This window comes from Corythoichthys intestinalis, chromosome 8 (genome assembly GCF_030265065.1).
Source record: "Corythoichthys intestinalis isolate RoL2023-P3 chromosome 8, ASM3026506v1, whole genome shotgun sequence".
Classification (NCBI taxonomy): domain Eukaryota; kingdom Metazoa; phylum Chordata; class Actinopteri; order Syngnathiformes; family Syngnathidae; genus Corythoichthys; species Corythoichthys intestinalis.
Window position 1 is genome coordinate 38,566,911 of NC_080402.1, and position 72,089 is coordinate 38,638,999.

The 72,089-nt window shown below is 38.9% G+C and overlaps 1 protein-coding gene across 4 annotated transcripts; it reads right to left on the reverse strand.

The window, feature by feature from the left end:
* Positions 1-645: 645 nt before the first annotated feature.
* Positions 646-39,732, reverse strand: LOC130920331 (protocadherin-10-like). 4 transcript variants are annotated; one of them, XM_057843454.1, is made up of 6 exons: positions 36,613-39,730; positions 35,354-35,412; positions 34,580-34,686; positions 9,213-9,373; positions 8,990-9,144; positions 646-4,723 (listed from the first exon to the last, which is right to left on the reverse strand). In XM_057843454.1, exons 1-5 carry the CDS (start codon positions 39,157-39,159, stop codon positions 9,025-9,027), a joined length of 2,994 nt encoding a protein of 997 aa, XP_057699437.1. In that variant the 5' UTR covers positions 39,160-39,730; the 3' UTR covers positions 646-4,723; positions 8,990-9,024. The 4 variants fall into 4 exon arrangements, with proteins under 4 accessions (XP_057699437.1, XP_057699438.1, XP_057699436.1 ...); XM_057843455.1 differs by lacking the exon at positions 8,990-9,144; XM_057843453.1 differs by having other exon boundaries at positions 8,990-9,373.
* Between the last annotated feature and the right edge of the window lie 32,357 nt (positions 39,733-72,089).

A 72,089-nucleotide genomic window follows, 5' to 3' on the forward strand; every position in this document is an offset into this window, starting at 1 on the left:
AGAGAAGAAGTGAGATAGACGATGATTCAGCTGCAATGACTGCCTGCTATGGAGGCGCCTTGAGATCAGGTCGACCCAGGGTCATTGATTAGAATGTCTATCTCTTCATAGTCATCGGTATTCGCACAAACAAGATGCTGACCATATCCTTTGTCTTAATTTTGTGCCAGTCATGGTGGGTTTTAATTATGTTGAACTTTTACTGTTTATTTAAAAAAAAACAACAACAAAAAAAACAATGAACTCTATTCAAATGTGCTAAGTCGACAAATGTAATGGGATGTAAAATTAAAGGAAAGTCCTTTCTACAGTGCAAGATTTTCGAATTAATGTGTTCAGTTTGACCAGGATGCCAAACATGAAACGCTTGGTGATTAATAATCTGAGAAGTGTCTTTAAGCAAAGCTATAAAAGACCATAGCACTGAAGGATTTATGTAAAAATGTATATAATTATACTGTTATAAGAACAACCTAGTTGGTGTAACTTCATCCTACATTCATTTTGCCATAACTTATTAAGTAGCACATAACTAACTATGACTTGTCCATGGAATCGTGGAGAAAAGAGCACTGACAGGATTTTCTCTCACCTTATCTCAGATTTTGAATGGCTGTGGTTGTAAAAAAAAAAAAAAGTCCAATTATGACTCAAACTTGGTTCATTGAGTAAGGTCATGTGGGTTAGTGAACTTACATTTTCGCAATTCATCTGTTTTTGGTCACTATAATGGCTGTACCACTGATGATAGAAACGCCTGGTAGGTTTTGAATAATAACCCACCATGTGCTGCTTATTAACAATAAAGTTCCCTGTGGTATCTAAAACTATTTAAAAATTAATGTAACTCTTCTTAAAGTGATGTTTTTTTTGGACTGCAGAGCACACCATATTATAGGACGGACGATTACAGGATGGACCACAAAAGAACAAGGTTATATTCATACAAATGTGCGGTTATAAGGTGCCTTAGTGCATCAATGTACTGCATTTATCTTTTTTTTTTTAATCATTGTAATTATTGTTTTATTTACTGTATGTGTTTGATTATTGATGAATATGTGTCTTGATCTCTTTACTGGAACAGTACAATACAATTATTCTTCCACAATCTACAGTATATCGTGACATTAAGTACTGCCAGAATTCATACATAGGATATACTGACAATTATTTGGGAAAAAAAAACTTAAAAAATTTTAAGTGTGCCTTATAGTCTGATAAATACTGTAAACTTATTTTCAGTTTGACCATTAAATACCTATGGAAAGATTTGAGTTATTTTCTGGGGTGTGGTTGTGCTTCAGTGATTATTTTTTTTCTTCTGCCGTTTGTCAGGTTGTCTTCTTATTTTCATTTTTTGATAATAGTTTGTGTATTCGCGTCTCCTTCCTCTCAAGTAATTAGCGTACCTATCCTAGCCCATCAGCTTCACGTTGTCTTTTTTGTACCATTGCTTTTCTTATGTTCTTTGACAGTTTGTTGCCTTACTTTGAGTCATTAGTTCCATCAGCCTTTTTTTTTCTGCTTATTCCTAGAGTTTTGACCTTTGCCTGCTCATATAAGGCCAAGCCTTTGTCAAATGTGTTTTATACTGTTTTTTTTTTTTTTTTTTTTTATAAAACGGCTTGTTAAATCTTGACTCCAGTGCTTTGCTTTTGATTTTAGTTTGTGTTGTGAAGTCGTAATATACAATAAAATAGTCAATATTGTTATTGTTCACTACTAATTCTCCTGAATGACCATAAATTGTATGACAATGTTTAACATGTGGTTTAAAAGAGGATTTTGCTAAACGTATCAATCGACCTTTTTGGTGCACAGTGCTTCTTTCTAAATAATCCACAAGAACATGAGCTATCATGTCCCAAAATTTTGTTTTTGAAAATTTTGCTAATTTTTTGCCATTTTACCCACTTTTTTTCTTGTAAAATTACTGGTGTATTTCAAATAAACACCACATGCACATATATACATATATATAAACATAGCTATGTATTATAGTACAGTATATGTACATAATATGTATGTTGTAGATTCATATGTTTAGAATTCAATTAATTGTAATTTTAATTCCCCCCACAAGCAGATATAATTGTGGCGTTCTATTCTATTCTATTCTATTCTATTCTATTCTATTCTATTCTATTCTATTCTATTCTATTTGGGGGACTGAAGTCAGGGCTTTAAGGGCCAGCCAAGGTCTAACTCAAACTCACCCAACCATACATGTTTGGATCTTGCTTCTTAAAATGTGGAAAAAGTCCATGTGGGACATAACAAGACTTTCCCAAACTCTTCCCACAAAGTTAAAAACAACTGTCCAAATTTATCTGTAAAATCTAACTACTATGATACTAAATACTACTAATAGGCACCTCATAGGTGATGATTTTCTTTGTTGAACACAAGTTGAGGGCAACTTTTTTTTTTAGTATTTAGTAAAGACAATTTTTTTTCTGAATTAGGTGGTAACAATACAATTTTCTTGTATGCGTACATTCATTTGAAATGTAAAAAAAAATAACATAACTAATACAGCGCATGGCATAGAACAGTGTACCGTGTTCAAATACAATTTTTTCCACATATATAGCGTATAACCCCTTTATTGTGTTAAGAGAACTTTAAGGGAACTTTGCTTCCGATATTCATTATAATTCATTAATGTTTGATAGAATGTTTCTGGATGAGAAGCTAATCCAAAGCCTAAAGGCCATCCAGTCATGCAGGAAACCACCAGATCAGACACATGCAGCAGTCACATGAATCTCTGCCTCTAAAAGAAAGCAGTCTTGTGATGGGCGCAAACAGATCATCTCTGTTTGCAGTCAGCCAATTGACAGAACCATCCACCCCTTCCAATGACCCTGAATTCAAGAGCTCTTTATTTTGAACATCTGCGACAGCATGTGAGAATCACATTGGAGTGAATGGATGATAGACTTTGGAATTTGAGGGTGGGAAAGTTGCTGGCAGTGATTTTTGGAAGATAGGTTCTGATGCCTGTCACTCTACACATGTGCCTTTTTTTCCTCACTTTTTCTTATATGAAAGTCAAGCAATTCCACATGATTCATTAGTGACAACTTAGTGTCTAGTGAATATGCAAGCACTAAAAATAAAAGCGAAAACAGAAAAGGAGTTTAGTGATAAAACCAAGAAAAGAGCAGGCTTCCCAGTGGACTTCCTAAAAATTATTCCCGACAAAACACACTTTAAAGAACTTCAATGACACGGTTTATTTATTACTTGACCCCTGTGTGTAAGCTCGCGCGTGCGCGTGTGTATTTGTGAGCATATGATTGTAAAATCTTTGTAATATAGCTCAGTAATAATAACCCCTCCCCTTCCTGTACATGAGCATATACTGAGCTAAAAATACACAGGCGACCAAGATCTCTGTGACATGGTGAAAATAACAATCAAATAAGAATGTCACCCAATCCTTGGTTGGTGTGAAGGGAGTTAGCTTTTTTCATTTTTTTTTCTTTTTTTTTTTCTTTTTTTTTTTTTTTTTAATTTATTTTTAGTTAAAGCATTCCTCCTTTCCAATCAGAGCAACTGTCCATTTTGTAGCACTTGGAATTCTTGATTGAGTAAGGTGTAGAAACCGATGAATACACAGTTTTTGGGAAAACAAAACTTTACGTTTGTATATAGTTTCATATATGTATATATATAGAGTCATATATGTATAGATTCATATTAATTTAAAAGCTTTTTAAAATAGCACAGTAAACACTTGTCACACATGATAAAAACCACTGAATGTGTTTGATTGTTTATGTATAGGCCGAAAGCGTTTAAAGAAACACATCCTGGTAATTCATCAATTCACTTCCATGAATCATCACTTGTTCAGACATGAGAACATTCTCCTAATATTAAACATGACCTTTCAGCTCATTTTCTTACAGAAAAGTCACCCAAAATACGCCAAACATCCACGTCGCTGTTTTGCATCCATGTTGCAAAATGTACACAGTTTGCATCTACATTTTTCCACATGTGAACCGCACAGAAAGAACTGAAACAAAAAAGTTATATAAAGACAGTTAGTCAAAAAAGAACAGAAATACAGAATTTGTAGTCAGTTTTCTGTGTCCACTTTTCTTCTGTGCCATTAAAATACCTGTATAGCACCTGCTGGCTTTCTTTCACATTACACGTCGCTCATTATACAGTGCAGTATACACCATTGTAGTCTCTATACAGTTAGCCCACTGGTGACTTTAGAAGTCACTAAAGGGCTCCACATGACACTGGTCCAAGCTGATAACTCTACATGTATGTAAACAGGCACACACACAGCTCTTCAGAGTTCAAAACCACCTCTGTGAATGAGCAGGTCCTTCATGGTCTTTTGTATTCCCTTTTCACTTCTCTTTTTATATTTGAAAAATTGTCACAACGACAAAAGAGTGTTTCATGCCCTGATCTCAGTCCTGCTGAGAGGAATAAGGCCTTGGAATGCTCCGCGGAAAATGAAAGGTTGACAGCTACTCAGAATTTAATTCTACTCTTTTTGGCAACCAAAGCCTAGGCTTTGTTATAGTTTGCCACCCGAGAAAATGGCATTTATCCAGAGTTGTTGTTGTCCAGCTTTTTGTTTATTTAGTTTAGTTCAACGTCTCTATCATCAGTGTTGGTGGTCTATTACTGAACTTCACGCTGTCTCTGAGAGGTCCACATGGAATGAGCTAGCAAATCCTCTTGCGGGCTGTAAGACAGAGAACAGCCATTAAGACAAATGACACCATTTCCCAAGTGACTTTTTAGTAAGTGCTCAAATAAAGCTCATTGAGGTATACACGCAACGAAGGACTCTGCAAAGAAATTTATACACTATAAACGGTCCCTACACAGTGTGTAAAACTAAACCTTAAGGATGGGAGTTAATAAAACAGTAAATATGGTAATTTAGAATCGGCTGTTTATATTATGTAGAACATACACTATGGTAATTGTGCCAGTAAATACTGTGTACATGGATTGATGATAAAGAATTTCATTTTGTATACTAAAACAAGAACAATATTTCTTAAATATAATTTAACATTTTCAGCAAAACAAAACACACAGTAAAAAAAACAGGATAACCCGTTTATCCTCACCAGGGTCACGGAAGTGTGGGAGCATAACTTAGCTTAACTATTGATAGTTGCCAGTCAAATGCAGGTTCAATACATACATGCACGTGTGTGTTGATGTTATTTTGTTAAGTGGCTTAGTGTCCAAAACAACACTAAGCATTGTGTGTTGTGACAACAACAATGTTAACATTTTAAAATGTCCAAGTTCCGAGCTTTGTTTCCACCTGCATGAGTGATCGTGGCTCAGAAGTAGTACTGTTCTGTATGAGACGCAAGCTATCCAGTATGCTAAAATTTCTTTGAATCACCCAGTAAAATTCTAATTACTATGAAAATAATACCATACGTCAGTTTTTGCACATCGAGATCAACAAATATGGGGAGTATATGATACATAAGTACTGTTTTTTTGTTTGTTTGTTTTTTTCAAGGGTGGGACAAAAAGTTTCAAATTATACTTTGAAAAATATGGAACTTGCACCACACAACAAAAATAATATTTTAGCACATCATCCTGTGGAGTGGAGTGGCACAACCTCTGCTATGCTAGGACCAATCTCATTTATTTAAAAATCCAACATCATTTATTCATCTTCTGTGCCGCTTATCTTCACGTATAGGAGTGCTGGAGCATATCCCCGCTAACTATTGGCAGTAAACTGATTTTTTGCCAGCCAATCATAGGGTACATACATACAAACAATCATTCACACACAAACTTATTAATTCATTCTTTGATTCATTTTCTGAGCCGCTTATCCTCACAAGGGTCACGGGGTTGCTGGAAACTATCGAAGCTAACAGCGGGAAGGAGGCAGGGTACACTCTTAATAGCGTACCCCACGAATGCTTTTTTTAGACCAAGAAGTCACCATCGTAATTCGAAAGTGGGTCATTATAGACATGCCCTCGCATACAATCCTTGTTATTTCTGCTTGTTTTGTCCGGTAATGTTTCAAAAAGAACATTCCGAGCAAACACTGCTGCTATGGAACTTGTAGAAACGACTCTAGACATTGCGACATATGAAGGATGCTTTCTTCGTTTGTTTCCCGAAACCAAAAACTCCAAAAAATGTCAAGAATGGATCAACTTGTGTGGACGTCCAAAAGACCAGTTTAACGCCAGCAAGGTGAAGCCATTCACATTTCATATGCAGTAAACATTTTGTGTTGGTCATACAGAGGACGAAGAGGTAAGCAATTTTTATATTTTTACTTATTTTTTTAGCGTGGCGTTTTGCTGTGCTGCTTCTTTCTGACAATGAATGACCTGAAAAAAATTAAAGTGGTATATGACTGCCACTGTCACCTTTTCCGTTGTAAAAAAACAACTTTAGTAAGGGGAAAGTGTAAATAAATTTAGAATTAAGATTTGTCATTAATGAAAAAATTAAAAGTGTTCGTTGGCTGTCACTGAGTAGCATTTGCGATCGCTACACAAAAATAGCAATGTAATTTGCCCCCAAGAACGCTCAGAGACGTAAGACAACGAGAGTATAAAATATATAAGAAAGACAGGGCATATGGTGGTAAAGCATAGATTGTTGAAACAGGAGAATGTCATTGTCAGTGGCGAAAGGCAATGCAAACAAGGAAAAGGTGTCGATAAAAAAGCTAACTCTGGATCAGGTCGGCTCTTTTTCCCATCTTTTTCAGCCCTCAACATTCAAGCCATGTCTTCAACTGAACATTTGTATGTTCTTCCACATCTGTACGTGTTAATTTGGCACCAGGGACATCATTTTCGGACATAATTGGTGAGTCTAGCTCAGTAAACATCTTGTTCATACACTATTTACATGCATTTAGCATGAGGGACAAACGCGAGTTTGACCCCCCTAGCAACAATTGCTAACGTCATGAATATTAATGAGCAAAAGTGACGTGTTGCTTGCGGTACGCCATTGGTTGCCAACCAGGCGCAGGACACATAGAGACAGACAACTATCCACGCACACACTCACACCTACTGACAATTTTGAGTGTTCAATCAGCCTACCATGAATGTTTTTGGGATGTGGGAGGATAACAGAGTACCTGGAGAGAACCCACCCAGGCACGGGGAGAGCATGCAAACGCCACACAAACTCATATCTAGGAAAAATCTGGAATGTTCAATCAGCCTACCGTGCATGTTTTAGGAATGTGGGAGGATATCGGAGAACCCGTAGAAAAACCATTCAGTCACGGGAAGAACGTGCAAACTCCACAGAGCAAGGCCTTTGCCCCGGATTTAATCTTTGATCTCAGAACTGTGAGGCGGGCATACTAACCCCTCCACCGTACACAATGGATAAGTGGTTACATATTCACATCACATTTCAGAGATCGAGGGTTCAACTCCGGGCACGCCCTTCGTGTGGAGTTTGCATGTTTTCCCTGTGCCTGACTGGGTTTTCTCTGGCTGCTCAGTTTCCTCCGAAAACATGCGTAGTCGGCTGATTGGACACTCAAAATACTCCAAAGGTGTCATTGTGAGTATGATTTATGGTTTGTCTACATATGCCCTGTGACTGGCAGGCAACCAGTTCAGGGTATACTCTGCTTCCTGCCCGTAGTTAGCTGGGATAGGCTCCAGTACCCATGCAAAGGCTAGAATAAGTGTTATAGAAGATGAATAATATTTAGATTCAATTAAAAAACAATTGTAAATCATGAAGACTTAAAATATTTGATTTGGGACAACTTTAAAAAAAAAAGTGTTTGCTCCCGGGCTCAAAAATGTGTTATATGAAGTTAAAATATTCAGGTTTAATGAAAGGAGTATATTTACATTATGTAATAAAAAAACACGATTCAATTTATTTAATTTAAGATGAATGAATAAAATTGTTTTCGTTCATTATCAAAAATTGGGTCATAGTTAAAAATGCCTTATTTTTTCATTGTTATCATTTTTTTTTTCAGTTTTCACTGGCAGCTAAAGGCAAAATAGCAATGACTTTTCCACACAGGCAATTATTGTTTAGGAGAGAAATTGGTTGGCACAGTTTGCAAGTTCACAAACCATTTTTTACCTTAGAGACAGCCCACAAACAGCATGCAGTTTCATGGAGAATGTTTGCATACATGCTAGTGACTTGATTGGAAATGACCCCTCTACTGAGTGTGTATATCGAATCCATTCCCTACTCTTAGAGCTAATAGATTATTCATGCTATGCGGGAGCTTGCAAAAGGATTTGTTATTGTCTCCTAATGAATGCTGTAGAACGCTTTAGAGCTGGAAATTCTCTTTTATGTTCCAATTGATATCAGTATGATGTATGCAGCTCAACTTTACTAACTAAAGATATTTTTCCAAGTGTGGTTTGTCATGGAGTACAATCATTTCCAGAATCGTACGGATTCAAATCAAGTTTGAAACTATAAACTGTATTCAGATGTACGTGCGTGGTGATGAAATAAATAAAAACATGAGGTGAGCTTGATGTTGATGACCTTTACTTATATGAGCAGTGCACCAGATAAAAAATATAGCTTGGTCAAGAATTTGACAGGGGAAATTCACAACGGGTCAGAGGGACAAAAATGTGCTACAGGAGATTTATATGAAACATTTTTTTCTTTCTCAAAAAAAAGAAAAATAATAATAATAAAAAATATATATATATTGTAACATAATTACAGACAGTTAGTGGGGAAATCTAATTTGGTGGATTGGAGAAAGGAGGAATAATATTGGGATTACATTTTACATCTGACAAAAACAATCAATTACAAAACTTCAATACAGCAAACTAAGGTTGCTCTTTGGAGCTCCTTAAAAACAGGAGAACTAAAGGCTTATAGTCCAAATCTGAGAGGCATATTCAGCACTGTCTCCTCTAGTATCTGTACTGGACCAGACCAAAGTCAAAGGGTCCTAGGGATTTCTCATACTGATACTCACAGAGAAAAGTGGATTTGTACGGAAGGGTCCCCCTATCATACTCTTTCCTCTCTAGAGTGCTGGAGCTGTACTGTTGCTGTTGCGGATGAAGGTGATGGTGAAGGCTGTTGTGTGACTGTGACCTTTGACCATCCTTGCCAAAGGTGAAGAATGACCTATCGTTGGACGAAGTGGTGGACGATGTCAGGGCGACTTGGTCGGAGAGGTTGACAGAGGAGGGTACCTCAGTGTCTGGCAGTGTAGCATCCATTCCGGGAACATGGAGGTTGCTGCGGTAGTCTGGCCCCTGGCGTCCATCAGACGGGACGAAGGATGGCATCCAGCAGCGGTCAGAGTGGCCCAGGGCTTTGCACTCCTCTGTGCAGTTGGAGAACAGATCAGCACCTGCAGTCAGGTCAGTGAAAATACAAATAGAAGAGTGTAAGCACAATCGGAATGATGTAGGAAACTGTGTTAAAGGGAATACCAAATAATCGAGATAGTAAGTGGTTGAGAGAGAGAAGTGGCAAACTTGTGGAGGAAGATGCGTACGTTGGGGAAAAACACCGGAAGAGGGGAACAAACACAAATTATTAATCATTCATGTCAGAAGAAAAAGAAATGCAGCAAAACTATTCATCAAAGGGACGAGGCCAAGACTGAAACAAATCGTTTGTTTTCCCCCTAAACCTCATTCATTCTGTATGAAATGTGTAATCAAAGTGAAACAACATTTAAAAAATATACCCCTTCAAGCACGACCTTCTTAAAACACACAACTGAACCACTACGCTTCAACAAAAACTACAATTATCCAAAGAAATGTTACATGAAAAGCAACAAAGTATTCACTTGACTGCTGAATTGCACTTCAATGTCAATCATCACTATACAACCACACTCTTTAATCGACATAGGGTTACTGCCAAAAACAAAACATTCATATAAAAAGATAAATTAACATGGGAAATGATATAATAGAAGAGGCATGAAAGGGATTTAAGTTATGTTAATTACACTCTTAGAGAGAATAAAAGAAGGGGGTGGTGGGATAAGTGAATGCACAAGATTCTAAAAGGGAAAAATGAGAAAAAGGAAACATGAACAGAGTCGTCATAATAATTACAGCCTGCAGCCAATTTTCTCCTGTGCAGATTGGATTTGTGTTCCTTCATGTTTTCCCCTGTAGCTGGTGAAATGTGGAAAAGCAATGGAATTGTGTGTTCAAAGGAGACAGTACTGTAGGTTGAGGGCTTACATCAGGGAGGAGGAGGGCAAAGGGATAGTGAGCAAAAGAAAAAGGGACAATCCACAACCCCTCCATTCTCCTTCCCCCAGAGGCCAAAATAGCTTATATCAAAGAGCCCGCAGTTGCAGAAATGCACTATTGCAACAATGTCACTAGTAGCCTCTACTTACTTATAGTATAGTATAGTATAGTATAGTATAGTATAGTATAGTATAGTATAGTATAGTATAGTATAGTATAGTATAGTATAGTATAGTATAGTATAGTATAGTATAGTACAGTATAGTACAGTGTTGTATAGATGTTCCTACTTTTTTGACCAATTAGTGCATTAAAATAAATAGTTCAATCATGAAATGAATCCCTGCAAAGTACTCTGAATGTAGAAAATGAGAAACAGGTCATTTGTTGAACATAACTCGAACTATTCTGTAGATTTTTATTATGATATACCTTTCCGAGATCAGGGTGGAGGAGGGCAAAGGGATAGTGAGCAAAAGAAAAAGGGACAATGCACAACCCCTCCATTCTCCTTCCCCCAGAGGCCACAATAGCTTATATCAAATAGCCCGCAGTTGTAGAAATGCACTATTGCAACAATGTCACTAGTAGTATCTACTTACTTATTAATATAGTATAGTATAGTATAGTATAGTATAGTATAGTATAGTATAGTATAGTATAGTATAGTATAGTATAGTATAGTATAGTATAGTATAGTATAGTATAGCATAGTATAGCATAGCATAGTGTTGTATAGTGTTGTATAGATGTTCCTACTTTTTTGACCAGTTTGTGCATTAAAATAAATAGTTCAATCATGAAATGAATCCCTGCATAATACTCTAAATGCAGAAAATGAGAAATAGGTCATTTGTTGAAGATAACTCGAACTATTCTGTAGATTTTTATTATGATATACCTTTCCCAGATTTTGTATTCCTCTTGACCCCTTTTTTATTGCTAGGGGAGAAAAAATGAATCTGAATAAATCTGACCATCTTACTGTGAATTATATTTACCCACTCTGAACAAAGAAAGAGCAGAGAAAGTGGGACATGTCATAAATGCAGCTTGTCATATTTTTTTATTTCACTTATGTTTACTTTGACAGGATAATACTGCTCTTCTGTGCTTTGTGCCTATCACAGCAATCTGATCTCCCTTAAACAGGTCTTACCGTTAAAAATAAATGAAAAAGAATCAACAGGGAAAGCACTGACTTATTACTGTGCAAAGAGGTGAGAACATTTCAGCATTGTGTTCTGCTTGAGCCAGTCCTCGGTTTGTCAGTTACCATATATGATTACATTGTGGGTTTTTGCATTTGCTGGATTACAGTTTGTTTGTTTGTGATTTATATGACCCTAACCTCATAATCCATTAATGCTCTATTTTTTTCTGTCTATTTTAATCATAGTATTTGAGGTATTGTACACCATTTAGACCCAGGGACTATTAACTAGTGTGTGGTTCATCTTCAAAAACTGTAATAGACAACAACAAATTGTTGTTAAATTACAATCACAGATGGGCACAAAAATACCAATAATAGAGCCTAATTTGAGCAGTTTATTTAGCTTTTTATGACTAAATGATTAACTTGACTAATTATTTTGCAGCAAATTGTGTTAGCACTGACTTTCCAGTTGGGTCCGAAAGCTATTGTTTCTGTTGAGTGTTTGGACAACATATTTTCCCCGTTTTTCGCAAAAATGAAAATTACAAGGAAAAGTGTTTGTGACTGTGTTATGTCCTCTGGTCTTATGTTGACTACTTTTTGGGTTTCTTTCTAAGATTGTATATTGTTCATCCGTCCACAGGATGTCGCTATTGTAACTCAGAATCTTAAGTTTTTCTTTGGTATTGCTGTTTGCGCTCGGCTTCCCCTAGTGGCGATTTGCTGTAAGCAGCAGGCAGAAAGAACTTTTTATTTCAGTTGGAAAAGAGGCCTTGAGGTGTTAAGACGTTACACACCTCCTCTGCACCATACATCGTTGGGAACCCTTGACAAAACAAAATCTGTAAGTTTGTACGTTTTAACAGTGGGTTAGATGTAATTTTGGTGTGTCTATTCTGTTATTTTGTTGTTATTTATGTGGCGCGAACCCACACGTTTTTGTGCTAAGCTAAAGTAGCCACTTCATTTCATTTGCTCATAATGGAGCCAGTTTTCTGTTATTTACATAAACATGTTATTGTATAGAACCTTTTATTTTGTGTATAACATTTGTGTTTTATGTATGTTTCAGTTTTACCACACACACACACACACACACACGCACACGCACGTTCACGCGAAGAAATAAATGAGAGGAAGGAGTTTGGGCCTCCATTTTTCTTTGTTGGTTTAGCTCGCTGCCAAAGTCGAGTAGCCATACGCTCGGCTGAGGGCAGAAGAGTAAAAAGATTTTCAACACATCAAGCACCCAAGATGTCTCAGCAAGAAGTTTCACCACCTATCAGCCAAGTGGTCACCAGGTCGGAGGCCAGTCATTCTCATTCTTCACGCCGGTCCAGAACGAGTCAAGCTGCTGCACAAGCACGAGCAGACGCCGAAGCTGCCTACGCCAGAGCACGGTACGCCAAACGCCAAATCGACATGGAGGTCGAGAAGGCACGCATCGAGGCAACACTACACGCTCTGAAGACGGAAGGTGAAGCAGAAGCAGCGCTCGCCGCAGCTAAAGTTTGGGAGGCGACTTTCGAAGAAGAGGAGCGCGCCAAAGTCGACCTCAGCGAGCAAGGGGTATTTTCCAAGACACCCCCCTCCATCAGGCGTGCACAAGAGTATGTGCATGCTCACTTTGACGACCAGCGTGTCCAAGCAGATGGCACACAAACGCCAAACAATGAGCACCTGGTTAGGCACAATGACTCTCAACAACCAGAAAATAGCCCAAAATCAGCTGGTGCTTTTCCACATGTGCGTCACATCGACATCGCTGACGAAGAGCATCTCCAATCTCATCGTGCGAGAACGGACATCTCACACCAGCCTACACCTTCAGCAACCCCACAAAGTGAACTGTCCAATTTAGCAGCCTATCTAGCACGGCGTGATCTGCTGACATCGGGGTTCAAGGTTTTCGACAACCGGCCAGAGTCCTACCTGTCCTGGAAGTCCATGTTCTGCAACGCGACGGAAGGCCTCAATCTCAAGCCCAGCGAAGAGCTCGACCTTCTCACCAAGTGGCTCGGCGGGGAGTCTCTTCAACACGCTCAGAGGATCAGGGCGGTCCACGTGAGTAATCCACAGGCAGGTCTCCAACGTCTGTGGCAGCGGCTAGACAAGACTTATGGCTCTCCAGAGGTAATTGAATCCTCACTCTTCCAACGGTTGCAGACTTTTCCAAGAATCTCCAACAAAGACACTCACTTACTGCAGGAGCTTGCTGATCTTCTGTTAGAGCTATCGTATGCCAAAAGTGAAAGTTATTTGCCGGGTCTTAGCTTTCTCGACACACCAAGGGGCATAAACCCGATAGTTGAAAAACTCCCATATGGACTCCAGGAGTCATGGGTTACACAAGGTACCAAATACAAAAGGGAAAACGGTGCAGTCTATCCACCTTTTTCGTATTTTGTGCGGTTCGTAAATGACTACGCTGAAATGAGAACAGACCCTAGCTTTATGTTACAGTGTTCAAACGTAATAAATCCAAGGGTTGATAAGACATCAGTAAGACGAGACAAATACAGAGTTCCATTGGCGGTGAATAAAATAGAGATCAGTCCGGCTAAATTGACAGCACTCGATCCAGACAAACAATGTCCTATCCACCAAAAACCACATTCACTCGTCAAATGCAGGGGGTTTAGAATGAAAACACTAGACGAAAGAAAGAACATTCTCAAAGAGCACGCCATTTGTTTTAAATGTTGTGCGTCCACAAATCACAGGGCTCGAGACTGTAAAGCTATTATCCAATGCTCAGAATGTGATAGCGATGCTCATGTGTCTGCCATGCATGTCGGTCCACCTCCATGGACACCTCAAGACTTTAATCCCCCAACCCAGAGTCACGGCGGGGAGTCTGAGGGCCCAAATCCTGTGAACACAGCCAGTTGCACAGAAGTATGTGGGCAAGGCGTAAAAGGAAAATCATGCTCAAAGATCTGTTTAGTTAATGTATATCGCCGAACTTCTCCAGAAAAGAAAAAGAGGGTATATGCCATGTTGGATGATCAGAGCAATTCATCCTTAGCCAGATCTGCGTTTTTTGACATGTTTAATGTGCAAGGTACCATATTCCCATACACCATGAGAACATGTGCAGGTTTATCAGAGACACAAGGTCGTAAAGCTGATGGCTTTGTTGTAGAAGATGTAGATGGTAAGGTCTCCATGATGCTGCCTACAATAACAGAATGTGATCAGATTCCAGATAATAGAGACGAAATTCCCAGCCCTGAGGTAGCAGCAGCTCACCCTCATTTGCGATCAATCGCTTCACAGATTCCTCCTCTCGACCCATCGGCAGACATTCTTCTGCTCCTGGGAAGGGACATCATTCAGGCTCATAAAGTTCGTGGTCAGGTAAATGGGCCAAACAATGCACCTCATGCCCAGCGTCTCGATTTAGGATGGGTTGTCATAGGTGATGTCTGTCTCTCTGGAGCTCATAAACCCACATTGAACTCATTTAAGACGAACGTTCTAAACAGTGGACGTCCGACGTTCCTCAGTCCTTGCGAAAACACAATCGTTATCAAAGAGAAATACACCAAAAACGATCCACTAAACACACAAGCGGAACTAGGACAACATATTTTCCAACAAACAACAAATGACGACAAAGTTGCACTTTCGGCAGAAGATGCGTTGTTCCTAGACATTATGCACAACAACTTTGCTAAAGATGAGGCGAATAACTGGGTAGCTCCACTTCCATTCCGCTCACCTAGGCGGCGCCTACCTGACAATCGGGAGCAGGCCTACAATCGTTTAATGTCGCTCCGCAAAACGCTGAGAAGAAAACCTGAAATGAGAGCGCATTACGCTGAGTTTATGGAGAAAATATTCAGCAAGGGCCATGCCGAACCAGCGCCCGCACTGGCGCCAGATCAAGAGTGCTGGTATCTCCCTAGTTTTGGCGTTTACCACCCGCAAAAGCCAGAAAAAATTAGGGTAGTCTTTGATTCGAGTGCTCAACTTGACAATGTTTCTCTCAATGACGTGCTCCTCAAGGGACCAGATCTTAACAACACTCTCGTAGGAGTTCTGATGCGGTTTAGGTCCGACCCATACGCCGTCATGGCAGATGTGGAGCATATGTTTCACAACTTTGTAGTCCGAGAAGACCACCGTAACTACCTTCGTTTCTTGTGGTTCCAAAATCATGACCTTGATGGAAAAGTGCAAGAATTTAGGATGACTGTCCATGTGTTTGGTAATTGTCCTTCCCCATCAGTCGCCATCTTTGGACTGAAAAGAACAGCCATAGAAGGAGAAATGGAATTTGGCAGTGACGCAAAAGAATTCATTGAACGGCACTTCTATGTAGATGATGGGCTAAAATCATTCTCTTCCATAGAGCAGGCCATTGATGTTCTTAGTAGGGCACAGAAGATGCTGGCTCAGTGTAACATACGCCTGCACAAAATCTCATCCAATTGTCCTCTCATAACAGGAGCCTTTCCAACCGAAGATCGTGCTGTAGGCATGCAAGGTCTTGACATTGGGCAGACTACCCCACCAATGCAGCGCAGTTTGGGCTTAGGATGGGAGCTGTTGACTGACCAATTCAAGTTCCAAGTAAGAGTAAATGAAAGGCCGTTCACAAAAAGGGGAGTTCTGTCAGTTATCAACAGTGTGTTCGACCCACTTGGTTTTGCTATTCCAGTAATCGTAGGGGGTAGAACCATACTCAGAGACATTTCCACAAATGTTTCAGAGTGGGACACTGAACTGCCAAAAGACAAATTAGAACAGTGGCAAAAGTGGAAAAGTTCCCTCGGACACCTACAACATCTTGAAATTCCCAGAATGTACACTTCAATACCGCTGTCTGCAGCCCAAAGAATAGAGATTGACGTTTTTTGTGATGCTTCCACAAAAGCCGTAGGTGCGGTAGCATACCTCAAACTCACAAATGAGGACGGACACAGCGAAGTGGGATTCCTCCTCGGCAAAGCACGTTTAGCTCCTAAACCAGACATCACCATACCCCGACTTGAACTCTGTGCAGCAGTCCTGGCCGTGGAAGTAGCAGAGTTGGTTCTAGAGGAGCTGGATGTCACAGTCGATCAGGTGAATCTTTACACAGACTCAAAGGTAGTGCTTGGGTACATCTCAAACACCAAGAGACGCTTTCACGTTTATGTGCACAACAGAGTCGAACGCATCAGGCGCTTTGCACAAACTCACCAGTGGCATTACGTGCCCACACACTTAAATCCGGCAGACCATGCCACACGAGCGTTGCCCGCTGAGCAGCTCTCCAGCTCCACCTGGCTCAGAGGCCCAGCTTTCCTCTCCAGGTTGGACCAAAGTCAAGTTCGAAGTCAAACCTTCGATCTCATAGACCCAGAGACTGACTGTGAGTTGCGTCCTGAGGTAACAACTTGCACTACCACCCTATCAAAAGGCCAGTTTAATAGTGCCAGATTTGAAAGGTTTTCAAGTTGGAAGGTGCTGCAAAAGGCTATTGCCAAACTCCAACATATAGCTCAATCATTCAAGAACAACTCTGAGGTTTCCTGTCGTGGCTGGCACAACTGCAACAAACATTTAACTGAAAAGTCACTGCAACTAGCCAAGACCACGATCATTCGCACCGTTCAAAGAGAGGTCTTCGCAGAAGATATTGGATGCATTGAAAAAGGCACAGCTTTAAAAAACTCAAGTCCACTCAGCAAACTGAATCCATTTGTTGACACGCAAGGGCTCCTTAAAGTTGGAGGCCGACTAAAGAAAGCACAGTTGTCTGCAGAAGAAACCAATCCCATACTAATCCCTGGAAAGCACCATCTTGCTCAGCTCATAATAAGACACTTTCACGAAAAATTATGTCACCAGGGAAGGCATTTCACGGAGGGAGCAGTCAGAGCAGGGGGCTTTTGGATTGTGGGAGGAAAAAGAGCAGTAAGCAGTGTGATTTTCAAGTGCATCACATGCCGCAAATTAAGGGGCAGGCAACCTGAACAGATCATGGCTGAGCTACCTGAAGACAGGCTGTCCACGGACCCTCCTTTCACAAATGTAGGCCTTGATGTGTTCGGTCCCTGGTCCGTTACAGTGAGAAAAACGCGTGGTGCTAATGCAGATGCTAAAAGATGGGCAGTCATATTCACCTGCATGAGTACACGTGCAATTCATATTGAAGTGATTGAGTCAATGGACACATCGTCATTCATTAATGCACTGCGTCGTTTCTTTGCCATCCGAGGTGGTGCCAAACTCTTGAGATCTGATTGTGGGACAAATTTTGTGAGTGCCTGCAAAGAGCTCCAAATAGACAAACTAGGCTGTCACAATGACAAAATAGGCACATTCTTGAAAGACAGTGCGTGCAAATGGCAGTTCAATCCTCCACATGCATCCCATATGGCTGGTTCCTGGGAACGCATGATCGGCGTCACCCGAAAAATCCTCAATGCAATGCTCCTTGAACATCCATATGGGAAGCTCACACATGAAGTACTCGTAACATTGTTAGCTGAAGTCACCGCAATTGTAAATGCACGCCCGCTAACGGCTGTTTCTACAGATCCCGAAAACCCAGTCATTCTTACTCCTGCGATGCTACTCACGCAAAAGGTTGGCACACCACCGATTCCACCAGGGCAGTTTCAGACCAGTGACCTATTCAAAGCCCAATGGAAGCGCGTGCAGTACTTAGCTAATGTTTTCTGGAGTCGTTGGCAGAAAGAATACATCGCAGGCTTGCAGGTTCGTCGCAAGTGGAAAATAAAAAAGCCGAACCTTCAAATGGGCGACGTTGTTTTAATGAGGGAGTCTCTGGAACATAGGAATAATTGGCCACTCGGACTGATCACAAAATCTTTCCCAAGTGAGGACGGTAATGTCAGAAAAGTTGAGGTTAAGATTTTCCGAAACGGCGAGAATAGGTTTTACATTCGCCCAATTCGTGAAGTTGTGCTTTTGATGTCTAAGGATAGCATGTAAAACGAGTTATTGTTGTGTATCGTTCATTAGTTAAGAGCTGACATCTTGCAGATGTCAGGCGGGGAGTGTTATGTCCTCTGGTCTTATGTTGACTACTTTTTGGGTTTCTTTCTAAGATTGTATATTGTTCATCCGTCCACAGGATGTCGCTATTGTAACTCAGAATCTTAAGTTTTTCTTTGGTATTGCTGTTTGCGCTCGGCTTCCCCTAGTGGCGATTTGCTGTAAGCAGCAGGCAGAAAGAACTTTTTATTTCAGTTGGAAAAGAGGCCTTGAGGTGTTAAGACGTTACACACCTCCTCTGCACCATACATCGTTGGGAACCCTTGACAAAACAAAATCTGTAAGTTTGTACGTTTTAACAGTGGGTTAGATGTAATTTTGGTGTGTCTATTCTGTTATTTTGTTGTTATTTATGTGGCGCGAACCCACACGTTTTTGTGCTAAGCTAAAGTAGCCACTTCATTTCATTTGCTCATAATGGAGCCAGTTTTCTGTTATTTACATAAACATGTTATTGTATAGAACCTTTTATTTTGTGTATAACATTTGTGTTTTATGTATGTTTCAGTTTTACCACACACACACACACACACACACGCACACGCACGTTCACGCGAAGAAATAAATGAGAGGAAGGAGTTTGGGCCTCCATTTTTCTTTGTTGGTTTAGCTCGCTGCCAAAGTCGAGTAGCCATACGCTCGGCTGAGGGCAGAAGAGACTGCAATGTAAGAGCTATGCCAGAAAGGCTCCAGGACTGGTTTCAGAAAAGATATATGTCAAACCCGAACAAGTTTTTGCCTTTGACGTAATCAGTCTAACACATTTCTTATGTCCTCTGTCACACCTTCAAGCACTCCTGGGAGGATTCTTCTGGGATCTACTGCAGCTCCATCGTCACGGCCATCTTAATGTGATTCATGTGTGTTGTGACGGTAAAGCTGACACGAGTATTCCTGCCGCAACTAGTGCCCTTTTCTTGGGCATTGAACAAAGCAAACACAACAATCTCATTTCTGATGTCCAGGTCCACATTATAAGGGACGTTCTGTTATTATGCTTCATCCTGGTAGTTTCTGACAGTCTGGATATCCTGCTGCTTCACTACAACATACTAAAGGTGTTTTGCTGGAGAAAATAGTTATTGTTGGCAGAGATTTGGTAGTCTATTTGGTGTGCTCTGTTGGTCAGCTGTAGTACACAACACACTGTAAGAGCTGTAAGCACACACACTAGGTTTTTGGAGTGGCTACTCTGATATTTTTGCAAGGACTAACTAACCATGGCTGCATTGTTTCATGTACAGTATTAAAGGTAAAAAAAAATGCATTTACATTAACTAAAACGTCAAAATGGCCATATTCACATGAATAGGAGGAGTTTAACATTGATGAAGAGAAGGCCAATTTGTAGTGCTACTTTGGCTCACAGAAAGACGTGAAACAAATCTATTTTTTAAATGAAATACTGTAGGTCATCTGGCTGTCATCTGAATTTAATTCCAACTTTTAATGTCATTTTCTTATCAAGTAAATAATACTATCAACTGGTCATATTAGCTGGCCCTTGTGTTTGTGTGGGTATAGTCATGCTACTAATTCAGGACACATGGGGAGCAGGCTGGCCATGTGACCATGAAGTCAGATGAGACACAAGGCTCCCAGACAATCAAAAGAGCACGCCAAACAGAAGTGAGAGTCAGAGATTTCCGGGGCAGCAAAGCTGCAGGAGCCACAAGGAATGGAGGGAAGGACTGCAGAAAACACAGATGGAGAAAGAAATGGCCCGAAAATATAAATGGGGGCGACATCACAGATGGAACAGGAAGATGCATGCAGTGTAGTGGAGAGTTAATATACAAGTAAATATGCATCGATTGTTTTTCTGATAACCAAACATCTGCTTGAAAATATTAAAAATATATATAATACTATGATTGCTTGACAACCAGTTCAGGGTGTACCCCACCTCCTATTAATATTAAGCAGGGAAATTCTTGAGCACCCACGAGAAACCCTTGTGAGAATAAGTAGTACGGAAGATATGAATGATAAATAATCAACCTCCAAAGACCTACCACCACCATACTTGTACATCACATTTCGTGTACATTTCGTTATATGCAAAATGTTAATACTGTGGACATCACATTTTGGGTCTGATAGGCAACTAGAGTATATCCACATTTGGTGTACAAGAGTGGGCTATCTGACACAAAATTTGATGTCCATGCATGAGGATGCCAAGTCTTAGGAGGTTAAAATAGTCCTGTTTAAGCTAATACTTTATATCACTACTTATATGACCTGTTTATCAAAATGCTATTTATCTAATTATCATTATTAACACTTTAACACTACAACTGCATGCACTGGATCAATGCGCAGTCAACTACTACTGGTCTTTTAATGATTTGCTGACATTTTCCTGTGTTGACCTTGGGCATTCTAAACTACTTATCTGCACAACGGCCTATTCGGTCATTCTAAAATATGACAATTTTAATCAAGTCAAAGGCAACAATGGGGAATTGTACTCTAGTGAAGATAAAAACATATAGTGTGCAAATAATGCTGCAACTTGAGAGGGGTCTTTTCCTGTCAGCTTGCGCTTAACCAACAGCGACATCAACACATATGTTTGCAAACACACAGGCTTTAAAGTACTCTTATGCCAAGTTATGTAAATGCTTGGATGCAAACAGACAGGCAGGCCATGTGCGCATGACACCCAGTGGCTGTTGATCCTCATGAAGCACCTTCACTTCCTCGGGCAGGAAGCAAACAACAACCAAAACAGTGAGTGGCAATGACAGTCCCTGCCAACAGCGTTCTCCCTCATCGTGACCTCATCCAGCAGGCAAACACACACACATTCAGCCCCACATGCACACGCACTTACACGCACATACCCACATGCATGCAAACTTGAACACATGCAAGGAGGTAAATAATGCAAACACAATCTACTTTCTAATAAGCCATCAGCACTCCAGACCAAAATCCCCCCCCCCTCCAAACTATTTAGTTTTTCATTACATTGCTGCACATTTCAGAAATCCCATGTTGGAATGATTTGACTAATTGTGCTTCCTGACTTACAATCAGAAAGTGGGAGCTGACGGAAATGAGGGAAACAAATCCTAAATGGAAAAAAATGAGCCACGTGTTTGAATACATGCAGTGGGTACTCAGATTAGAATATGGCTGTCACTATTCGATATTTATAAAATTGATTGTTTCTTTTTGCTATTATTCTGTCAATTGAATAATTAGATGAAGATTTAAATGAGGAACAGTATGGGTAAATCCAGGGCAGAGGGGAATTAATGTTTCTAATTTCTAGCTCATCTAATTTTTTAGTCTCTCTGTCATTTTATATATATATAAGAGCTGAACAATATTGGAAAAAACGTACATTGCGACTTTTGGGGGGGGTTGAGATATATTGCGATATACGTATATTGCAATATTAAAACTAGAAGAATTTTCACGAGATGACTTCAGTAGCTCTGTTTGGATAGACTTTTGGTTGATTCAACATTTTTTGTATTAGTGTATTGCATTCAGGATTTTATTTGTTTTTTCCAGAGTTCCCCCCTTGTTTTTCTCATTTATCTTAATTGTTTTTTTTTATTTTATATTCTTTAAGTAATTTATTATAGTCATTCTAAAAATGTTATCTTAAGCCCCTCTTGCAAACATATACCGGTAAATTCCTGTGTAAGGTTACGCAGGATTTACTCGCGTCATTGCTTTCACGCATGGAGATATATCTCGGGAATGACGGAGGTTGGACACTTTTTCAGACTAGTCCCGTGTTGCCCACTGGCACGCTCTGTGCGCGAAGGGCTGCTGGCGCGAATTTTATAACCCGGATATTACGTCATTTTTGGTCGGCATCGGCTGTCACAATGTTGGTCAAATCGTGTTTTGTTACAGAGCTGGTTGTGGGAGCGTTCCTGACATCGTAACTGCAGCCAATTCAAGCTCATCAAGACTGCATTTAGGCCCAGGGATCTAAGAGAAGGGTGCTGAGATATTAACTTGCTGGGAGCCATTCGACACCTTGTACTCTCGAATTTTGTGCATTTGCTAGCCTGTTCGTCTGCCGCCCTTGTTTTAAAATCCCCTACGTTGTGCTAATATTTGAGTGCATTTGTTTTGTTGTCTTATCAGCTCTCTGCCTACCGCTTAGGTTAATATTATTGATCCCTGTTGAACTACTGTCACAGACCCATTGTGTTATTCCCCTTTTCCACAATTGTCTGTATTTTTGTTTGAACGCCCTTGAACGCCAGTATTGTTAATCTTACTTTAAAAAAAGTAATTAATTACAGTTACAAATTACTTCTCCCAAAAAGTAATTGCGTTAGTAACTCAGTTACCTGAATGTAAGAGTAATTAGTTACTTGGCAAAGTAAATGGTGATGATTTTCATGTTTTTTTTTTCTCAAAAAAAAAAAAAAAAAAAAAAAAAAAAAAAAAAGGTCACACAATCTGAAGTTCAAAGGCTTTTTGGGACAATTGGCCCTAGCCCAATTCTTTACCCTAAACTTAACTAGACACAGGCGTATTGCGGATATTGCAATAACTACATACAGTACCAATGGGTTTTCCCATTGGCAGTGTATCAAATACTTGTTCTCCCCACTGTAGTAACCTTTCCTATGTGTGGAAGTCATTTAATGTTGTGAACCAACCGTTAAAGTTGTTAAAATTGCTCCCGTTAGTGCATTAGTTCCCTTCTATCTATTTTCAACATGTGTAAATTTTAAAACTGTTTCATCATTTAAAGATAGATTTAAGTTATGTTTTGCCGATTAGGAGCATTTTAGATAAAACGTTACTTCGGTTTGCTAGGAAGGTTCTCTACAACAGATCCTTCCTGAGAAGTCTACTGCTTTAAGATGGCAGCTGTTTACAAACGCATCTAGTTTTTTATTATACATGTTGCTAATGCAGCCGTGTCTGTCATTTGCATCTAGTTCCGTATATATGTGATATTTACCGAAGCATCACGCGGGCTTAGTTTGTAGGCTATCGGCTACAGTCAGGTATTATTGTAGCCACCTAGCATAGTAGCATCGTGTTTGCAACGGCATCACACTCCCTTGCCTCCTCCCCACTCCTGCTCTGCTCTCTCGTCTCTGTGAGTCTGTCTTTTTCAGACTTTTCTCGCGTCAGTCAACCAACATCGTAACGCATAGTAACGCACGCCTTTCCGCCTCAGTAACAGTAACAGCGTTGCCAAGAAGAGAAAAGTAATTAATTAGATTACTCACTACTGAAGAAAATAACGGCATTAGTAACACCGTTATATTCTAACGCCGTTATTAACAACACTGTTGAACGCTTCCCTCTGTTGTTTTCTGCTTTGAGGTACAACCTTGTTTCTGCAGTTGCGGACCCTAACATCGGCAACAAAATCAACCTCACATTTCCAAAGATGGACGATGGACTCTTCCTCAGCTCTACGATCCAGTAGCAATTTAATTTCGTTATGCTTTTAATTTAATTTAGCTATGTCTAACTTGCTATGTTCATAATTACGATGTTTGTTTTCCGCTTTTAATTTTATTGCGAAGAAAGAGGAAGTGAAAATTGTTCTGCCACAATATTTACATCATCATCCATCGTGCTGTGACCTGGGAATTCAACGCTTGCTTTCACATACGCCTCGTCCCGGGAAAGTCCCGGAAATTATACTAAGACGTGACCCGTTTAACATCCGCATTACTTCCGTGCCAGTCGACCCGGGAAATTGCTTTCACATATATGGCCTGCCCGTTTAAATCCTGCATTTTAAACAGTGTTTTGGTGTATGTGAAAGGGGCTTTAGTTTCTGTAATTTTTTATTGTTGCATTATAGATTTAGGTGCTTCAATTTACTTTAATTGTATTTATTTATACAATTTTTTTTATTTAAAAACTAAAAGTGCAAAAAAAAAAATTGCTAAACTGCGACATATGATTGTATTCATATAATACCATTTAATCCAGGGTAAGTCGCTTTATCTGTAAATGATGAAGATTGTTGTATATGAAAGGGATACAGGAAACCATGTACACCATGCACACTTGCTGCTTTTCTGAAGCAAACCAAAAGTTTACATGTTAAAAAAAAATAATAATAATCGCACATCCTGCGATAGGACTATTGCGCATGCACACATCGTAATGACGTTATTCAAACGATTTATTGTGCAGGCCTAATGTGTATAGTTTATTTTGTGTTCCAGAAAGAAATACAGGCATGCCAAGCTCAAGAAAACATAGTAGTAGCAAAGTTTCTGTTCACGAGCTGCCCAGTGATGAGTAAACCATAGACATCCCAGGGCAAAAACAGAGCAAAGAAGGCTGCCACCCTGCCCAGCAATGGCAGACAGAGAAATTATTGTCAGTCTTGAAGACGCAGCTATTAATGTTTTGATGGAGAGCCGAGATGGCTGTTTGCCCATGCGCTGCCTGGTTGATTAATATCCCACCTTACTGTACAGGCTCTTGGTGACCACTGGTTATTGATCTCTGGTTTGTGTGTTATTTCGATGCAAGGAGATGTGCTGGATACTTTTAATGAAATCAATACAACTTTCACAAAGTTGTCACGCCTCATGTTGTTGCAAAATACAAATCAACATTTTAAATTAAAGAGTTTTTCCAATGACGATCCATCTCGCCGTTTTCTATGACACATTAAGAATGGAGGTGACCTATCATCCCAGTTGACTTTAGTTTCCTTTGAATATGTGCAATTAAAAATATGAAATTATACAATAATGGTATTATGTTATTATACGATTCCTTATATTCCCCTCTGTGTGTTAGGATTTTGGATGTGCGCAGAGATGGTTACTAAACCCTGTTTGCTAAATGCCTTTGACAGATCACTGACTAAGAAACATGATGCCTGCTACTAATTCATAATCATCAATCTCATACATCCCTGCCACAGTGATTTAATTGCCCCATTTGTCATGACGTTTTTTCTCACAAAAATGTCATCATGATAATTTCTGCTCTCCTCACCATTTCACAGATCTTGGCATCCGTGTCTGTGGCGCCTTTGTTTTTTGTTGTTGTTTTATGGGGGACAAGGGGTACTCAATTTCGTATTAGGGAGACCAGGGACATAATACAGAAAGAAGACAGCACTGTATTTGAATAAAACAACCTCAATTACGGTGTGAGCCAGATAAGGGGTGCGGCAGTCAATCACTTGTGCTTCGGATACTGACACAGCAGTGTTTCACTCCAGACACACTGCTTTCAGGAAAGCTATTTGCACACTTTTTAAAAGCATCTGGAGATAACCTCACAAGCACAATCCCTTTGATTTAAAACAACATCAGGAGCCTTATTTTCTAAAGTGTCAAAAGGGTGGCTGAGCAGTTAGCAAATGCAGGTGTGGTTGATGATATGCCAACTGCAAATGGTTTTCACTTGATTTTAAATATTCGGAGACATACCAAAGGGGATATAGTGATATGCAGTCCTATGAGGACACCCTGCTTCCAAACCCCCTTTGATAATTACTATGCAAAGGCTTCAGAAATGAATTACTGCTCAGCCAAGTGTTGCGGAGATTCAACGTGTTGGGGAAACAGAATGAAGGATGAGACTGCATCCCACAAAAGTGCGTCACATAGTCGTTTAGATGTGTACACACTGCCAAATTTGCTTAAGCCCATGAATTCTGGACAAATACCCGAAAGTATTGTGAGGTCAATGCTAGTTTTTGTGTATTGTTTTGTAGGATATACTGTCAGCAATCGGCACAATATCGTGTTAGTCAACATACACTGCCACAATGGACACTGAAATATTATACGAATTATACATTACTGTGGTTTAGTGAACAAAAAAGACTCATCAAGCACTTTAAATGCAAAACTTTAAGGAATGAATGAATGAATGAATGAATGAATGAATGAATGAATGAATGAATGAATGAATGAATGAAGTGATCTTTATTTACTGAATCTTAAGATTGATTGATTGATTTTAAAAATAATTTCAGCTCCAACACAGCCAGTCGAGTTTGATTGGTACTGTGCTGGAGAGTCACCTGTTTGCAGCTCGGCATTCAAGAATCCACCTATAACCTAGAAAAAAACACCAAAGTCTGACCTTGTCCATCTATGTATATTTCGTTCCATTAGCCAATCTCTCATCAGCTTTCCCTGGTTCCATTAGACCTAACACCTGATGTCCAAGCTGGTAAAACTTTTTCATTTATTTGTGCTGTCATGTGTCTCTCCGCATGGTAGTCTGCTTCACTATCAAACCACTCTCTCTCTATTTCTTTTCTTCCTCTCTACCCTGTAAAACAAACCCTTCTTGTTAGTCATGCTAAATTAAGATTTTAAGTAGGCAAAAATCAGATTTGTAAGTTTTCATAAGTAACTAAAATGTTATTTTGAATTTTCTGAAAGTGAACACTGTTAACCTGATAAAATGAGTTGCAGTAACTTAAAATATCAAGATTTTTAGGCAATACTTACATTTCTGAGTAAAATGAACTTCAAATATTAAGTTGTGTCAATATGAAATCGTAAGTTGTTAAGCTTTAGCATCACTTCCAATGTCTTAAAACGAGTGCGCTGGCTATTCCGTGGTCTGTTAGGCTGTTTAGCTCAATAGTCCATACATTACACTGTCACTGAGGTGCCCCAGCTTGGTTTAATTTACCTTACAGTTTATGCACTTCAATTTAGGTTAAGTTTGTTTGATATTTTGAGCTCGGGTTGTTAACAAAAGGCAAGTTTACTAAATAATTTGAGTTTAGACTACTTAACTAAAGTCTTGTTTAAGGCGACCACTTGAGTTTTTAAGTTTTCCCAAAAACTTAAAAATGAAATTTAATATGTAAATATAGTATATTCTGTATATATACGTATATATTTTTTACTTTCATCACTAAAAACTTTCTACAATATGTCTAATAATTATTGCACTGTATTATTTCTTCATAAGACAACAGTAACTGTCAACCAAAAACAGGCAAATAATACCAAGATATTTACTGTATTTTTTCACCCAAAGTTTTACAGTGGAAGGCAGAAGGTGATCTCACAATCTGCTTCCAGCCACTGACTTGCATATTCGTACGAGTAAAAATTGTATTGCATATACTGTATCTTACACCATTGCTTATACAATCACACATTAAGCGGTTGTGTTAGGTATTTCACTAAGAGTAAGCAAGAGAAGTATACCATACATAGCAGTATCCATGACGGATTTGCCTCTTGATAGTTTTACCAAACTAAGACTAAACAAGGCATCACCACCAGTGGAATCTGTAATAACAGCTTAGCAGATGGGGTGCTGGCAGCATTGATGTTACTCCTGGTCTTTGCTGTGCAGCCAAATGTTAAATTGTTTTACACAGGACTGCACCACAAAGGTAATTCATCATCACAATCTTCATTTTCATCAGAATTGTTCATATGTCTATGCTTAGCTGTAAGCAATTTAATGTAGTAAGGGTACAGCAATGTTTGAAAGTATTTGTACACATCTAAGATGCTATTAAAAGTGTTCTTGGATCTCATTTTATGCATACTGATATTTGAGAATATAAATAAGGGGAATACCTATTCACCTACCAGTCTACCTTCCACTGAGCAAACCAGTTTCTCGTTCTGTCAGGCTATGGATGAACAGCAGGGACAAACACACCGGTGTTATGTCACTTTGTAAACGGCACGCGAGGAAGCCTACTAATTGGTGTGAGAGAGTCGGACGTGATCATGCTGATTACCAGCGTACTTTGCCCCCTTTCCAAAGGACAAGCACCTGACCTAGTCTAAAACACTCCTTTGCCTGGTGCAGACTGGGTCTGGTCTAGGTTTAGATGATGTACAATTTTGGGGGGGAAATTTGAAAATATCAAATAACATTTGTGCATGTTTACCTTCCGTTGACATCTGTTCACTAGAAATATATTTTTCAAATACAAAGAAAACTTTGTTTATGTACGATATCAAATATGGAGTAAATAAACTGTGATTAAATGGTTGGAGCAATATCAAATAAGTATTTGTTACTATGGAAAGTTCAAATAAAAATCATGTAAAATCATGTTCCTAACCTACTGAATAATCATATTGAGAATACTGTATGATGTAATTAAACAATGTCAATGCTACCGCACCATTTCTCTCAAGTTATTTATCCTACTTTATTGTGAAAATACTCCAAAAGTTGCAGAGTGTAATATTTAAATCTCAACCACTTTCGTTCTGGTTTACACAGTGTGACCTTCCACAAATATTTGATACGACAGAGCAAAGAGTTACACTATCAGTGGTTCATAGATGGCTCTGCTTTGCCTCAGGTGATGAATAATGTCAAATGCCGCCGAACATGACAACTACGGTTCAATGTCCTCAACACAGATCCAAAGAAATCTACTTTATATTCCCAGCACTGATATGATATTTGGCAGACTCTAGCCTTTCTTCGAGGTCTTATATAAGTTGTGTGGAGTGAAGCCTCAAATGAAAAGGGCAATTCGATATGAAATGTGATTTTCTATTGCTCCTCTTTTTGTCTGACTCCTCTTGGATCTGTAAACAACCTGCTAACCTAATCCTATGTTTGCAGAAACAAGATGACTGATATAGTAAGATATGGAAACAAAAAGGACTCTTAAACACTGTACCATGGAAAAAGGCTAAAGAAGTGAACTAATAATACTGAGTAATATCCATCCATCCATCCATCCATCCATCCATCCATCCATCCATCCATCCATCCATCCATCCATCCATCCATCCATCCATCCATCCATCCATTTTCTTGCATTGCATATTTTCACAAGGGTGACGGGCATGCTGGAACATAGCCCATCTAACGTTGGGTACACCATGAATTGGTCCCCAGCTAATTGCAAGCTACGTAAACAAGCATTCATACTCACGTTCACTCCAACAGACAATTTAAAATCTTCACATAACCAATTATGCATGTTTTTGGATTGTGTGAGGAAACCATAGAAACCCACATAGGCACAGGAGAAAACACAATCGCTACACAAGGAGGCCAGAGCCCAGATGCCCAGATCTGAACCTACAAACTCTCAGCTCTGAAACAATGGTATGAACCACTTAGTCACCATGCCACCCTGAATAACAATATCTTAATCTGTTTTATCAATAAAACATGTTCATAATGTTTCTTATCATCTACAGTAATTAAAATATGTGTGTGAACCTTCAGTGGTACGCAGGGGTCGCGTTAACCGGATATTTTCCGTCGTTAACCGTTTTTTTAAAACGGTGACGGAAAAAACTGAAGTCCGTCCGTCATTTTGACAGGTTGCAATTCACACCCCAGACCACAGGGTGGCGAGTTAGCTCTTCTGTCAGAATATTGTAGCGTCACAGGGGTCTGGCGGCAGCACCGTGATTGACACATCAACGCGAGGTTCTTATTGGTGCACCCGGTGTGCCAGCGTGTCATCCAATTGATGGACAAGATTGCCGCCTGTGTATAGACCCCAATCACATGACGTCACAACTCCGCCCCCCTGACCGGAGCCGCCATATTGTGTGTCAGCTCGTCATATTTACACATTACCGCTACGTACATGCCTCCTATTACGGCGTGTTTTTCTGCTCGTTAATATTAATAATCAAAATGGTGAAGGCGTGCGGTTGGTTGCTGTAACAGAGAAGATAGACGGAGAGACTTGAAGTTCTACCGTATTCTGAGAGACCCGAAGATGAGAGCGAGATGGACTGCTGTAATTCGACAAGAAATCTGGGCACCAAACGATCACCACAGACTATGTAGTAGTCTTTTTATATCTGGTAAGATGCATTTAATATATATTTAGAAGATTTTGGGCTGACAACCACAATTAAGATCATTGTGTGACGTTGGGATTGGGGTCTATATCGTTGCCTCTTTTTCTTTGGGGGCGGAGTTGTTGGCGGTAAGCAGAGTAAAAAGGGAGAAAAATACCACGACTTCCGTGTCTAATTTTTCGCCGCCAAGCAAGCGTTACAATATTAATTAAAAATGAATGAAAACTAAATACTATTGAATATGTCATCCTTATCATTTTAAAATTTTAAGTGACGGGTAAAAATAGACTATGACCGGATTTTTATGACCCTGTCAGTCAAAATGACAGACAACGAAAATGTCTAGCGCAACCTCTGGTGGTACGTATACTGAATTCATTTAAAAGGCTTCTGAAGCTATGGCACTGTTGTGATTCCCTTGAAGAAGTTCTCAAATGTATCCTCTACATTTTCCCTGGTAAAAACTTGCAGTACCTTTTGCAAGCATCTTAAGACTGACATTTTTCTTTGCTTTTTTTGCCTGCATATTTGTGATCCGTACCATAGAGCAGTGATTTTCAACCTTTTTTTCAATCGTGCCCGTGTGAAATATTTTTTCAGCCAAGAACCCTTTAACCAGTGCAAAGCCTTTTTGGGTTGAAAAAAAAGAAATTAAACATGCCATCGGTGTCTGATTTATTAAAATTTAGCACCTTACAAACTTCATTTGTATTGGTCTCCAAAAACATGATCAACATAAGATTTTGGATCATAGAAGAGATCTGTTCTCAAAAAAGAAAACACTTAATTACAGGTAGTCCCCGAGTTACGACATACCTGACTTGCGTGATTTCATCTATACGACGCTGGCTCTCGTACTCCCTTTGTCATTAGTAGCTTTTTTTTTTTTTTTTTTTTTTTTTTCGGTTTCTTGTCCGCCATTTTACGCTCATTATTTTCATATAATACATGTTATTTGAAATTTAGGGGGTATTTAGGGGTACTTAAAGGGCTATTTCTGACATACGCGGAAATTTGGATACATCACCAGCGTAGGATTGTAACTCTTTTGTAACCCGAGGACTACCTCTATTAATAAATATTTGTCCACAAAAAATAATCAACATAAAGTGTCAGACCTCTTCTCAAAAAGAAATAATTATAAATAAATATTTGTCCACAGAAAAAAATTTAACATAAAGTGCCTTCTTTTGGGATTAGAGTAGAGATCTGCTCACAAAAATAAATTGTTGAATTATTTATTAAGACTTAATATGGCGCTGCAGATGCGCTGGCTTCAGAGATCGGTAGAGTAGCCCAAAAATTATACTCAAGTAAGATTGGCGCTACTTCCAAAAAATATTTCTCAAGTACAAGTAAAAGTAGTCATCAAAAAAATGTACTCAAGTACAAGTAAAAAAGTACTTGTTGAAAAGAATACTCAAGTAATGAGTAAACTGCTTACAATGATTTTTTTTTAAACAAATTTTTTTTTCAGCACAAAGTTACAGAGTCTATATGAACTGTTATTATTATACTTTGAAGAAGAAGACTATAACCTACTGTACTACATGACCACATTAAGACAAAGAAAAAAAAATCACTGAATTCCGGCGAGAGAAAAAAAAAACGAAATTAAGCATCATTCGTCCAAAGAACATGAGTCCCCTCAAGTGGAAAAAAAAAATCCTATTATAAAACTAAAAGGACAGTTTCTCCGGTTTCCATGGTTGGTCAATCGGTGCCAAATCATAACTGGGGGAGAGGTAAATAAATGCGCTATATAAGTACTCTCCATTTACCATTTAAAATCTGTGCTTTCATGTCATGTCTAACCCCTATGTGAAATACTGAATTTTTAATGGTGCTTTAAAGACGCCACATGATTGAACAGGCAGGAGTGATCATAGAATGGCAAGCTTGAGTCTGGTATAATGGGGTCATGTGATTATTGTTGCGACATCTCATTGGTAAAACTGGTAGCACTACTGTAGGTGTCTCTGGCAACAAGAAAAAAAGTCAAATCTAATATGTAGAATAAAGAGGAAAAATGCAATGACTAGTGTAGCCCAAAGTAGCCGATTAAGAGTTGCATTTCTTCTTCACAGATGTACTCAGGTAAAAGTAAAAAGTATGGCCTAGTAAAGCTGCTCTTAGAAGTACATTTTTCTCAAAAAGTTACTCAAGTAAATGCAACGGAGTAAATGCAACGCGTTACTTCCCACATCTGGCTGGCTTCATGCAACTGTTAGTTAATGTTGCCAATTTAGCGACTTTTCTCGCTTAATCTGGCAACTTTCCAAAGCCTGTTGCAGACTTATTTTTTGTCAAAAGCGACAAGCGACAAATGTAGCAACTTTTCCGGGTGTTTTTTTTTACTCACTTTTTGCTTCTCTTACGACGTTATTCCGCTCTCCTACAGCGTCCATTAAAATTACAGGTAGTCCCCAGGTTACGATGTATCCGCCTTATGTGATTTGAACTTTACAACGGGGGAGTTCCGTCCGCCATTTTGCTTGTGTATTTTTTTTTTTTTTTATAATGTTGACTTTTGTTTTGTGATGCTTTTATTATGGCGCGGGAAGCGTAGAGCAGGTAGTACTTCAGCACGTAGATAAGAACGCATGTGCGCACGCGTTCGCTCCCACATGGAGACGTCGTACAGCCGAGTGAGTGAGAGAGGGGAAACATTACAGCTGCAAGCCTGCGTGCACATTTGTTGCTTGTGAAGCATCCACAGAGCAACAACTGTATATAACACCTTTTGTACTGTTTATTGTGCATTTTCAATTGTGGTCGAATACTTGGAGCGAGTTTATGTGATTGTTTTTGAAGATGTGCGGACATTAAATGATACATGCTAAGCGTTTGTGTGGATTGTTATTGCTGTTTCAGCTGCTAGCTATAATCACAACTTTGAATTGCTGTTATCGAAGATAAGACTGATTTAATTTCATTTTTCTTTCAGTTTCATTCATACATGGACGTCTGACATTGTCATTTTGGAGTATAGCTCGCTGTCTAGCTAGGACTTAGCTTCAATGTATTGGCGAAGACAGTACAATGGTGTAGGCTATAATATATTTTTTCGGATAGTTATTTTGAGATTTAGAGGGTTTTTAGGGGTGCATAAAAGGGTTCATTCCTATTTACGTGGAAATTCGGGTTATTTCTCCAGCGTAGGAATGGAACTCATTCGTAATCCGGGGACTAGCTGTCCATGCAAATGGTCAAATATGCAAATTAGGTGATGACGTCATTTAGCGACTTCTCACAACTTTTAGGGCAGCCAATTGGTACTTTCCATACTGGGGAGTTTCTCCACACAGAAAAAACACAGTACCTTGGGTGGGTGGCAACTTGTGGGTATAAATCCAATTAAGACCAAATATCTTCAACATAGAACCATAATTTTGCCGACTCTAGTTTGGCCTTCTACTGTACTTGTGCCTCCGTTTTTTAGAAGACTTACGCTTCAACCACGACTCCATTGTTTGCGTCTTCAAGTTCCGAGTGGTGGCACGTGACAAGTTGTGTCGAATCATTGTAGCGTAGGGGAAAAGCTGAGTTTTTAAAATAATGAAATTGAATAACCTACTGAACATAAAATTTGTTTTATGAACTTATATTTTCCTGAAACATTTAATTAATTCAATAATTATTTTTAAAGGGCTTTTGCATGTTTGTTTATTTAAAATCTTGTGAACCCCCTGGAGTTCCTTCAGTAACCCCAGGGCTATGCATACCCCCATTTGAGAACAAATGCCTTAGAGTGTTGTGCAACAGAGAAATACACAACAAAGTGCAAGTTCTAATTTCCCTTGGAGTAATGCATTATAAAGGCAATGTGTTAAGAAGTTATACAAAGGTAATAATGATAATAATAATAATACTGTAGTCAAAAACACACAATTACAGGACATTTAAGTTCAGAAATGGCCCTTTTTCATGATTCATTACTTCGGTGTAGACTGGGGAAAAAATAGAAACTCTAAACTTATTTCTGACAGTGCTGGTTAGCTGATTGGAGGAAACAGGAGGAAAGCAAAAATTCATACAGTTGAATGAAATGCATCTAATTGTGTCACTTCAGCTTCTGTGCCTATTCATTTCACTTCAGCGCATTTATTGATTATGCCACGAAAGAACTGCAGGCCTAAGACCTTGTTCTTGTGAGTCGCTGTCCATTCAGTACCACTCAACGAAAGAGCAGTTGGGAAATAAGAGGAACTAGGAAAAGCCAAATAAACTTTTAACTGTCTTGTAACCTCCAATAGAAGGTAAAAGGCAATCAATACTATACGGTTCCGATAATGGATACAAGATTAACATTGCACAGCCAGAACAGTCTTTTTTTTAAATGAAAAAATGGCATTTGCGAAATCACATGTGCACACGTATCATTCTGAAAGATATGTATTTCTGAAAGTACTCACCGGCAGAATGGCCACGGTTCGTGGCATCGTGGTCACTGTCGCCTTGCTCACTATCACCATGACCACTGTCTTTAGAGCTGACGATATCTGCTTCTTGGAAGGCTGAACTGTAGGAGAGAGGCACAATACAGCTAGTCACAGGGGGGTAGGAGAACAAACATAATTCATGGGTAGAGACGGAGGCCAAACCGTAATAGTGGGAGGGGGATTAAAAGAAAGGCCAGGAGATTGCAAGAGAGAGCGGGAGAGAGACTGAAAGAAAGAGAACGTGGGAGAGAGACTGAAAGAGAGAGAGAGAGAGAGAGAGAGAGAGAGAGAGAGAGAGAGAGAGAGAGAGAGAGAGAGAGATAGAGAGAGAGAACCCACTAACACATAAATGCGTTAATACCGTCACGGCGGCCATCATGATTCTAAATTGGATGTTACACATGGCATGTAATGAAATCCAGTCTTAGAGCTTTAATAGGTACCGCTCTGCCAGTTATGGGACTGGTGCCAAATTGAAGAGCTACATTACGGACACATTGGGAACCATGTAGTCTCTCAGAGCCACAATTAATGATGCAGAATCCACAAGACTAATACTGATGGGTGTAATATTCAGTTTTATAGATCTGTGAATAGACTGTGGTTCCCTTTGCCCAGCTAGATGTTAGCGGTCCTCTGGTAGTGAGTGGTTATGTGGTCCGTCTAGCTCAGTCAGCACATTGCTAATATCCAGATGTGTGTGCCTCTGTGAGTGTGAGCAAGCGAGAAGAGTGCACTTTTTGCTACCTGTTAACACGTCTTGGTCTGTCCACTAGGTAGCTGAGTTCCGCACGTTGATGTTTATTCTAGAAAATGTATTAAAAAAAAAAAAAAAGTCATTTCAACTAAAAGTAGACACGTGAATACAATCATTCGAGGAACACATGGGACAAGAAATGCATACATTGAAAACTAGGAATGCTGTGGAACAAGAAGTGTGAATGTAGAATGCATCCACTTGCACGCACGCATCCACTTAATGACTGGGTGAGAAGAGAGCAGTGGAGAGTAGGTTAGGAGGCGATTGAATGTGTAAATGATTGAGCCAGCCTACGCTAGGACTGAACAACCTTTGTTCACGCTGCTGCCATGCTGGGTCGTGCAAAGAATACTTAAATCTTAGCAAAGGCAAGACTGTGACTGGCTGTCTGGCAAAACTCCAGCCACACTGCAATCAACAAAAAAGCTTCAAGTCCTCAAAGCTCTCTGGTGCAAAACGCACAGGCTGAGCACAAAATGGGGCCACCAACTCACTTATCGCATTTCTTCTCACTTTTCTGCTTCAATATATCTTGGGAGTCTAAGTAAATGTATTATACACAAACAAACATTATCTTTATATGAATGTAAATAAATATTATGCACACACACAGGGCGATGTAATTTGAGCTGCCTTCCAGGCAGTTAGTTAGGTGCTCAGCTATTATTTAGGGGAAAAAAAATGGAACAAATCAAGTCCCCCTATTTGGCAATTTCCCAGAACAAAAATGGTTTTGGATGCAGTTACACAATGTACAAACGCTGCAATAAACTATGTGTGTGTGTGTGTGTGTGTATATATGTATGTATGCATGTATGTATGCATGTATATACTGTATATTACAGTATATATATATATATATATATATATATATATATATATATATATATATATATATATATATATATATGACATCCTAAATAATATGAAAGTATACTTTTGTAAAAATATAAAAACTAAAAAATTTAGATCTCGTTAGAGAAAAAATACACACCAACCGTCTGCTTTATCCGACATGAGAAGATAAAAAAATAAAAGGCCACATGAGATGTAGCAACAATTGACTAGTACAATCTCCATTACGCGTGGAAATGATTAAAGGCCTCAGAGCTTAACAGTGAGTCAATAAAATGCGCACTTTTCAGAGGACTTTGCTTTTAAATTAAGTGAATAGAAAAGGCAATGGATGAATACAATCATGTTAAATGTTAACATTACATGCATCTGGTGAGGGAATGTCACTTACCTCACTGGAAAGAATGCTGCCGTTGGATATGATGTCCGGTTGTTGGTCGCTGTAACCAGTAACTAAGGCGCCACACGGGTTGGTGTGATCCGTATCATTACTTCGTGAGGGACTGCATGGTTTTAGGAACATCAGATCAGTTTTGGCAGACTCTGGTGTCAGACAAACTTGGTAGCAGTAGGAGTTCTGGTTCTGGTGGTGGTGGGAGCCAAATCCTCCTCCCACACTCCCCACTCCCGACTCCTCCACAGGTACCTGCCCCACAGGCCCAACACCTGATGTCACATTGGTACTCTGGACCAACATGATGTCGGACTTACTCAATTTCTTCTGCTTGCGGCCTCGAGCGTGCCTGCTGCAACAGGAGCCGCAACACATGCAGCAGTCGCCAGCCAACAGGCAAGTGTACAGGTTTAGTTTCTTGTCCTTTTGACAACGTACGGCTAAGACAATCATAGCCAACAGAAAAACGAAAGACACGGAGCCAAGAGCTATAATCAGAATGAGTGTCAGGTCAAGAGAGGTCTCCTTCGCCTTGGAGGCAGTGCCACGATCCCCACTGCGACCTTCGACCACACTGTCCACTAATATCACGCTCACGCTTGCTGACGATGATAAGGGGGGCTGCCCGTTGTCCCTTACTTCTATTAGCAGGTCATAATGGCCCTGAGAGTCCCGTTTGTGAGAGACCCGACGTGCGGTCCTCAGCTCTCCTGTCCTCCAGTCCATACGAAATGTGCCCAGTTCGTTGCCCCGCAAGATGCTGTAGGTCACTCGAGCGTTCTCGCCATCGTCTGCATCCATCGCCACGACACGTGTCACAAGGTAGCCAGGCTCAGCAGAACGTGGCAGGGGCTCTTTAGCGGTGCCATTTTTACCAATGGGGGCTATGACAGTTGGGGCATTGTCATTTTGGTCCACTATTATGACGTTCACAGTCGCATTAGAGAAGAGCTCAGGTGTTCCGGAGTCCTTTGCCTGGACCATGAAGCTGAACTCTTTGAGCTGTTCATAATCAAAAGAGCGCAGTGCGTAAAGGTAACCAGTGTCCTGATTTATGGAAACGTAAGTGTCCACAGACATGCTCTGTATGTCACACTCCAATATGGAGTAAGTGATGAGAGCATTCTGACCAATATCAGGGTCTAACGCGCTCACAGCGTGTATGAAAGCTCCAGGCACATTATTCTCTGTCACATACACTTCATAAACCACCTGTGTAAAACGGGGCGCGTTGTCATTCTCGTCAGAGACGTGAACTTTAATGGACTTACTGGTGGCAAGAGCGGGCTGGCCTTTATCTTTTGCCACCACTGTGATAGTATATGACTCTGTGATCTCTCTGTCCAGAGGGCCGTCCGTCACGATTGTGTAATAGTTTTTAAAAGACGACTTGAGCTTAAAAGGAACATCTCCGAGGATCTCACAGCTCATCAGACCATTCTCACCTGAGTCCCGATCCGATACGCTGAAAAGTGCGATCACGGTGCCAGGTGCATCCTGCTCGCTCACAGACTCAGTCACAGTGCTGAAGCCAATTTCTGGAGTGTTATCATTCACATCCACGAGTTTCACGAGCACTTTACAATGAGCGGGGACAGCGTTAGCCCCCAAATCTTTAGCCTGCACATAAATCTGGTGTGTGTTGCTCTCCTCATAGTCCACCTCACCGGCCACTTCGATCCTGCCTGTTCTGGCATCGATGCTGAATAAATCTTTAATCCGCGGGGTATTGTGGTTGCTGAACGAATAAATAATTTCCCCGTTTTGCCCCTCGTCAACATCAGTAGCGTTGAGTTGAATAACTTGGGTGCCCACGGGGGAATTCTCCTGTAAGCTAACTGTGTAGACGGACTGGTCAAAAGTGGGCGCGTTGTCGTTTGAGTCGAGAACTTTAACGACCAGGAGGGCGGTTCCGGTGCGCTGCGGGTTGCCTCCGTCCACAGCCGTGAGCACGTAGCGATGCACAGCTTGCTGCTCCCTGTCCAGAGGCTTCTCCAGCACTAACTCCGCAAACTTGTTCCCGTCACTTTGAGTCTGCACGTCCAGGTAGAAATTGTTATTATTGGTGATGGCGTATGTGCTGAGAGCGTTCGCGCCCACGTCCGGGTCGAATGCGTTCTCCACTGGGAAGCGCGTCCCGGGGATGGCGCTCTCGGATATCTCCACTGAAATGTCAGCTTCGGGAAAACTGGGTGGGTTGTCGTTGATATCCATCACTTCAATCTCGACGCGAAACAGTTCTAATGGATTCTCCAAAAACACCTCCAGGTGCAATAGGCACGGGATGGTCTGCTTGCAGATTTCTTCCCGGTCAATTTTTTCTCTCACCACAAGCGCGCCGTTTTCTAAATTCATTTCCAGGTAAGGTGTCCGTGAACTAGGCACTGTCTGGAAGCGGCGAGCGGAAAGTTTAGTAATGTCCAGCCCCAAATCCTCCGCGATATTCCCGACCACAGTCCCGGGTTCCTGCTCCTCTGCCACTGAGTAGCGGAGCTGAGAGAGCGCTCCTTCCAGGATGGAGACCAGTAAAAGCAATCGAATCATGCTTACTCCCTCAAAGAGCACTTCAAGACGAGGGGAGAAAAGTACTTTTTTAAAAAAAATGTACTCCTTATTTTTTACAAGAAAGGCGCATTTCCCAAGTTATCTGGCTGCAAAAAGGCAGTCAGCGTGAATGGAGGAAAAAAAGGTTGCGAGTTTCCTCTCCTTTGACATGAGCGGTGTGAAGCACAGCCATCTGATCCGAGCACCTCCGATTTAATCAATTCTGCAGCCGGCTGTGAGATTTGGCGTCAGACTGGAGCCAGGGTGCATATAGCCAACACTTCCTGTGCGTACAAAGAGTGCCGTTTTCTTCTTAAAAAGTCACACAACAAAAACAGGCAATTCCTGGCATTTAGAAGGGAGTGGGCGGGGACGAGGGGAAAAAATTAAATAACATTTCTATACAAGACAATGACGAATAGGAGGTATTTCCCCCTCAACTTCGCTGCATGAATGTAATCGGTGTGTCAGTGCGCTCAAAGCGGATGATGTTCTCAGCTCGGCTTCTGTCAGGCGAGTGTGAGCAGCGGGTTGGTTTTGCGCGCAGCTTCTTTCCCCACTAGCCAATGGTGAGCTCAAAGACCGCGCGAAATGCCACCTGATTGGGGCTTCGCGACGCCAGCCAGAGCGCGCACTGGAGCCTCTCAACAAAACCAGTTAAGTGCAGTTGCGCTCCTCATCTCTTCTCTCCCTTGCCTCTTCTCCTCCAGGCCAAGCTTGGGTAGTAACAGGGAAATTAAAATGTTTTACACATTCGCCGAATTAAAGTCCGATAATGCAGTCGAGGAAATTATGGTTCTGGTCTGAAATGTACCCGTTATAATTATATTGGTCATCATAATGTCTACTTTACCGCGTAAAAATATCACATTTCGCAACAAGACGTTCTAATGTTGCCGTGCAATTATTACAGCATGCAGGGGTCGGAAACTAATGCACGAGTCAGATAAAAGACGCTATAAAGATAATAGGCCTATAAAGATGTTCACAGCCAAGGCCACCATGGAAACATCTAGTGCAAGTAAAACTATCGACTGAACTCCAGTGCCTCCTTTGCCATGCATAAGGGCAATAACTCTGGACTCAACGTGTTTTGTACAAAGTTGCATTTCCTTTGTTATTTGGGAGTTGTCACCACATGGGAATCCCATCAGAGTACGATCACACATGGGCTGCTTTAATTCAGTTTAATGAAGCATTCTGCTTTAGTCCCACCGTGATACTAATAGCTTGGAGTCTATTAGTTCCCCTGTCTTCCACTTCTTATCATTAAAGCTCCTCACATGCTGGCCCTCACTGTATGTGGAGTTGCATCATGTGCTAATTTAATCCACACAATGAATATATTAAACATGCAAATTGTGGTTTCTGAGGGGGGCATAAATAGTTGAGGTCGTACTTGTGCGCATTTTTGAGACGGTGATAAAGAGGATGAAAAGGGGTGTAATTGAAATTAATTAGCATAAGTCTCTAAATCCAAATGTAATAGACGGGGCGCAACAATATCGACCATAATGCAAAGCGACGTGCCAATTGTGGAGTGGATTAAACAGCGATTCTGCATCTAGCCACGCAAGTCAGAAGAAACAAAGAGCAGACGTTAGATAAATTTTCAGCCATGTCTGAGCCAGAGCTGTGTGACTGAATCGAGCTGACGTTGAAGTGGGATATTACAGCCGCTCTCTCTCTCTCTCTCTCTCTCTCTCTCTCTCTCTCTCTCTCTCTCTCTCTCTCTCTCTCTCTCTCTCTCTCACAGGTTATTTTGGAGACCAACGTCGCCCCCTGGTGTCTGCTGTTCCTTTCCCCCATTTTGTTGGGAGCACTTATTTAGTTCAGGGTCAAAGGCTCACTGGAATCTATACTATTTAAAAGTGTATGTTTTTGTTTCGTTGCCCAACCCCCCCCACACACACACAGACAGACAACACCACCCCCACAATCTGTTTTTAACGCAGGATTTTCAATCAAATGCTGAAACATTCCAGAGATACTGGCAGACTTGACCCACGATAAAAATGTGTCACTAATGGCTTTCCTACAACAAGGAGATAAAAGCAGAATAAACATTTCATGTGTTCATATGGATGATGATAACTTCTAGGCCCAGGAAATGAGCCGAAAGTTATACTCACTAATGGACATATCTTCCAGTTTGACCGTAGATTTCTTGTTTACTCAAGCCATTCAGACTTGAGGTCTGACTCCAGGGGCGTCACTAGGTTTTAAGAACAGTGGGGGCTCAGCCCCCCAGGAGGTGTAACTTTCAAATGCTGTGAGAAAACTTAGCCTTTCTATTTTTCCTGTTTTACTGAACCAGCACCAAACCGTGACCCCCTTACCAAGGTATGTATTGAGCCGTGACGTGTGTATTGTCACACTCATAAATATATTTTTCAATATGCAGGTGAGGCTCTGAATCTTCTGCCTTTCCTGTCTTTGCTCTAATTTTTTAAATTAAAAACATCACACAAGGCTCATGGATACTTAATTCAAGAAAAGTTTAGGGCAAGTAAATATTTTTGGTAATAATAATAAAATATATATGGCAGAAAACACAGACAAGGCTAAAAAAGCAGTTTCTGCTCTTGCACCCCTCTTAAAAAAAAAACTGCTGTATTTTATGCCAAAAGAACTGTTGTGCTTGATAGAACAATATGTCTATAGACCCTACCCACCGACGTCACAAAACCACGTGCTCGCTGTATGGTTCCGCCCACTTGTCCGTCATTTTGTCTCTGTATTAGCATTGGTTTCAATTGATCGAGGAATTTAAAATGCATTTAATGGAAGACCCGGTGCTTTCTGATGCCGTAAACTCACTGGATGTGTTGCATAAAAGGCGTTATGTGGAAAAGCTTCGTTCTATACAGTCGCCAGATCCATATTTGATGCCCAAATTGATGTTTTTCGACCCACTGTCTTCGCCCTGTCTGCCTGACATCTGCTACGCTGATATTTACAATTATCTTGTCCACACAAAATCAGCCCATTCTCACGAAAATTTGAAAAACTTCAAGAGCTTGGAGGCTTATAAATACTTCGTTGCTGGTTGGGTGAAACAGGTCCTCGTCCACGAAAATTCGGCAGGAATCTATCTTGTGCTTGGAAAGGTGAGTTACGAAATTTTCAATTCAAAATCTTTTGTTATTGCTAACATCCACTGTCAAGTCTAATGTATTTCATGTCGTTTGTCAATGGACTTAAGGCTTTTAATGTTTATATGGTTTTGCGATAGCACTCTCACTACATACATACGTGTATGTTGTCGGCGATTAGCCTAGCAATTATCTTAATTGTGGTTATTTGTCAGCCCAAAACCCTCTAAGTATATCTTAAATGCATCTTACCGGATATAAAATGACTACTACATAGTCTGTGGTGATTTTTTGGTGCCCAGTTTTCACGCCGAATTGCAGCCGTCCATTTCGCTCTCCTCTTTGGATCCCTCGGAATACGGTAAAACTTCAAGTCTCTCCTTCCATCTTCTCTGTTAGTGCAACCAACAGCCACACACACCTTCACCATTTTGATTATTAATGTTAAGGAGCAGAAAAACACGCTGTAAATAGGAGGAATGTACGTAGCCGTAACAGGTTAACACTATGTTTTGACGGACAATTGGGTGGTACCATTCAAGAGAGCGGAGTTGTGACGTCACGTGGGTAGGGTCTATATGCTGCCATAGCAGATTCATGGCGCATTATGCCCCCAAACTATTTTTAATTTGCCCGTTTTACCCTGGAGACCCCGTTTACAAACGTCGCGCAACCACTTTTGTTTCAACCAAGCCATGATAAATGATTGATCCAAACAAATAAAATTTGAAAAAAAAAGTTTAATAGGGTAAATGTATGAAAAATAACATTTCGATCACTCCTTGATGTCTGTTATTTCTGCATCATGACCTTTGTTATATTACCATGTTTCACCCATAAAATCCCCCTAAAATCCGGCTGTGGCCATTCACAGCTGTGCCTTGACACTCGGTGATACATGCTACATGGAGTTTTTGGATCGAAAAGTTGTAAGTACGCGATAATATCTCGTTAAAATCATGCCGTCTTTAATTATGCTCTCTCATGCTCTCACCTCCAGTTGGATTTTGCTGTTCAATTGTTCTTTTTTTTTAGAGTGCCCTCATGTTCAAAGTATTTTTTCCTCCAGAAAATTGAGATTTTAAGCTTTCCAATGATGTATCACACATTCATATAGGACAATTCTGAAATTTGGCCAAATTGGGGTCTCAGAGTGGAACTTCAAATCACCTGAGTGTTTTCCGCCATATACATATGTATTATTATTATATTGTAGCATCGACATGGCAATGCTAAGTTTGTGATCATAATGCACACTCAGCAGGAAAACAGCACATTATTTTCAATTAATTGTAATCACCTGGACGCCACAAACTGTATGTAAAAAGAAAAAGGGAAAAAAGTTGCCCGAGAATTTAAGATGACGCTCACCACGCTAAATGCTAATGCTAACGAGAACGTTAGTGCTGTGCTAATGCTCCGAGCCAACTATCATGATCATCATTGCGTTTGCAAATGCGTCACCACCCCCTTCCCTCATCCTGCTCTGCTCTATCCAGATTCCAGACAGCTGTCAAAATCAGACAACTCGCATTCATTTAGCTAAATTATAGAAATGAGCCCATTCACATCCTCAGTAACGGGAACGGAATTGCAAAGATGGGAAAAGCAATTTATTATTATTATTATTATTATTATTATTTTTTTTTTTTTTTAAACCTGTCCTGTTCAGCTATTTGACACAGAGAATGGAAGCCTAAGTGCCCGGATGGTCAGAACAGTTTTAATGTTTCACATTGAGAGTCTGACATACTCCCATTGTGATCATTCAACATACCTCGTTTATTATGACAAGCAGCGAACAGGAAGGGGGTATGGGGGAACAGAAGAAAAGAAGCATAAGAGAAGAAAGAAAAACAGAAACTAAAACAAAAAATACATTAAACATCTAGACTAACTACTAATATGTTGGTGCTTTCGTCAGCAGGATGTATTTCCGGTTGACACCATGTGGGGGGCCTGTTGACCAGGGAAAGAGGGGGACGGGGTGGGGGAGTCTATAAGCTAAATGATTGAAAGGGGTAGAGTGTACACAAATCAGCTCTGTGATCTAGAACCCAGTAATCGTGTGAATCCCTTGTGAGTGTAAGCCCGTTGGCGACCAACCCTACGCCGCCCCATCGGCAATCCCGGCACCAGGACCCCCCCCCCCCCCCCCCACCCGAGGGCGCCCTATCACATCCAGGCGCATGCGAGCCCCACCAGGCGCGCGACAGCCACGCACACGAGCGGAGACGCCACACCAGGGCCACGGCCCCCACCCAGCCAGCCCGGGGAGGAAGGGCAGGCAGGGGGGTTCAGCCGTAGCCCATCCCTCCTCCCGCAGCCCAGCAAAGGAGCCATCCTGCCCGCCCCCAGGGTCCTGGGGGACCAACCGCGCACCCAGCAACCGGCCTTCAGGGATTAGATTTACTCACTACTGGGAAGAAAATTTTAAAAAACTGTTAGAAATGCCATTATACTCTTACGCCGGCCCGGTACTGATTGCGAGCAAGGACACAGGGAAAACATGAAGTGGATTTTCATTTATGTGGGTGTTCTCTCTATGAACAATTGGAATGGATCGGACGACGAACTAATGGGTCTTTCTACCTTACTCTATGAAGTGAGGAAAAAGTCTCTATGAACAAGTGGAATGGATTGGATGGCAAACTAATGGGGTTTTCTTCCTTACTCTCTGAAGTGAGGGAAAACTGACAGATTTATGACGATATTTAAGTTAATAATGATAGGTTATATGATTGTTGATTTAAACTAATATTCTGGCAACTTCATAGTGAATATGTCAGCGTTTTTTGTATTTTATTTTATTTTTTAAATAAAACAACACATTATTTAGGGGGGCTTGAGAATATTTTAGGGGAGCTGAAGCTCCCCTACAATATGCCTAACAATGCCACTGTCTGACTCAACGACGTTTGACACCAACTGTAAAACATGATGAGAGCATGTAGTTTGGCCGAGCCTTGTAAATGTCATAGTTATCTGTTTAGAAAATTTGATTGATTTTGAATGCAAAATTAACCTCATTAGCAGAAGTGGAGTGGTGTTCATGAGTGAAACATGCGTCCTGCTAAATGCATAACAAGCTACACTTTGAAGGCAAACATATGGTTGTGCTAAAAATTCTAACAAAAAATCCAACAAAAGAGGTTCAGAAAGTTGTACTTGACTGAATGTTTATTTAGTGGTTCATCGTTAGAAAAGTGGATGTGCCTGTCATTCTAATTCACTGGTTTCTTGCAAGCAACTGCTTGGATGAGAGACAAAACGTGTTCTAAGAAAGCCATAACAGTCAAGTTGCAAAAATTTTTAATGTCCTATGAATGAAATGAGATAAACGAATGAGGATATTCACAAGCATTACAACAACATCTATATCTAGATACATGTAACATTTAAACCTCTCCTTCCATTACTTTGAACTTGAAAATATTTAGCAATATTAGGAACTGTAAGAATGCATTTAATAGAATGATTAACACTCCTTTAATTTATGTTAAAGCTAACAATTTACCATGGCTCACAAAAGAATGTAGTTAATTCAGCAACTACAGTGGTATTAAAAAGTATCTGAACCTTTTGGAATTTTTCACATTTCTGCATAAAATCACAATCAAATGTGATATGATCTTTGTCAAAATCCCACAGATGAAAAAAAAAAATGGTCTGCTTTAACTAAAACTACCCAAACATCTATAGTTTTTCATATTTTAATGAGGATAGTATGCAACTAATAATAGAAGGGGGAAAAAGGTAAGTGAACTATCACATTTAATATTTTGTGACCCCCACCTTTTGGCAACAATAACTTCAACCAGACCATTCCTGTAGCTGCAGATCAGTCTGGCACATCAATCAGGACTAATCTTGGCCCATTCTTCTCTACAGTACAGCTGTAGTTCAATCAGATTCCTAGGACATCTGGCATGAATCGCTGTCTTTAGGCCATGCCACAGCATTTCAATGGGGTTCAAGTCTGGACTTTGAATTGGCCCCTGCGGAATGTGTATTTTGTTCTTCTGAAACCTTTCTGAAGTTTATATACTTGTGTGATTTGGATCATTGTCTTGTTGCGACATTCATCCTTATTTTAGCTTCAATTATCTGACAGATGGCCTCAAATTTTCCTGCAAAACATCCAAACAAACATTTGAATTCATCCATCCATTAATGATTGCAAGTTGTCCAGGCCCTGAAGTAGCAAAACAGCCCCAAATCATGATGTTCCCTCCACCATGCTTCATTGTGGGGATAAGGTGTTGATTTTGGTGAGCTGTTCCATTTTTCCTCCACACATAACGTTGTGTGTTACTCCCAAACAATTCAACTTTGGTTCCATCAGTCCACAAAAAATTTAGTCAAAACCTCTTTGGAGTGTCCAGGTGCTTTTTTGCGATCATTAACTCATTCACTCCTAGCCGTTTTCACTGGCGCAAGGTCCTTCGCTCCCGGCCGTTTTACTGGATTTTGACTGATTTTGCAAGGCCCACAGAAAATTCTGTTCTATTGCTATATAAACATGGAACCCACCAAAAGTAAGATTAGACTCTCTTCTTTCAGCAGAAAAAAAGTTAGTTCATATCTTTTTTCCATTCTTTGGAAATCTGCATTAGAAAATAGCTTAGTTTGAGCAATTTTCCAATTTCTGTGGAAAAAACAGAGAAATTGAGCTTTTTTCGCTTATGTGACATCCCAAACATCTGAATAATGTTTTTGTTCTACAAAATAACAAACAACTAGACAAATAGAGCTTTTGATCGCAAAGCAACAATTTATTTACACATAACTAAACTATTGAACTGTTGAACAATTTGCGCACATAACAACGGAGAAGGCTCTCGGCTGCTCCCGTGGCTAATTTGATGAGTCTGGATCAAGATTGGTCTGACTTTTTTCATCATCTTCATCGTTGGTTTCAACCTCGGGCTAAGAAGTAACGCAACGTGAGCTCTGTAGAACGCGTGTGGAACCTGACACTGTTGTGGACGTCACCGTCTGTCTCATCAAGATAGATTTTTTTGAATCCTTCTTTGATGATGGTTTCGTTTTCTTTTCAAAACACTCCTCCAGTGTCTTTTGCCTTTTTCCCCCCCAATCGTTCTCCACATTTTTCTCAAATGCGCTACTGACCTCCAGTGGCCAGTTTTATTACTTTAAAATGGGTTTTGAGCTTTGTGCATTGTATCTTAGATACATAGGAACCTATAGATCCCTCTTGTCAAACAAAACACAAAAGATGTATAAATATGTTTTTGGGACACTGAAGCAATTAAAAATAAAACATATTTATATGTTTTTGAGCAAATGAGTTAAACGAGTAACAATGTTTTTTTAGACAGCAGTGGCTTTCTCTGTGGAGTCCTCCCATGAACACCATTATTGGCCATAGTTTTACATATAGTTTATGTGTGCACAGAGATATTGGACTGTGCCAGTGATTTCTGCAAGTCTTTAGCAGACACTCTAGAGTTCTTTTTTTATCTCTCTGAGTATTCTGCGCTGAACTCTTGGCGTCATCTTTGGTGGACGGCCACTCCTTGTGAGAGAAGCAACAGTGCCAAACTCTCTCCCTAGGCGGATCTACTATTTAGGCGAAGTAGACGATCACCTTAGGCCCCAAACCAGTAGGGAGCCCCCCCAACCAGCTGCCCTTGCCCCAACGAGCAACGGCTTGGGCCACCGGAGCCAGCAGCACCCCCAACTATTTGTCATGTATAATTATGTCAGCATACCAAACAAACAAATAACAAAACAAAAAAGAAAGCCGTTTGAATGCTGCATTTATATTATCTCTCCCCCCCACACACGCACTACAATGGACTGTTCCACGACGACGGACTGAGTATCAGTCGCTTAGCTTCATTTAGCATTGCTTAGCTCCGCTGAGCTGTTCGTCAGGTTCATTTAGCTCTCCCGCAGTTTTCACGCCATTAAGCTCGCTATTTTTACAGATCACTTGCTACTTTGCACGTCGGCTATCGTTTATTTCGAACACATGAGCGAACGTGCTCTCCATGAGAGCCAAAGTGCAGTGAAGGAGAAGTTGAGAACAGACCTCTAATGCCTCTTTTAACTTTCTTCTTCTTCACACCGAACATAAAATACACGAAAGCACACCCTGTGGCGAAACAATATAGTATAGTTCCAATCAGTCATATAATAACACTCAACAGCTGGTTAACAGCAAAAGCACGTCATGTTCGTCATATAAATAATGATTTCTGGAGTTAATCCCACATACTTCAGAATTAATATTATAATATGTTGAGTAAATACTACATAATACAGATTCTACACTAAGAATAACTTTCAAATGACACTCTTCATGACAAATATGATTGGCATTGAATAATTATTATAATTATTATACTACTATTATATATAGTAGTATACTATAATAATATTGCTAGAATTTTTTTAAAGAATTGTTTTGAATAATGTTGGAAAGGCAAAGTCAGTGTTCTGAATCTGTTTACTTTCCATTCTTTTGCACTAGTAAATTCTATCAGCATTTAACCTCATTGTTTATTTGTGATTAATTATTGTTATTTACATGATTATTTGTACTTTTATAAAGAATTTAAGTGTTCCAAAAATTTTGTAAATTTATTAGGTTATTAACATTGGTGAAGGGATATAATGTGGTTGTGACTGTTTATTCCATCAGTCTTTATATTCTAGAGTGTAATCTTTTTAAATTAAAAGAATTAACATTAATAATAATTAAGAATAGTCACTCCATCATCAACTGGAACCTATATTGTTTTTGAATGCAATTTAATTCAGATGAAATTCACTCCTTTATCTGTAACAAACAAAAGCCTGTTGTGAAATCTTATTATTTAACACATTCTTTTTCTGAAGCTTAATAGTAATATGAACAGACTAAGTCAAAAACATGTAGATGAAAACATTTCAGCAAGACTCTCTTACTGGGATAAGTCAAAACTAATACTCAAATATCACATTTCACATTCAGTGTCCTATTGCAGATGTAAAACAAACTGTCCGACTTTACTGCACTGTACAAAAAATATGCATAAGATCCTTCTTTTATCTGGATCTCTACTGTACTTGAGAGTAATACTAAGGAGTGTGATTCACCCAGATTGGGATGGTAGCATGTACAAAATGGATGGTTGTACCTTCAGCTCAAAGTGACTGTGTGTGTGATCAGTGTCTGTCCTAGACAGCTGCAGGGTGACTCCTGGGTCTTGGGGCTATTACTCAGGCTGATGGATAGAAAGAGAGCGGTGGTGAGAAAATGCAAAGGGTGGTAAGAAGGAAGTAGGGATAGATGGGGCTCAAAGGACAGCGTGGACAGTAGATTAGGGTAGGATGAGAGAATGGTTGGTGTGAATGGGAGAACAGGGGCCTCAGGAGACTGAGGTGTTAAAGTGTGTGGAGGGGAGTTGTAGGAAAAAGGTGGTGGAGAGATGTCAATCTGGCAGATAGGCTTGACAACAGTGAATGGTGGTGACATGAAATGGAAAGAATGTTTTGTAGGGCATAAAATGGAGCTGAACTGATTTGAAGTATATGGTTGGTTTCACAAAGGATAACAATTTCAGTATATGTCATACCACGGGATCATTTTTAATAATGTCACTTGGATATCGAAATTTGAATTAGGCCTACACAATATAGGAACATCGCCATCGCAATGTGTGCATGCGCATTAGTCCTATCGCAGAATGTGCAATTATTATTATTTTTTTTTAACACATAGTTTTGCTTTGCTTCATAAAATCAGCATGTGTGCAGAAAATGGCTTTCGGTATCCCTTTCATATACAGAAATCTTCATCATTGACAGATAACCCACTTAGCCTTGATTAAATGGTATTATATGAATACAATCATATATCGCAGTTTTTCAAATTTTTTGCACTTTTTTTTTTAAATTAAATATTAAATAGAATTAAAGGAAATTTAAACGCCATAAATCTATAATGCAACAATAAAAAATTACAGATAGTAAAGCCCCTTTCATATACAACAAAATACTGTTTAAATCTCAGGATTTAGACAGGCCTTGTATGTGAAAGCAATTTCCCGAGTCGACTGACATGGAGATTACTCGGATATTTAACGGGTCGCATCTTAGTATAATGTCCGGGACTTTCCAGGGACGAGGCGTATATGAAAGCAAGCGTTAAATTACCAGGTTACAGCACAATGGCTGATGATGTCAATATCATGGCGGGCCAATGGTCACTTCCTCTTTCTTCGCTGTAAGATGAAAAGTGGGAAACACACATTGCATTTATCAACAGAGCAAGCTAGATATAACTAAATTAAACTGAAAACATAATGAAATAAATTGCTAATGGATCGTAGAGCCGAGGAAGAGAGTCCATTGTCCATCTTTGGAAATGTGTGGTTTATTTTGTTGCCGATGCTAGGGTCCGCAACTGCGGAAATAAGGTTGTACCTCAAAGCAGAAAACAACGGAGGGATGCATTCAAGGATTTATTAAATACAAAAATACACGCAATCGCAGAAAAGGGAATTAACACAATGGGTCTGTGACAGTAGGTCGACGAGGATCAATAAGATTAACCTAAGCGGTAGGCAGCGAGCCGATAAGACAACAAAACAAATACACTCAAATACATGCACAACGTAGGGGATTTAAAAACAAGGGCTAGCAAATGCACCAAATTTGAGAATACAAGATTTCGAATGGCTCCCAGCAAGTTAATATCTCGGCACCCTTCTCTTGGATCGCCTGGGCTTAAATACAGTCTTGACGAGCTTGAATAGGCTGCAGTTACGACGTCAGGAACGGTCCCACAAAAAAAACGATTTGACCAACATTGTGACAGCCGATGCCGACTAAAAATGATCTAATGTCCTGTTTAAAAAATCGCGCCAGCAGCCCTCCCCGCACAGAGAGCGCCAGTGGGCATTACGGGACAAGTTTGTGAAAGTGTCTAACCCGTGTCATTCTCTGGATATCTCTACATGCATAAAAGCAATGACGCGAGTAACTCCTCTGTCACCTTACACGGAAATTTACCAAAATATGTTTGTGAAATGGGCTTAAGATAACATTTTTAAAATGAATGTGATAAATTGCCTAGAGAATATAAAATAAAGAAAAAAATTAAGAATACAAGGATAAATGAGGGAAACTCAGGAAAAATAATCTAATAAAATCCTGAATGCAATAGACTAATACAAAAACATGGTGAGTCAACCAAAGTCTGTCCAAACAGAGCTATAGTCATCTGGTGAAAATTCTTCTAGTTTTAATATTTTAATATATATATTGCAATCTATCGCAATACACCAAAAAGTCGCAATGTACGTTTTTTTCAATATTGTTCAGCCCTAATCTGAATAACAAATTATCAGAGATGCTCTCAGTGAGATGACATAATAAAGAAATTTAAGATAATTGAGCTCTTTATTGCTGCTTACATGACTGCAAATCATAGCATTCTCCAGATTCCGTGCAAAACTGTACCTTTTGAGCATGGAAATGAGCAGCCGCCCTGAGGAAATGTCAGGGTATTGTTCAAATTATTGATTCATCATTGCCCAATCACTCGACCCTTTCCAGTCATTGGTGAGGGCATTGCAATGGTGCAGCAGCATATACGTGGGAATGTACTGAAAAAAAAAACCCATCGAGCTGACTGAACTGGAGTGCCAATACAGATGTGTACAAGAATGGAATGAGCAGACAAGGAAGACAGGAAGTTCATATCATTCATTGTGTGCAGCAAAATGTTTAGATAAACGTCAACAAATATCTAATCAGCTTTTGCCTGCCTGCCATGACAAGAAAACTGTATTCAAAGAGTTTATGCTTTTTTAGCTATTTAAATTAGTTCCTACTTGTCTTAGTTAGTATGCCTTCTTTAAAATAAAAGTGTTTAGAATTTTAGTCAGATTTTTGTAACGTATTACTAATGGTGAAAACATGGGGAAATTGGGTAATTTTGTCTGTTCATCTGGATCATGCTGTGCATCAGCCCAAAATTCTGCAGGGCCAATGGCAAGGACTTGCTAGATTAACAACAAGTGGGCCCCTTCTGCGTCACTTGGCAGAGAGTATTCATGGCAGCCAGCTGCCTGCGTTTACCAGATGTAGTCCACAGTTTGTAGAATAAGGGAAGTGTTTTATTTTTCTTGTATTTTTTTTTTTTTTTTTTGCACTAACAATAAAATTGTTTGAGACAGAGAAAAGAAGAAGAATCTGTATTGTTAAGGTCTTTATTACGCCAGTGTTGGGACTCGACACTCAAATGACACATCTAGGTACGTTGCAGTTACAACGTGCCATATAACGGCGAGAGAAATTTTGGAAGATAACTAGCCACATTGCTGCAGCTATATAATGGGGGCAGAGGCAACAGCTGATTCAGACAGGCAGGAAAAAGCAGTTGGTGGGAGAGAAGGAATGTTTGAGAAAAAAATTATATTTTTACCAGTGATAGAATTCCGTTGCACAGACGAAGGTCGTTAAATCCTGTACTTTTTGGACAAGCTTTTTGTAGAAGAGTGCTTACTTACACTGCCTATTACTGGAAAAACTAATCATATTACAGTAATGTGTTGAACCCAATACTAATGCTAGTTAGTATATTATCTGGTTTTCCAGCTACAGCTTTCAGTTAAAAAATGTTGGTGCCAGGATTAGCGATCAGGTAGCACAGAATAAGATGTCAACATATCCACACTTACTTATACTGTAATACTGGGTTCCCCACCTCACATTGCTAAATTGTGTACGCTTCACCCCGCCTAATAATGTCTCCTTTTGACTACCTTCCCTCCTCCTTCTCCTCAGTTACCAGACCCCCCACATGTGGTCCACGGGTAAATGTAATTAATTAACAATAGCACCACTATGATCATAAATATCATAGGCGCGTAATAATGTATTTCCTCTTGTTGAATGTTCTACTCCTCTTCTGTCTGCTTCCTTTCCTTCTGTCCCCTCCATAATCCCGTCCTGTTCGCTGCTTTCGCCTGATAAATAAAACATAATGAACAACCCTTGTTTTCTGTGTCCAAGCAGCCGAACAGGATGGGTATTAATTAAATAAATAAATAAATAAATAAATTAAATAAATAAATAAATAAGGCATCAATTCACACACACACCAGGGTCAATTTTGGAGTGGTCAATCAGACTACGGCACGTTTCAGGAAACCAGAGTACCCTGAGAAAACCTATGCAGGCACAGGGAGAACATGCAAACTCCACACAGGAAGGCTGGAGCCTGGGTTTGTACCCTTGATCTCAGACCTGTGAGGCTGACATGCTACCCACTCTTCCACTGTGCCACCCTATATTTAAATGTCCAAGATTAATTTGTCAATGCATGATCAGCTCGACTATGCTTGTTAATGTCAGGCAAGCCAGCCGGTTCCACACTTAAGATGTCAAAGTCGGTGGAAAGCCAGATGCAGTCATCAAAAGCGTTAGATATGGCTTGTGAGCCATCTGGTCTTGATTTCTGCTCTAACAAGTGTTCATCAGGACAAGACAAAAACATTACAATTTATTTTTAGTCAAAATTGTCTCCGATAAATGGTTTCTGTAAGGTTTTTGTTTTGCCTCATCTGAGTATAGTTCCAAGGAATATTGCCGTGTATTTTTTTCTTTTCCAAATAACTAGAAATGAAAATAGAAGAAAGTGTAAAAGACAAAGCTACAGTTTTTATTCACATTCTCTATCCAGTTACTTGCTAGTTGTTACTTTAGCTTTTAGCCAAAAATACACATTGGGGTTGGATGTCAAAATTTGAATTGGGATCACTGTCACACCATTCAACAGTGCAAAAGATTCAAATAATTTTTTATGTGTCACTATACCTGGGACAGCGAAAGTGTGACGATCCGATTTAGCTTGACAACTTTATGACTTGACAATCTTGTGACTTGACCTGACTCTGCCTAACAAACCTGTGGTTTGTCTTGACATGACCTCACAGCACAACTTAACATAAACTTTTGACTCGAATCGACATAACCTTGTGATTCAACTAGACATGACACTATAATTTAAGGGCGCTTTCACACTAGCACTGGTTTGGTCTCGATGACATACTGTAAAAGCGGCAACGAGCACAACATCCCGTTAATGGTTAATGAAGGGTTTAAAAAAAAAACACAAAAAAAACTACTAGTGAGACAGCTTATTTTATGCAAGTGGAAACATGCAAATCCCCATCTTATAATTGTTGGGTCAAAGAGGTTCTGACTCATTTTAATCTAGTGAAGATGAGATTTTCACTCTTTGGTAGGGGAAGTATCTTCCACAAAACCTGGCAGCCCTTTAAAGACTACTTAGTTTAGTTAATAATTAATTTAACTTTTGTTTTTTTTTTCTCATTACAATATCAATGCTACCTATTGTATTATCGAACTGTATGCTTTTTGTTGTCTGGTTGTTATTCTTTCATTTATTTATTTTTGGTTAAATTTATTTCCATTTATTTATTTTGTTTTTTATTTTTGTGTGTGTGTATGTGTGTGCGTGTCTCCCTGTGTTTTGTTTCATTAGTGATGTTTACGTGGTCTGTGTAAAATAGATAAAGGACCTGCTTACGACACAGCCAATCACAATTTTGGAATTTTGACAAAGACTAAGCGTTTACCTCTCTGTTGTTACCAAATGGACCATGAACAAGATTAATCCAATTGTTACTTTCATTTTGGCTGTGATGTATTGACTGAGGTCCTTGTGTTAAAAAAACTCAAAAAGATGTAAACAAAAAAATATATACTGTATATATGCTTGGAAAGTTGCGAATGGCGGACGCTCAGTATCCAAAGCCATAAAAGTCCGCCAGAGTGGCCAAAGCATGGACTTATTTCATTGAAAAAAGGGTACACAGTAGCCGTGTTGTGTTGCACAAGTTCTGAAATAAATAATTAAAAACCTGACGAAGCTGGCAACTTCCTTGCTTTTGTTACAATAATAATTATAAATCAGAAATAAAAAAACATTTTTCTTGTCATCTTAACTTATAGAGACTGGCGAATGGAGGGCGGAGTAGACCGGTCATATTGTCGAGTCAGTTCACTCACACGCATACCACGCTCATATTTTTCTATCATTTCCTTCTTAATTTCAACGGTAAGCAGCACTTTTTTCCTTTTTCACCTCATAGCACACAAGCTAAATGATATACAATATTAGATACTTTCTCAGTTGTTAATACCATACCACCACTCCATAAGCATCTTAATAAAAAAATCTGTATATACTGTATCTCAGTTTTGCCTTTGGCTCTGATGTGCTCTGCCCAGGGTTTCTTTGGTTGTGTGGTTATTGCCTCACTGGCCCTTCTCCCTTTGTGCCTCCAAGCCTCACAGTTTCAGCATATACAAAACTACATTTTCCAAGTCCCCCCAGACAGTAGCCCAATCTGTGTGCTCATATTCATCTTTGCTGGAACTTTTTTGTCTGTCTAATGCACCGGCCTTTCCCTCTTAGGGTTAGGTGAGGCTCTTTCCATCACATTCCTCCCACATGCACTTTTTTACTGGCTCACGCTTGGAAACAATAAAATGTTCAATATGTATAAGTTGATGAAATATAGTGTATGCTTTGAAAGTATTGACAAAAAAATAAAACACACATATAGTGAGTACAATCTAAATCAGTACAGATGCATACAGTATGTTCAGTCTGTTTTCTTTTCACTATACGACCATATTTATCATCCATCTAAATCACATTAAAACTTGAAACTGTTTTGTGTGTAGTTGGCATAAAAATATATATTGATTTTTGGCTCATGAAAATCAGTTCTCTCAGGAATGTCCACATAATGTCGGAGACAAAAAGAAACACTGTAACCTGACACGTTTGCCATTATTATCACCGGAGGGTAATGGATAGGCAAACCACAGCACTACACACCAAAATTGCAAAGGTTTTATGTTCACATTTGTGTGGGGGTGTACAGGGGTGTGCGCACATGTGTTCGAGGGTGTGGGAGAGACTGTGTGCTAAGCAATCAAAGAACCAACCAAACTACAGTATGAAACACTGCAACTTCAAAATGCTTTGGAGGATGTGCTCACTTTCCTTTGGGCTTTTTCAGATGTGTGTGTTTCAGAGCTTGTTTTTGTTTATTCAAGCATTTCTGCACTCAAGGTTCATGACATTAGATTGTTTTTGCAGAAGTGTTCTGTGCAATTCAGTATTTCCCTAACCTCATAATAACCAGGATACAGCTAGCTTTTTCCACTATATTAAATCTTCAAAAGGTTGGCAGTCAATTAGGGGACGCTGTGGGTGTCAGTAGCATGAGGAAAGTTTGCTTGCTGGTAATATAGCTAATTAGCACAAACTGAATTCCCCCAAGACAAAGAAAGAAACACAAATGTATTGTTGCGGTTTCGGTGCTGTCCCAGGTGTTATTTCTTATGTCGTTATGCTATAGTCCACTTCTCTACATTTGCTTGGATGAAAAAGTGCAGTTTGTATGGTTTATACTAAGATCAATTTATAAGGGAGAGCAGACTGAGAGTTATGGCTAGAGTACCTTGTCTGTCCTATGATTTATGCCTACCAGCGATCTTTTGTCTTGGTTTTTACGTTGTATTGATTTAAATGTGATTTTTATGATCTTCATGTGATGTAAAGCACTTTGAATTGCCTTGTGTTGAATTGTGCTATATAAATAAATTTACCTTGCCTTGCCTTGCCTTACCAATGCTGTTGTGGTTCTCTTTTAGTCTACTTATTTATTATTATTATTATTATTTGTTTGCTAAAGTAATCAGTGTGCTATCTGAAAAAAAAAGTTTTTATCATTCTTGCATATGGCTGAAAACACTCAGTTGACTTGAAGTTCTGCTCTGAGAGCCCCAATTTGGCCAAATTTCAAAATTGTCCTATATGCTTGTGTGATACATCATTGGAAAGCTTAAAATCTGTATTTTGCGGGGGCAAGAAATTTTTTGAAAATCAAATCAAATCAGGTGGGTGAAAAATAGACATTTTTGAGACTCTAGTTTCTCATCTAAAAATACGTTCTGGACACCCATCCTAAATAATGAACACTTCAAGATGATCCCCCTTTGTCTACTCAAGTCTTTGATAATCAATATGCATGCACTAAGAAGTGTGGGTGGATGTACAATAATAAAGGAAATTGGTGTTTGACTAAATGTAAATTTAATTTAGCCCTGTTTTTTATTTTGGAAATAACCATGGCTAAACGAGGAGTTAGCTGTATAGTTAATGATAACTTTACTGCATAGAGTTTTTGATTCGGCTTAATCTTAATCTGTGCAAAGAAAAAAAAATTCCAGGAGAATTCTTGGGTTTAAATTCCAATACCATAATATTTAAATTTTTGCAGTGGGCTTTTAAAATATTTTTTCAATTATGATTAAAGAATGTGAATGGAGATACTGAGAATAAAATGTTCCATGTACATAAAGGGAACATATAAATATGAGTACACAAGGTTGTCTATTTATTGTATTTAGCCTTGAAGCCTATGACCTAGGCTTTATGATTCAAGCATCTAATGTATCTAATACATCGATATCATCGCATAATAAGCAATCCAAATGGCAACAAGGGTCAAAAAGATAATGGACAGCACGCTAGTCAGTTAGCCTGCTGTGTCTACAATTCTCACGCCAGCGTACGACTGCAATATGTGACTTTTTGTGGCTTTCCGGTAACTCGAGGTCAGAGCATGGAGAGCATAGTTAAAGGCTCCATGATTTTAACGAGATATTATCACCGACTGACTTTGTTTGATCCGAAAACTCCAATGTAGCATTTATCACTGAGTGTCAGACACTTCTGTAAATGACCACAGCCGGACTTTGTGGGGATTTTATGGGTGAAACACAGTATTGGTATGGTGTTATACTTGTATTATAACAAGGGTCGCAATGCAGAAGTCATAGACAACAAGGAGTGGTCGAGATTTTCTTTTTCAAATATTTACACTTTTAAATATTTTTTTTCTTCTAATTTTTCTTTGTTTAGATTGATTATTTTAACCCATCATCTAAAATATCGGGGAAAATGTGACAGTAACAAAAAAATTACAATTAAGCGATTCTTATGAGGTAGATATCCGTGATATCCTATTTACAAACACTATTTTTTTCATTGTGACATAATTTGTTAAAAAAGTTTAAAATATGCGAGTGAATATTTTTTAAAGTCTTTTTTTTTTTTTTTTACTAAATATTAGACATCAAATAATGATTCTATGCTAAAAATGGTAGACATTTCGAAAAGTAAATATAATTGCTTACCTTATTTTATGCCTGGGTTGAAATAAAAGTGGTTGCGCAGCGTCTGTGAACGGGGGTCTCCAAGGTAAAACGGACAAATTAAAAATAGTCTGGGGGCATAATGCGCCATGAAACTGCTAAAATAGCATATACAGTCTCTGACAAAGGTCTTGTCGCTTATCCATTTTGTAGAAACAATTGCTAATTACCTGACTTTTAATTATTCAATAGGTTTCAGAAATGTCTCATATGAAAGCTAAGACCCTCCCAAATGATGTTGAATGTACAAAAAATATATTTGTTTCACTGAAAAAATATTTATCATTTAATAAAGACATAAAGGTCAAATTTTGGCAAGACAAAAGTTTTGTCGCTACAGAAAGTAGTGTGACAATTGAACAAAAAATGTACTTCAAATACAAAAATATGCTACATAACATAAGCGAATTAAGTAGTGGTGCTGTGAGATCCAAATTTAATATTTTGTATGCTTGTCAGCTTTGAACGTTACTAAGGCGATACTCTGCCTTAACTTTATAAACTGGACAGAAGTTATTATATATATAAGTTATTATACATGGTGTCATGTCCTCATAATGGGAATTGTGAATTGCCTCATCAAAGGCAGGATATTAAGTAAAATGTTTGTTCAGTGACTATATCATGTCAAATGCATTTGAGTATATAGCTTAAATTTGAACTTTTTTATCAGGCTAATGTAGACAGATCTGAGTTAATCAGAGGTGGATGGAGTAGCCAAAAATTATACTCAAGTTAGAGTAGCGTTACTTCAAAATAATATTATTCAAGTAAAAGTAATCGTCCAAAAATGTACTCAAGTACAAGTAAAAAAGTATTTGGTGAAAAGAATACTCAAGTAATGAGTACCATTGTAAGTAACTGCTTAGATTTTTGTTGGAATTTTTTTTTTAACAATGGTATTTTTTTCATTAGCACAGTTATCTATATGAACAGTTGTTATAATGATACTGTACAATAACAATTACATAACCACATTAAGCCAGAAAAAAAAAGCAAAAAAATAAAAAAAACATCGAATTCCGACGAGAGAAAAAAAAAAAAAAACATGAAGCATTCGTCCAAAGAACATGAGTGCCCTATGGTGGAGAAAATAGTTCAATTTTGAATAGTGAAAAGTTCCTTCATAATTACTATTTTAAAATTAAAAGGATCATTTCTCCATTTTTCTTTTTTTTTTTTTTAAATCAGTGCTAAATAAAAACTGGGAGAGAGGTTCAAATTTGCTCTTTCGAGTCATGTTGAGGGCAGCGTTCTATTTACGAAGCTTTAAAGACACCATATGATTGAACAGGCTGGCGTGAAGATAGAACGGCAACAATGTGTCTGATTTGTATAATGGAGTCATGTCGCGACGTCTCATTGGTGAAATCAATTGAGCTACCTGCTGCTACTACAGCTGTTACAGCTACTTGGTATCGCTGGCAAAAAAATAAATTAATAGAATAAATCTAATATGTAGAATAAAGAGTGAAAATGTAACGACTCTTGTGTAGACCAAAGTAGCGGAGTAAGAGTCGCGTTTTTTGTTCACAAATCTACTCAAGTAAATGTAACGGAGTGCATGTAACACGTGACTACCCACCTCTGGAGTTGTTTCATTGTAGAAGAGCACTTACAAAATATTTCTTTGGTTGCTTGCATAGTCATAAGTACTAACGATAACATTCACCCACTAGAATCTTGACAATATATAAGGAGAGCTTCGTTCGCTTTTTCCTCTCTGGGATCCTCTGGAACAAGTTACCTGAACGTCTGAAGTATGCTCAAACTGTTAGCTCCTTTAAATCAGGGCTAAAAACGCTTTTGTTTAGCACTGCATATCCATAACTGTCTATATATCTCAATCTACTTGCTTTCTATTCCTCTTGTGCTTATCTACATTGCTGATTTCAATTATTATTTAGTAGTTTTTGTTTTATTTTTATTTATTTATTTTTATTCTATTTGTGATTGAATGCGATTTTTATGTATAATTTTATTTCCTATTTTGATTCTCCTGGTTTTTACGTTATATTGATGTAAATGTGATTTTTATGATCTTCATGTGATGTAAAGCACTTTGAATTGCCTTGTGTTGAATTGTGCTATATAAATACATTTTCCTTGCCTTGCCTAATGTATGGGGAGACTGGGAAGAGTTATTATGGTAAGCAATTCTTCCATTTGTGTCCTTGTGTCTTTCCAACTGCAGACATAATAGTAGTAGTAGTAGTAGTAGTAGTAGTAGTAGTAGTCTATAGGGGAAATCCTGGCAAAGCAATATTCATTTGACTCACTTCATTCATTCATTCATTCATTCATTGTTTGCCTCTTAATCTCAGGTGCTTCCTTTTACTCCATAGTCAGCAGCCACGTTGTTTGTTGGAAATGCACATGCGGATGCTAAAAAAAAAAAAAGACCTGGACATGCTTAGTTTTGGAAATAGTTAAGGACCTAATCAGCATTAAATTAAAGCAGTCAGTCATTAAAGCCCATCTCGGCAGTGTATCAATGACTTTTTTGACTGTGTTAGAGTAGCGGTCTGCAACCCATGGCTCTGGAGCCGCATGTGGCTCTTTGAACCCTCCGATGCAGCTTGGTATTAAATTGAATAAATTATTATATGTTTCAAATTTATTCTGATGCTTGTGAGATATACGTAAGAAATTTAACTTCCATTTAGTAGCCATATCAGGACAGGCTCACTGTTTTGTGTGTTTGTTAACAGAACATCAATCACAAAAGCTCATTATTTCACCAACTATGTAAAGTCATGGTTACACTCAGAAGGTGTACCTGCAAGTTTGCACTATTCACAGGTGCAAAGCCTACTAAAAGGAGTCAAACATGCATCAAAAAATAATACAGTATACAGTATATGCAGTTTGTGTATATAAAATCGTGCTGATGCAATCATTTCAAATGTCTACAATATATGTACAGTATGTGCGGCTCCAGTGATAGCTTTTCTGTGAAAACTGGGTCAAAATGGCTCTTTGAGTGTTAAAGGTTGCTGACCCCTGTGTCAGACCAACAAACCAAACCTTGCCAACTTCTAGATGCCTCTTAATATTCTATGTATATATCATATGCAAGGGCGTAGGTTTGCATAGGGACGGGAGGGACATAACACTACCAACTTTTCAGGATCCTCAAATTGTCCCCACCAACTTTCAGGCAACCTTATTTGTATTGTATAATTAGTTCAGTTATGTAGGTAATTTAAATTGTCTTTTTTATGTTTTAAGGGTAGAATTGACTACTATTATTAAGTGATATATTTACATTATTGTCAGACTTACATTTGCCCCTTTTCACTTCTGAATGTGGCGGACCGTTATTATTTTATTTAACCTTATATGAACTTTTCATTGGCTGATGACATGACCCCCCCCCCCCCCCCACACACACACACACATACACACATACATACACATGCACACCCACACAACCCCGACAAAAATACAACATTTCGACAACATGCCGCCTCCTCCATCCCTTTGAAGAGGAGGGGTATTAGAAGTATTTTTTTTTGGCCAGCAGCAGCTACTGTAAGGAATGTAAAAGACGTCAGTGTTGTGGACATGGGAAACACATCATTAATTTTGCTACTGAAAGTCCAACCTGCATCAGAGTTAGCATAAAATTAAACTGTGTGAACTTGCCAACCTGCAAAACTCGAGTGGGAAGCTGCTTAAAGAGAAATGTCCTGTATATGTTTTCTGCAGTTAACGTTATTTTAACAAGTTTTTTTCCAGTTAGATTTTTTTAGACAGACAATGTTGAGTGGTCTAAAGACAAATGTTTATTTTTTGCATTCCTGGACAGTTAAGAGATTATTAATAGGTTTGCATTTATTGTGTATGTTGAATTTGCTAATAAAATCCAGACATTTATTCTGGAAGTTTTCAAGAATGTTTCTTTAGGAGTTTTCGAAAGCAAAAGTTTGAATCAAACAATGTATCATCTGAACCAATACACATGAAAGTTAGTATAAGTCAAAACAGATTTATTTTGCATTGATCATTTGGCCTGTCAATTAATTAGGTTCATATTCATGAGAAATGTTGCCCTGACCCCGGTTTACTCAATCTGTTTGGGTTTAATAATGTCCCGTCCGAAGCATACAGTGTACATGCAGGTTATGCTGTTATATCGTCCTTACCAATGTTCAGACCCAACCTACGCCCTTGATTATATATATGTATATGAAATTGTTGTTAATCACATGTTGATCAAAAGAGTTCCATGGACAACCCAAGATTAATTTCAAATTCATTGCACTGTGCACTACATATATGCCAACCTTGGCTCAAGGATTCCTTTATGAAACATTGCCGTTACCTTAATATCCAAACAAAACCCTCACATATAAAACTGAAGTGTGTCTGTGTGTGTCTAGATAGGATTGTGGGGGTGTGTGGTATGTGTGCGTTGATGTGTGTGCAATACATGTTGGGGTGGCTTGGTTGTACAGTTCCTAATTTTTTTTTTTTAATTAAATTTGAATACAATATTTAATCTGATTGCAACACACAGTGTTAGTAAGATTGTGAAATAAAGTTTAATTGGATTTTATACTGTAGCGTTTCATATTTTTTTAAGGTAGTAATGTTAAAAACTTTGAGTGTACAAATACTGTAACCTCAATTTTTGCAAATGAATTGGTGTAATGATACATATCAAAAAGATTTTTTTATAAATGAGAATCGTATTGGATATCTAGTGATAAATGCACCTTAATGAAATGAATTCATAACCCACTTCTTTCCATATCCTCAAGTTCTTTTTCTTTAGCAGGACTTCTAAGTATGATTGTCAGAAGCTGTCTCAGTGGAACAATCGTATAAGGACAAAAAGGACAAAGTACTACGTGAAATAAGATCTACCCGTATACATTTGTTCCTAACATGAATCAAAAGTTCAAAACATCTATTGGCTCTTATCTAATTTGTGCCTTGCCAATGCTGTCAGTGCACTTTAGAAAGGAAAGCAATAGAGGTTGGAAGTTTTAAAGGGAGACCAAACATGATGAACTGGGGCTGACACACTGCAGTTCTGGTTGGATGGCTGAAATGAAAGTGTTTGATAAGGGATGGAGGGCAACTTTATGACTCGAAAGAATAAGGAGTAGAACTGCCACGCCAGACAATACCAGTAAAATGCATCACGAAACATTCTTACTTGAATTCTATCAGATAGCGACGGTAGTATTATCTGTATGATTGCCTTTTTTTTTTATTTTTTTTTAATCAATATACATATTCACCTTGGTATGTACTGCACACATACAGTCATGCATACACACATCCAACCGTTATTTTTCTGTGCCGCTAACTTCACCATTAATGGATCCATTTTGCCTCTGATTCACCCTCGTCCTCCTCAACACACCCTGAATGCACACACCTCAGTGCATGCGTTGGCACGTGTATGTCCTCTTGATTGCAACAATCAACAAGGGGACGATCCATCAGCTGTCAACCCTGCTGTGACGTTTTAATTACTTACACAGAAGGAGACAAGGTCAACATTACACACTGTGGTGGCCTGGTGGCCTTGCCTCTCTGCAGGGGATCAATAGGGCTTTACATGCACCCAAACACTGAGACTCTTACAGAGAGTTATTAAGTAGCTCTCGACCTTTTCTGCGTTCTGTTCTTGAATAGGCGTTTGAGATGTCAGAGTGGTGTATGCACACAGTAGGGATGCTCCTTAGTGAGACTTAATGGAGTTAATGGATCTAAGAGAGATGAAGTGTTGAAGAGTTAACAGATGAACTAAAGAAAGAAAGGGTGAAAATCATACTATATTAGTTTCAAATTATATCTGTTACTCTATTAGTATCAGTAATTCTTTCATTAAATTAAACATAGGCAGTAAATGGGTTATGCACGGCCTTGCACAGTAAACACACAGTTTATTGTTTATGTTATTATATTTTCTTTGCTGACATATTTTCAATGCATGCGTAGTTGGTTGGGTGGCAAGAAAATAAAAATGATGGTAAAACAGTAAAGACACGACGAATACTTCCAAAAATGTTAGTGGGCAAATGAAATGAAATGTAAACACTAACGTCTTCAGATTGGAGGAGGTTTAGAGAGAGGCTTATAATATGTAGTGGTGACAAAATCTGAGTAATTCAAAGCCCAGATGAGATCTTGGATGATGAAAAATGTTGTTCCAACTCACCCCTATCTTTTCCACAAATCTGCGAGACATGTATTCCTATTTAGTAAAAAAGCCCTGGACCCTTCACTCATGAAAAATTGAAATCTTCCAAATATCTGGAGGCCTACGATTATTTTGTTTCTTGGAAAGTTTTACCAAATTAATCTTCATTCATCATGGTCGCACTGAAAGTGTATTGTACACTCCCACAATCTTTTTTTTCTTTCACTGTATTTTTTAAAATATACTATACTATAAGCCGCACCTGACTTTAAGCCACACCAAACCAAAAATTACACGACAACGGTATTTGTTCAAATATTAGCGTCATTGGGCCATAAAGCCGAAGAGTATTCACGCTGAAAGATATGCAGCTCATTCGTTTGCAAAAATTCACTTATAAGCTGCAATTGACTATATACTGTGAAACTCAAGGGTCAGCCTTTAATGCTCAAAGAGCCATTTTGACCCAGTTTCCACTGAAAAGACATCACTGGAGCAGCACATACATATGCTGTAGATATTTGAAATGATTGCATCAGCACAATTTTATATATACACACTGTATATATACAGTACAGTGTATATACAATCGCTGTCAAGCAATTAAAATATTTGATCGCGATTAATCGCACAAACGTCATAGTTAACTCGCGATTAATCGCACATAGAGGAGATCTGCATGGAAGAATGGGCCAAAATACCAGCAACAGTGTGAAAAGCTTGTGAAGAGTTACAGAAAACGTTTGGCCTCCGTTATTGCCAACAAAGGGTACATAGCAAAGTATTGAGACAAACTTTTGGTATTGACCAAATACTTATTTTCCACCATGATTTGAAAATAAATTCTTTAAAAATCAAACAATGTGATTTTCTGATTTTTTTTTCTGTCTCTCATGTTGTATATATATATATATATATATATATATATATATATATATATATATATATATATATATATATATATATATATATATATATATGTTAGGGCTGTCAAAATTATTGCGTTAACGGGCGTTAATTAATTTTTTAAATTAATCACGTTAAAATATTTGACGCATTTAACGCACATGTCCCACTCAGACAGATTTAAATGTCAGTAGAGTGAAATGCCCACTTGTTATTTGTGTTTTATGGAGTTTTGCCGCCCTCTGCTGGCGCTTGGGTGCGACTTACTTTATAGGCTTCAGCACCAATGAGCATTGTGTAAGTAATTATTGACATCAACAATGGTGGGCTACTAGTTTATTTTTTGATTGAAAATTTTACAAATTTTATTAAAATGAAAACATTAAGAGGGGTTTTAATATAAAATTTCTATAACTTGTACTAACATTTATCTTTTAAAAACTACAAGTCTTTCTATCCGTGGATCGCTTTAACAGAATGTTAATAATGTTAATGCCATCTTGTTGATTTATTGTTATAATAAACAAATACAGTCCTTATGTAACGTGTGTTGAATGTATATATCCATCTTGTGTCTTATCTTTCCATTCCAACAATTTATTTTACAGAATATATGTCGCGGCGAAGAAAGATCCACGGATCCAGCAAAAGCAAATCTTTTCACTTTCTCTAATTTTCTCTATTTTCCACAAATTTTCCTTTTCTTTCTTTACCACTGACTCCCTCATTTTATTTAGAACTTTAGTGTAGTCAACCCTGGTTCCACCAGATGGAGCCACCTAAGAGTTGGCCTCTAATGATCCACTAATGGGGGATGGAAGCCAGGTGTGTCTGTAAGCACCCAAACAACAGAGCACAGACGTTACTGGTGAGTTGCAGTTTGCTTTCCAATTCCAAATTATGAATGATCAGGCTACTAGAATAAGCCTTTGTGAATGTAAAAATGAGACAGCTATGAGTTTAGAAGTTGGACAGCTGTAGGCTGATATGTTTCAATTTAGGTGTTAGAGTGGCCTGAGAGGCTGCCCTTTGTAAGCATTTTCTGTTAGAAATTGAATCTGTTTAGCAAAGCATGAGTATATTTCAGCTTGTTAGTTAAAATATTGGCAAGTCACTTCATGTTAAAATAGGCTTGACTGGATGTGAATTATTATTATTGATGATGATTAATTAAATAAGTAAGTAATCAATTGGTCTAGTTTAAGATAAGTTAGAAATTGTTTAAGTAGATGACACCGATGTTTGATTATTCTATTCGTACTTATTCTGTAAATATTTCACTGTAAATATACACAAACATTTTCACTCTTTTTACTGTTTACTTTTTCTCAAGGTTTTCAACCTGCTTTTCTCCTGAATATTCAAACGAATAAAAATTGGAAGAAGCCGAGTTGGCCTCGCGTCATATGTGCTCGCCGTCCCATCAAGCGGGACAAACATTTAAAAGAGCTTGACAATATATACATAATTTACAGAAAAATATGGCATATTTTATAGATGGTTTGAATTGCGATTAATTGCGATTAATTACGATTAATTAATTTTTAAGCTGTAATCAACTCGATTAAAAATTTTAATCGTTTGAAAGCCCTAATATATATGTATGTATATATATTCAGTGTTGCATATCCTTTTAGTAGACTTTGCGCCTGTGATTAGTGCAAAGATTTGTGGGTATACCTTCTGAGGCAAACCATGACTTTACATAGTTGGTAAATTAATGAGCTGAATGAGAGAACTCAGTAAGGTTGTGATCCCTATTTGGAAAGTGTACCCACAAGTATTTGCTCCTGTGAATAGTGCAACGACTTGGGGGTACACCTTCTGGTGGGCAACCATAATTTTACAGAGCATGAATTATACGTGCTAACAAACACACAAAATATTGAGTCTGTCATGAATTGCCTACAAAAATTAAGTTAAATTTCTTACTTAAATCTCACAAACGCTGGAAAAATTTAAAACACATAATCATTTATTCAATATAATAAAGCCGCGTCATAGGGTTCAAAGAGCCGCATGCGGCTCCAGAGCCATAGGTTACACTGTAACTCATGGCAGGTAGGATGCGTGCATAAAAGTAACAAAAATAGGGGACAGGGTTCCAATTAAGCACTATTATCAACCAAAAAAATAGAAATCCATCTCGACCACTCGTTACTCGTGAGCACAGCGGTCTGCACACACGCGGTTGCAGATGAACTCCAACAAAAAGTGAGCAGGAACAGAAGAAGAAAGCCATTAAGTATAAATAAAGCTGCGCCGCCGTGTGGTGGATGTCGCGAGGAACTCCATTTACAGAGGTGACCGTTACAAGCATAGGGTTCAAAGCAGGGGTAAAAGCAATGGGTTATTGGCTGAAAATTCCATTAGTCTCTAGAGTTTACCATGTCACAAACCCTGTCATTATCAGATTAGGATACCCAGATCCTTATACCACACTTTTTGACACTTTAAATGCTGCTCAATGAGCTCCATAATACTATTAGTACTTGTTAAATTATAGCTGTAGTTGTGCACTATCCCCGTGTGTCATACACCGGACTGAAGATGATAAAGTTGTGTGGCTTCCCTCTATTTTCTTATTCCTGTGAACGCAGATTTAAGGAGCATCTATGTCACCATATTAAAATACAACATATGCCTAATACAATGATAGTTAAATTAAAAAGATTAAAAAAAAAAGAAAAAACACAAAACAACAATGCTGGAAATGTACGTGCATTTTTAATACAGAAATGTGGTTAGCCCACTACTACATCCATAAATTCACAAGTATAAGCATACGGCACTTTGAGTAACATTTAATCTGTGGAAAACACTATAAAATCATACGAGTATGCTAATCTCATAAAGCACTTGCTTTAATTTGATCGACCATTTTCTTTAGTTTTTAATTATCTGTTTTGGTGGGAATTTGAGGGGGAAAAAACACAAATAAACTATGAATAAATGTACTGTATAATAAATATACAATATATAATATCCATACAATCATCCACACAGCAAGAGTGAACCGTCTGCCTTCCTAAATCCTCTTCCATATGAGCAAAACACTCGAACTACAGGTAAAATATGCATTTTCTTGCCACACACTACTTTGATGCAACGCGAAAAAATAAATACATAATGTTGTCAATCAAATAAATTCAGAAGAAGATTACTTCCGATAGTGTTATGGCCAGCATGAAGCCTATGAGAGCACACCCTGGCATCCACTCCCAAGAATCAGTCTTCAAAAGTTGTGAAAACTGCCATATTCAAAAGTTTTTTTGAATGATTAACTCTTAAGTTTAACTTTGGGTTCACTCTGTAGAGAAAATGTAAAATTATTAGAAATTACAGTCAGAGCCTAATTCATCTACAGCAGGTATCTTATATTCTAATAGGCAGAGGAAAGTGAACATTTTGTAGCAAGACAGTCAGTAATAAGAATAATGTATGGGACATGGAACAAATTAAATAACAACAATAGATAGAAAAGTCCATTTGTAAACTCTGGCCCGGGCCTGAGGTAGTAAATAAGGCAAAATGCTTCTTCCGAGTCACCGTAAATCAAAGCATACTGTATAGTGTTCATATGCAAATCAGCAAGTTAACACCCACCTCCTTGGGCCTAGCCTGGAAAATTATAAACAGACAGCAAAAAGTAAACAATAAATTCTGAGTTGATTTGACTGGAGAACAGTACAGACATTTTGTATGATTATGTGAAAAATATATATCTACAACTGCATGTGTCCACAACTGCAAGTACAAAATGAAGTAAAAGTGATGGAATTAGCTTGTGGAAGTGTTTTACTGAATTTCAGAAGTCTTATACTCATTCAGTACCCATCCTGTGCAATTCAGTGTTTAAAAGTTGTGACACTGCACAGGAAAAAACTGCACTAGTACAGGCCAGCAGCAGCTAGTTAGGTGTGCTGAAATGATACTAACAAGAGGAATTGTGTAAATAATTTGACACAAGCTTTATTAGAGCAGATGCCATGATTCCTCTTTGTGACATCAGATAATTCGGACCTTCTAAGACTGTATCGCTAATAGACAATATGCACCGATAATTTTTGTTGGTGGAATTTTAAATGTCTATAAATGTGGCCCTATTTCACATGCACCTTCTCATCATGACTGTGTAGAGGTGCTGCTGTCACCTAGTTGTTAAATGTGTTAATTAAAGATGCAAAATCAGCCATGTCTGTATCTTTGTGAATTGGTGTGACATTGCACTTGTTAAAGTTTGCAAATGCTGCACTTTTTCTGGAATGAAGTGCGTTTCAGTTTTGCCCCTAGTTAGTAGATCAACTTCCATTCTGTTTGTGTGAGAAATCAAGTTTGCACCTGTTATATGTAAACCTTTAGTAAATGAGGTTCAAAGTGAGGGGGTGAAAAATGGGATGGGAGTGAAGGGAGGTAGCTTTTCAAGGACAATGCATTATTCATTGTTATAAAGCACACATCTCATTGATTTAATGGAAATACAAATGTTATCTTTAGATCTTGCAAGACAAAGATGGTATTTCTCACCCTATGTCATTGTCCCATTTGATAATACCCTGAAAAGCAGTAAATGTCAGCTTCCTAGAAGACTTGCCTGATAAGGAAATGCTAAATATTATAGTTAAATACAAAATACTTCAATACATCTGCATTAAAAACAAAGAATAATAAGTTACAATTTATTTCTGAGGTACAGTGCCTTGCAAAAGTATTCGGCCCCCTTGAACATTGCAACCTTTCGCCACATTTCAGGCTTCAAACATAAAGATATAAAATTTAAATTTTTTGTCAAGAATCAACAACAAGTGGGACACAATCGTGAAGTGGAACAAAATTTATTGGATAATTTAAACTTTTTTAACACATAAAAAACTGAAAAGTGGGGCGTGCAATATTATTCGGCCCCCTTGCGTTAATACTTTGTAGCACCACCTTTTGCTCCAATTACAGCTGCAAGTCGCTTGGGGTATGTTTCTATCAGTTTTGCACATCGAGAGACTGACATTCTTGCCCATTCTTCCTTGCAAAACAGCTCGAGCTCAGTGAGGTTGGATGGAGAGTGTTTGTGAACAGCAGTCTTCAGCTCTTTCTACAGATTCTCGATTGGATTCAGGTCTGGACTTCGACTTGGCCATTCTAACACCTGGATAAGTTTATTTTTGAACCATTCCATTGTAGATTTGGCTTTATGTTTTGGATCATTGTCCTGTTGGAAGATAAATCTCCGTCCCAGTCTCAGGTCTTGTGCAGATACCAACAGGTTTTCTTCCAGAATGTTCCTGTATTTGGCTGCATCCATCTTCCCGTCAATTTTAACCATCTTCCCTGTCCCTGCTGAAGAAAAGCAGGCCCAAACCATGATGCTGCCACCACCATGTTTGACAGTGGGGATGGTGTGTTCAGGGTGATGAGCTGTGTTGCTTTTATGCCAAACATATCGTTTTGCATTGTGGCCAAAAAGTTCAATTTTGGTTTCATCTGACCAGAGCACCTTCTTCCACATGTTTGGTGTGTCTCCCAGGTGGCTTGTGGCAAACTTTAAACGAGACTTTTTATGGATATCTTTGAGAAATGACTTTCTTCTTGCCACTCTTCCATAAAGGCCAGATTTGTGCAGTGTACGAATGATTGTTGTCCTATGGACAGACTCTCCCACCTCAGCTGTAGATCTCTGCAGTTCATCCAGAGTGATCATGGGCCTCTTGGCTGCATCTCTGATCAGTTTTCTCCTTGTTTGAGAAGAAAGTTTGGAAGGACGGCCGGGTCTTGGTAGATTTGCAGTGGTCTGATGCTCCTTCCATTTCAATATGATGGCTTGCACAGTGCTCCATGAGATGTTTAAAGCTTGGGAAATCTTTTTGTATCCAAATCCGGCTTTAAACTTCTCCACAACAGTATCTCGGACCTGCCTGGTGTGTTCCTTGGTTTTCATAATGCTCTCTGCACTTTAAACAGAACCCTGAGACGATCACAGAGCAGGTGCATTTATACGGAGACTTGATTACACACAGGTGGATTCTATTTATCATCATCGGTCATTTAGGACAACATTGGATCATTCAGAGATCCTCACCGAACTTCTGGAGTGAGTTTGCTGCACTGAAAGTAAAGGGGCCGAATAATATTGCACGCCCCACTTTTCAGTTTTTTATTTAAATTATCAGTTTAAATTATCCAATAAATGTTGTTCCACTTCACGACTGTGTCCCACTTGTTGTTGATTCTTGACAAAAAATTTTAATTTCATATCTTTATGTTTGAAGCCTGAAATGTGGCATAGGTTGCAAGATTCAAGGGGGCCGAATACTTTTGCAAGGCACTGTATGTACAGTATAAGATATAATATATAGAATACTTACCCTCCAAAGTACAGTTTTTGGCTGATTTTTCCTTGTAACCCTGGTATAGTACGGTGTGGCATGGCAGTAGACTTTAATGGTAATTATGTTGTACCTACAATTTGTAAATAAAAAATATACTGTTTAAAAAGG

Bases quoted from the DNA above. Each gene is read 5' to 3' on its own strand.
- LOC130920331 (XM_057843452.1), bottom strand. From the start codon at position 39,159: ATGATTCGATTGCTTTTACTGGTCTCCATCCTGGAAGGAGCGCTCTCT. The intron at 35,413-36,612 runs GTAAGTGACATT...TACATTTTCTAG, and splicing joins GCAGCATTCTTTCCAGTGAG to AATAAACATCAACGTGCGGA. The intron at 9,374-34,579 runs GTGAGTACTTTC...ACCTGACTGCAG, and splicing joins GAACCGTGGCCATTCTGCCG to GTGCTGATCTGTTCTCCAAC.